The 72,089-nt window shown below is 38.2% G+C and overlaps 1 protein-coding gene across 2 annotated transcripts; it reads right to left on the bottom strand.

The window, feature by feature from the left end:
• Positions 1 to 34,529: 34,529 nt before the first annotated feature.
• On the bottom strand, positions 34,530 to 71,666 carry LOC131538738 (gastrula zinc finger protein XlCGF57.1-like). 2 transcript variants are annotated; one of them, XM_058772813.1, is made up of 4 exons: positions 71,413 to 71,589; positions 61,150 to 61,346; positions 59,020 to 60,109; positions 34,530 to 41,046 (listed from the first exon to the last, which is right to left on the bottom strand). In XM_058772813.1, the coding sequence occupies exons 2-4, from the start codon at positions 61,319 to 61,321 to the stop codon at positions 40,272 to 40,274; spliced, it is 2,037 nt and encodes a 678-aa protein (XP_058628796.1). In that variant the 5' UTR covers positions 61,322 to 61,346; positions 71,413 to 71,589; the 3' UTR covers positions 34,530 to 40,271. The 2 variants fall into 2 exon arrangements, with proteins under 2 accessions (XP_058628796.1, XP_058628795.1); XM_058772812.1 differs by lacking the exons at positions 34,530 to 41,046; positions 71,413 to 71,589 and adding an exon at positions 71,638 to 71,666 and having other exon boundaries at positions 56,585 to 60,109.
• Between the last annotated feature and the right edge of the window lie 423 nt (positions 71,667 to 72,089).

Below are 72,089 nucleotides of genomic sequence, written 5' to 3'. Positions count from 1 at the left end.
TTATAATTAGAAACTTACAATTTATTTTTATTAAACCTGTGATCATCAGGTTAAATAGGAGTTTAGTCGTATTAAAATATGTGACATAAATTGTACTTGCCTAAAAGGGGTTTATGGTGCGTGTAGTTAATGATTAGGCTACAGTGAGTGTGTTTGACTAGAGCGCAGTTAAAGAGCTGTTGTAGGTTATACTGTATGTGATTGACACATGACAACAACAACAAAAAAAACAAAACAAGTATCCTGTAGATAATCGAGGGGCACAAGAAGAATCGGGGGAAATAGCGAGCCTGAGTTACAGGCTACATCAGCCCAGTCTGTTCTGTTACGTTAGTAATACACAGTCTTGGTGGGTTTTTTTTTTTTTTTTTTTGCACATTAATCTGACAGTAAATGTGGCACACCCAGTTTTTCTGATGCACACCCAGAGTCTCTTTTCTGGCTACGCTCCTGCTTTGAACATTTCCCTCTCGTCCTAAACTCGTACTCCTGACACTGGGTGCACATTCCTGTTGAGTGTTTTCCCATAATATGAAGAATGCCTTTAAGGTTGCTATGCCCCATTCTTATTCTGCTTAAAATGACTTGTTCTTTCCAACTCACACCATTATCTCTTGATACACCCACTCTGTTTTGTATAGAATATAAATACCTCCCCTTTGTTTCTTCATGCCACTGCTGCTGCCATTTGTCCATTATTTCATTCCACACTATGCTCTTTCCCTCTGATTTACATAACTTAATATTAATTTCAACATTTTCTTTTTTGGTTGCCTTTTTTGCTAGCTTGTCTGCCCTTTCATTACCCAGAATACCCGAATGAGCCGGGACCCACATGAATGCAATATTCTTCCCCTGCCTAACTGCTGTTGTATAAATAAATCAAATATCACAGAGCAGACCCTGATGATTTCTAGCTGTGCCTGATTTAATGCTCGTAAGAGCTCATGCGTCTGTGATTCAGCTGAAGAAAACATTTAAAGTGTTTAAATTAACACAAGTTAGAGAATTCTATATGAAGTTGTTAAATTAATCACGATCGAGTGAAACGCGAAGTTAAGCGTACATCTGAACTGAAAACTATGAAAATCATTCATTTTTCTCACTCATGCATTATCTAACAACTGTTTTCTTCTTAAAATCAAAAGTGCTTTATAAAACCAGTGTCTTGTAAACACTGTTCAAAAATCATCTATGTCCTCCTATTCTCCATTCCCTTCATTGGTTTACGAATATTATATAGTCCACTTAAAGGAATGAATGAAAATGGGAGAGAAAATCTGAACAATGAGCACGTTTTCCACATTAATTTACACTTTACACACTTTAATGACTAGGAACTTTAATTACTAACTGGCAAAGCACACACCGGTCTATATGAGTTCCATAACAGAGCAGAAACCAAGCCACGAGGTCAAAGGAATGGCCTTCTGAGCTGAGAGACAGGATTGTGCTGAGACACAGAGCTGGGGAAGACTACAGAACAACATTCTGCTGCACTGAATGTTCTCAGGTGCATGTGGCCTCCAGAATCCTTTAGAGAAGAAGATTGGATAAACCAGGACTCTTCTGAGAGCTGGCCTCCTGGCCAAACTGAGCAATCGCTGGAGAAGGGCCTTGTCTAGACTGGGTGACCAAGAACCTGATGATCACTCTAGTTGAGCTACATGAGCATATGTGGAGACGGGAGAAACCTACAGAAGGACAAACATCACTGCAACACTCCACCGATCTGGGCTTTATGGCAGAGTTGCCAAACTCAATCCTCTCCTCAGTGAAGACACATAAAAACCTACTTGGAATTTGCTATAAACCATGACAGGCACCGCTCCTCACCTGCACAACACTATCCCAGTGATTGAAGCATGGTGAGAGTGTTATTTAATGACGGGTACTGGGAGACTTGTCAGGGTAGAAGGAAAGCTCAACGCAAGGATAATTTTAATGAAAACCAGACTGGGCAGGAGGTTCATCTTCCAGCAGGAAAATTACCGTAAGTACACAGCTAAGACCTGCTGAATGAAATCTATGCTTTGTTTCTCTCTCTCCACAGAACCAGTATCCCCACCTGAGGTTAATTTAGAGCTCTGCTGTGATTGGGTGATGGGAGAGGAGAGAGTATTTAAACCACAGCTACCTTTACACCAGTAGTTAGTGGTGGCTAGATGGTGTGCGGCGGCTGAGGTCTCGTCCTCACCTCCAGAATTCATTGTGAAGCCTTAGTTTGGTGATTTGGTGTATCTTTCTCTCAATTGTGTTGAGACTGTTGAAGTAGAGCTCTGTCCATTGTCTCATTGATTACATCTATGACTGAGACTTTATCTAAAGAGAAGTGAGTGTTAACTTTATAAATATTGAGTTTTAATTCATGTCTTTTGTTTTGGGTTTAGTAGGAAGGTGGGTGCCATTTTGTTTTTGCATTACTTATTTTCTCCTGTTTATGTTAGTTTAGGGAGTTCGTTTAATCTGCTGTATTTTGTTTTCTCTTTTTTTTTTTTTTGGAGTTTAGTCAGTTGGGTTATAAAAGTTAGTTTCCTTATGATTGTTATTTTGGCCTTGCCCCCTTCTGAAGTTAATACCCTTTTGTTATTTCTTTGTTCAGAATGATGTAAATAAAAACTTTTCTTTTTGCTGCATTTGACCATGGTTGTTTGGGTTATTGTGGCTATTCTGGGTCTTGAGACGGCGTTTTGTGTCTCACCACCAACTATTTATTTCTGTTGCGGTCTTCCCTGGACTAATTTAGATCGTAACACAATACAAGACTGACTCGTATCCAATCAAACATCTCTAGAGAAAATAACTGTCCACCGACAGCCCCCATCTAACCTGACAGAGCTTTAGAGGATCTGAAGAGAAGAATGGCAGAAAATACCCAAATACAGATGTGCAAAAAAAATAATTCAGGCTGTAATCCCTGCCAAAGGGTTAGGGATGAATACTTGTGCAACGTAATTATTAGAGTTTTTCATTATTACTAAATTTGTAAAGTTATTAAAAATCAGTTTTTTGGCTTTGTCCTTATGGTGTATAAAGTGCAGATTGATGTGGGGAAAACGTAAATTGAAGGGAGGGAGTATGAGGAACTGTACATGTGTATATATTAGAAACAAATACAGTGAATGCTTTTTTTATATATGTGACCCTGGACCACAAAACCAGTCATAAGTCGCTGGGGTATATTTGTAGCAATAGCCAAAAATACATTGTATGGGTCAAAATTATAGATTTTTCTTTTATGCCAAAAATCATTAGGATATTAAGTAAAGATCATGTTCCATGAAGATATTTTGTATATTTCTTACCGTAAATGTATCAAAACTTAATTTTGATTAGTAATATGCATTGCTAAGAACTTAATTTGAACAACTTTAAAGGCGATTTTCTCAATATTTTGATTTTTTTGCACCCTCAGATTCCAGATTTTCAAATAGTTGTATCTCAGCCAAATATTGTCCGATCCTAACAAACCATACATCGATTGAAAGCTTATTTATTCAGCTTTCAGATGATGTATAAACCTCAACTTCGAAAAATTGACACTTAAGACTGGTTTTGTCATCCAGGGTCACATATATCTTTTACCTTTTTGTGTGATGGACTTGTAAACTTAAAATATTCAAAGCCTCATAAAAGAGGGTAAAAAAAGTTTATTTTCCAAAAACAAATATTAACATATCTGAACACAGATAGCATAAATAACAATAAATACTGATTGAATCATACCTTACATGTAGTCCTTAATCATACTAACATTTGTTCCATCTTTTTTTTGTGTTTGTATTTCAAGCTTTTAATGATGGAGCTCTTTCTTATCTTAAATATGTTTTTATTCAAGATCCTCTGACATGGCTCTTCTGTATGTTACTCGTTTCTATTTAAAAACTAAGAGTGATAGAGCATTTTCAGTTGCCACTGGACAGTCAGTCTGAAAACTTATTACATGAAGGCGTTCTAAGGTTTGGCTTTTATTGTTTTTATTACCTTGTATTTTATTGTTTATTCTGTTGGACCCATCTTTTGCCATGTCCACACGTACACGGGTATTTTTATAAACAAATTTTTTCCATCTTCCGTTTTTCAAAAAATCTCTGTCCACATGAAAACGTAAAAGCATGCTATGAAGCAGTGTCAAGAGCATGCCAAACCAACAGGTGGCGATATAATCTCAACCATAAAGCAATGTTGGCCAATCAGAAGCCTGAAAAAGTTTCCAGTAGGATAATAGTGCATGCTCCGACATCACAAACCAAAATCTCCACCTAGGCAGGAGTTTTCAAAAATATTTGGTTTCAGTGCTGCGTTTGTGTGTGGACGAACGGCCAAACCGCATAGAAAAAGCTGCGGTTTTGAAAATAACCGCGTTCGTGTGGATAGGGCCTTTCTCTGTTCATCGCTTTGATCAGCTTTGATGTGTTTAAATTAATATACACTCTATAAAACTTTCAGCATTCGAGTGTATGAATTTGAAAAGCCGGTTGGCTTGTTGTCTTTTATAAAGTAGCACTGAATGCCAGTTCTTCTGAAATGTTTTTTCATACTGTTGACTTGACACTGTCTGAACAAGCCTGCCAAGCAGATTCATCCCATAGAAAACACCTTTTAGACAGACACAATCACGAGCAATTACAGTATTCAGGTGGAAAAATTAGATAAATTGGAAACCTGCTTAGTGTAAAAGGTATGGAAAGTAATGTTCATTTCATATGCAGAATTGCACAAAAATGTTCACGATGTATACCTGATATGCCTGTCTGTGTGTGTACCTTCCCCTTTAAATTTCTGACAGCAGCGTTAGTCTTAATTTCCTGTCTTTGCACCTCCTCTTCCCTTGCTGCACGGTATGTGCATGGGAGAGGTGGGTTTCTAATGAGCTCTGATTAATCTAATTTCATCTTTGCTTTAAAAATCACTTTTCTACTCTGTTTAAATCATATATGTGACATTAATTTACGTGTATATTTGATTATTTCTGTATTTTCACTAAGTTTGATCAGTTATATACTTCATCGATGCACTTGAAGCACGTGCTAATTGCGTTGCACTTTACATTCATTTAACAGAAAAGACAAGAAGGGCGAAAAACACACTATAAAGACTGTTTCATGTTTTATTCAGTAAATGAAGAGTTGATGTCCGTCTGGTTACTACTCTGGAAAAAAACACAACGCAGATTACACCGGTCACATTAGCTTTATCTGAAGAGTGTTCCACAGAAGAATATTTCACATTTTGGTTAAGCCAAATTTATATATTTTAATTTCAGCCTGGACAATCAAACACAAATTAATGTCATCATTGAAATATTCAAATATATTCCTGCCCAGGTGACATCTGGTCCAAAGTGTAAACTGTCTTTATCCGATAAATTACATTTACATTCAGACATTGATTTTGTCATTGTCACATGAGTTAAGATATACCCTCCATGCGCGCATGCGCCGCACCGGTGTCCTACATCATCCGCCGGAAAGACAGTCTCTCGTGAACGTGCGTACGACGAAGTTACACGAAACTGTTTACATCGTTTTAAATGTAAATTTATTTGTTTTGTTTTTTACAAAACCGCATGGATTCGCACAGGAGCTCTTTATTCACCCCCTGGAGCTGTAAGGGGAAGGGGAAAATGGAAGGGGATATTTGTGTTAAATACATTCTATTATTAATCCCTCATAAGATTTACAATTGAAAATATTTTCATTTTTAAACCTAATAGCAGTTATATGTGTGGACTACACATGTCTCAAGAATCAGTGTTTTGTCAGTGGCTATTAACCAAATTGTGGGGATTATGAACACAAAAATGTTGTGAGCGCATTTATTCTTAGTGAATTCACCTCATAGTGTTTGGTTAAATCATTTATTCAGTTGTACCTTTAGGTAAATCATGTGGTTGAGTCGGATCTAAATGGTCACAGGTGGGATTTTGGAAAGAATCTTTGACTTGCGTGTAATTGCAAAAAAAATTATTTTATGTAGTCATAGTACTATACTGTTTGACTTGTTTCTGCTAATGTACTTGGATTATGTTGGGGTGGGATTGGAAGTTTTGCCTCTGGTGCTGTATAAAATAAATCTGTTCTAGTGGGGGAAATTCTTATTTTAAACATTAATTCGAAAGAATTTGTTTCTCACCAATTGTTGGGTTTTTTTGCTTGTTTTTTGGAGGAAATGGCATCTAAATAGCATGTAAAATGTTTGTTTACTTTCAGCTGAATTTGACTTAGATTACAAATTTGCTGTAACAGCAAAATTAGGGCTTTTGTTGAATGAACTGGCTTTTTCTGTTGCACATTCAGAAGATCTTAATGGACTACACAATACTCGAGCATACCACCTTTTTACGTTGATGTCAGCCTCACTCTCTACAGCAGAATACCACTTGAGGGCCGTCTCTAAATTGTCTGAAAATATAAAGCCAATGGTAAAGCAAAACCATAATCATAATGTACAATCAGATAATTAAATGTATCCTCAAATAAATGAAACATTACTAGTATTTGCAAATACACACATTTCCCTGGAAATCCAGTTGTCTTCATCAGGAATTTCTTCCTTTTTTGCTCGTTTAGTTTGAAGGTGGCCAATAGCTGTATTGTTGTTAGCATGTGTACAGTGAAGTCAGAGACATTGTTCAAATATTTATATACATTTTTTGCACCCCATTTTCCTGGTGTGTCCAGCACCGGGCTACAATTCCAACCGTTGACTCTTCTGTAAATTCAGCGATGAAATACATTCTAAGGAAAAGATGAGGAAGGTCAGTAATTTACCAAAACCATTGCTTATTGCATCTCAAAGAAAATGCCCATTTGTTAATGTTCTCTCACATTGTTATGAAAGATTTACTGCTGATGTAAGATGACCATAAATGTCGCCGTGTCTCCTTTTTCAATCTTGATTGCTCTCTTTTCAGTTAGTGTTTTTGGGGATCCACCTCATTGTCATTTGTTTTTATTGTAGTTATACTCCCCCAGAGTACAGTGAGCAGTGCTCTAGGATTATGATATATTCTGCGAAGCAGAGGTGGAAAGAGTAATAAAATATTCTACTCAAGTAAAAGTACTGTTACGTCAATGAAATTCTTCTAGTGTAGTTTAAAAAAGACAAGGGGATATAAATCTCAAACTGGTTTTTAATTGAAGAAACAACTTTTACAAATTAAAGTGCAAAAATTTAAATAAATAAAATAAAATAAATAAAAATAAGAGAACCATATAAAACATTTAGGGAAGTAGGAGTCATTTTAGTGCATATCGTCCCATTAAACATTACAACCATTGAATATGGCATAAATTGTGGGTAGAGCATCTTTTCTTAAACACTAACAACAGTAATGCTGCAAAACTTTAAATCAAAACGGGTCAGGGACCTTCAGGTATTTAGGACATACTGTAACTGTGCTGTTGTCAGATAACAGACCTGTCAAATAACAACATCAAATTAACAACATGGTAGCTTTTAAAAAAAAAAAAAGTATAATTGCCCTGCCCTTCTGTATATCTTTACAGTTTATTTGTGTGTCCATCCTTACTCTATGAACTTTCTTTTAAGTTTGAGCAACAGTTGGTTTTCAAAGTTAGCAGAGTTCATCCTCGCTCGCTTTGCTGTGAATAGCAGTCCAGCACTGCTGAAGAGACTCTCACAGGCGGCTGAGGCAGGAAGGCCAGTGTTGAGTTTGACAGAAATGTTTCTGATGTGTGGAAATGAAAAAATAACACACTGAATGCCGAGAAATAAAGGTACATTTCATGCCCAAGAATTCCTTTCATCACAAGCTTGCCTTTATAAAGCATGAATTGGTGGAATTCTGTTGCCTTCCATCTCTCAAGCTCATCCAGGTCTCGAGGGGTGCGAGTAAAGACGGAAGGTTTTCGACTTCCTTGAAGCGGGCTAGAGCTGACTTGTTGTTTTTGGGTGGTGGAGAGCCCGACTCTTCTTCTCCACAGGTCCAACTGACAAGAAGCCTTTCTCATCACCTCCAACCATGCATGTAGTTCATTGGGATGCTTTTTTATCACGTTAATGGGCATAAATGAATGGAGTATTGGCATTGTGATGCTCAGGCTGAACTTGACTCCTAAATGAAGCGTCTGTGAGCAAGGTGAGGTTTTTTGTGGCTGGAAATGTTACTTTACTAAACCATTCACCTTTGTAGTCACATTTGTTGCAGCCGTAGTATCCGGAGCACAGCTTTGTGCCACGTATAAAGGCTTTTGCCAGAGCATCACACACAATACAGAGAACATTAATAGTGACATTTCTGTTGTTATACCGAAGGCCAGTAGACATCAGTCCTTTGAGGTCTGCTATAACATCTAGGAAGGTCAGATCAGTGGGTTTCTTGTTTCCACATGTCAATGTTGGAAAAATGATGGGCTTGAGGTGAACAGTACAGAGGACAGGCCACATAACTTTCCCTGAGCTCTTGTACAATGGCAGTCCGTCAAATCTGAATGACAGGTTAATTGTGTCATGGTCCAGAATCTCTTCGGCAGGGTACTTCTCCAGGTTGTCCAGCAATTGCTGACGCAGTGGGTAATGCAAATAATCCATGCCACATTTCTGCATTGTGGTTACTTTCCTAGGTGTTTTGAACCGGGTAAGAAGTGAAGATGGAAGATGAGTGTGTCCATGTTTTTGAAGAATTTTCAACTGCTGGTCAACAGCATCTGTTGCCGGGGATGAGCTGGCCATGCAGGTCAGATGTATCATCTTTATTTTCTTCCTGGTCCATGACTTCCTCTAAGTCATCCTCCCAGTCAGTTTCTTCCGAAGGGCAGGATGCTTTAGAGGACATCGAGGATGCTTCAGAGGACACTGGAGATGGAGGGTACATTTGTCCTCCATGGAACCTAAGGTATCGCCTGTATCCCACTGACCTTCTGTGACTGTTTCAGAGTGATCATCCTGACTGTCCACAAGCCTGTAAAGACTGTAAATGAAATATTTCCAAATTATTTTTTGAAGTGTAATGGCAGCACTATTTCTAATTAAATATTACTAAGCATTGATTTTACCTTGACCTTTTAAATGTAGCTGTAATACAATGCAAAATGCACAAAAAAGTACATAAAATAAATACATATGAATATATTCTAAATTAAAGTTCTTCATAGGCCAACTTTGTCTTGGGCATCTCTGTCGTGGAGGATCAAAGCCAGCTTGCTTGTGTTATTTCTAATTGTTATCTCAAATAACAAGTTGCTCTAATGTTTTCAGACACCAATTTCTGAGGAAGAATGGAGAAAAATAGCCCATGAATTTGAACTGAAGTGGCAATTTCCACATTGCATTGGAGCAATTGATGGAAAGCACATCTTCATACAGCCTGTAGCATGTACTACTATTACAAATCAATATTTTTCATTCTGTTGATGGTTATAGCAGATGCCAACTACAAATTCATTTACACAAATGTTGGTGTTCAAGGCAGAGTCTCAGATGCAGGTTTTTTCGCACATTCTGATTTACGATCAGGGGAAATTAAACCTTCCACCTCCTGAGCCTCTAAAAAACAGCAGCATCAACATGCCTTAGGCCTTTGTTGAAGATGAGGCTAACCCCATGAGGAATGACCTAATGAAACCATACCCACACCATCGACTCCAGCCTGAACAACGCATTTTCAATTACAGATTATCACATGCAAGATGAGTTGTAGAAAATGCATTTGGGATTCTTGCAAATCGTCTCAGGGTGATCCGGCCAAAGCAGTAGCGGTGACCCTGGCAGCACTGTGCCTCCACAATTTCTTGCGTCAAAAACAATCAGAAGTCTACCTTCCACCTGGCTTCACTGACTGGGACGATTAGAACAATGAGCTCCATGAAGGGGAATGGAGAGTGCAGAGAACCCTGCAGTCTGTAAACATGGGAGGAGGAAGAAATACAACGGTTGCTGCAAAACAGCAATGTGACTGCCTTAAAGACTACCTTGGTGCTGTTTTGGGTACTGAGGATGATGGAGAAGTAAGGTATGTTGAATGATGAGAATAGTAATTTCCAGGCATTGGGACGCCTGGGTGACTTTGCACAGGATGCGGTGACAATTCATAAATCATAAACCTGAGACAGATCACTTCAGTCGCAATACTAGAGTGGGGTTTTTGATCCGGCCAAGCTCCTCTGCGACCTGTTTCCTAAAAAAATACTCTCCTTTCTCCTGCCTGTTTGAAACCTTCTCTGCAACCTTATTGAGTGTAGGAATTTTTTTGTAGTTTAGTGTTGTTGTCATTTGTCTTAGATCTGTACCTCACACGATGCAATGGTTCAACTCCTCCTATAAAATTGCATTTTACTAATAACAGACTGAATGTGTGAAAGACATGCCAAGATTTATAGGATGCACTGAGGAGGAGCCCAAACTACACTCAGTGGCCAAATGATACTTATACAGTCCATGATATTGGTACAGATTCTGTGTAATGAACAATTCTTTGTGACTGTATATTTCAAGTTGGAAAAGACATTTAGTTAGGGTGACCATACGTGCCATTTTTCGCAGACGCATCCTGGCCAGGATTTCTATATTGCCTAAAATATCTAGGATTTGGCTTTGTTTGCGTGTGCAGACCGATGACATCGGTGTATGATGTATGACATCGGTTCCTTATGTTTTCGAAACGCTCTCGAGGTACTTTGAATCAAAGCAATATAGAAATCCTGGCCAGGGCACGTCCGGGAAAAATGGCACGTGTGGTCACCCTGATTTAGTTCCCACTTTAAGTAAACCTTAGTTCCGGGGTCATCTACAAAATGGATTAAAATGCTGATAAAGTCAAGAAAATATGAGACATATAAACACATGACAGTATGATTGAAATGTTAAAAGAAAAAAAAAAAAAAACGTTTATGTGTTACGAGGCGACAGGAACAAGAGACGTGCGGATCCATATGCAAGCTTTTTATTAAAGACGTGGTCAGAAACACGGGCAAAACACAAGAGTAATCCAAGGACAGATGTGATCAGTCTCCAGCGAACAATATTCAACAGGCCAAGGCAAAGAGAGATAATCCAGGTACACAGCAATAATCCAGGCAGGGGCAAACAGAGTCCGAACGGCAAGACGAAAGGGGTAATCTGAAATACACAGGCGAGAATCAGAACACGGGAAAACAGGCAAGGCAAGACTATGACGAAGACTAGACTAACTAAGACAGGCTCTGTAAAGTAGCTGTCAGCTATCACAGTGATACAAGCTAAACAATACTTGGCGATTTGGGAAGGATCGGAGTGGGTCTTATATTGTGTGTGTCTGTGTGTGTGTGTGATTGGTTACAGCTGTGTGTAATAAGTGCAATGGATGATGGGAAATTCAGTCCAGGGTGACGTGTAACAGTGTGAGAGTCAATATCAGGGGTGTCAAACTCAGTTCCTGAATAGTCACAGCCCTGCAGAGTTTTGTTCCAACCCTGCTCCAACACACAAACCATGTAGTTTTCAAATAAGCCTGAGGGACTTGATTAGCTGGATCAGGTGTGTTTAATTAGGGTTGCATCTAAACTCCGCAGGGCTCCGACCCTCCAGGAACTGAGATTATAAAAGCAACAATGCTACAACTGAAAATCGCTATTTCAGATAGGTAACGTTTTTCATCATAAAGAAAAGTTTTTATTATTAAGATGTTCACCAGACTGAAGTATCATTTTTAAACGTTTATTGTACAGCAGGGTTTGCGCTATCAAATTATTTTTCAGCTACTACTAAATATACTATTAAATAGCATTTCAAATTCATAGAAATGAGAATTAATTAAAATCAAGACATCAATATTTTTTCCAGTCCTAATGTAAACGAAGTAATTACATACCTGACTTAAATTTTACTTTTATAAGTGAAAATTTCATCCATACATCATGAAAGTTTACATTGCTTTTTTCACTCCTTCATCAGGCTAAGACACACACCCATTCTTGACCCAACAGGATAGTGTGACGTCCTCCATCTCAGCATTGCCTTCTCTCCGTACAGCTCTGGCCCACATTGTTTTTGTCTTCCAGTATACAACAGACAAACATAAAAACAAGAAGTGTAAAAGTTATGACATTTTGTGAAAATGATGTAAATCAGGGGTGTCCAAACTCTGTCCTGGAGGTCCACTGTCCTGCAGAGTTTAGCTCCAGTTTGCCTCAACACACCTGTCTGGAAGTTTATAGCATGCCAAAACAGACCTTGATTAGCTGGTTCAGATGTGTTCAATTGGGAGATGAAGCTAAACTCTGCAGTATAGTGGCCCTCCAGGAGCAGGACTGGACACCCCTGGTGTTCACAATTAAATAAAATAAGATACTAGTGAAATGTTCTTTCCATAACAAATTACCAGGAAAAAGTCAGATTGGGGTTAAAGGAATAGTTCACCCAAAAATGAAATTTCTGTTTTAGAGTTGTTCCAAACCAGTATAAATTTCTTTGCTCTGCTGAAAACTGCTTAGTTACAAACATTCTTCAAAAAAGTCTTCTTTTGTGTACAGCAGAACAAAGAAATTTATACAGGTTTGGAACAACACGAGGGCGAGTAAATGTGTTTGAAATTATATACTATTTGTTATAATATGGCACCAATAGTGACACATCCCTTGAAACAGAACATTTGTATGAAAAAAATAAATAAATTACCATTTCTTTAACACTGTTTAAGGCTTGCACGTCTACAGTCCTTGGACAGCTCTTAATGCTTTTCACTGCCGTGAAACATTGGTATGAGAACAAATCCATTTCCATATGGAAGAAAAACAGCTTTTTTCCCTCGGGTCTTTCTGTTCAATGAGTTTTCGTTTTCCAGGTCTTCTTTCATCTCTTAGAAGGGCTATGTTGATAAGTTTAGAGTTATATGGATTTTCGAAGAAACTGTCCAAACTGTCGAGGTGGTACACATCACAAACAGACATTTTATCAGTTCTCTTTTCCTTCACAAAGGCAAAACCATCTCCAAAAAGAAAACAGGTCTTTTTTTTTTTTTTTTTGGTTGACACAAATGTCTGGTGGGGTGCTGGTTCATTGCAAACTTTGGCATTATCCATTTTTGCTATTCTCTTGAAAATTTGTGAAATAGAGCTTTTTACATTTCTGACACTTTCCTTAAGTTTTTGTAGATGGTTCGCAAATGGAAAAGCGAAGATCTCATTTAAAGAAGGTCCAACATCTTCTGCTAAGTGGACCAAGAGAATGAACGTTGTAAGAAGGAAAGATGGGGCTGTAGAGCTTAGAAGATGTTTTATAAAAATACACGAGTAGTTGTTCGGCATAGGCAGTATAGGCATTCCTTGTTTCATGACACAGTAAGTGTCAGGAAATTGTGGTAGAAGCTCTCAGGCAACACTGAACAAAGGACAACAGGTCCAGTGTACAGTAAGAACTGCCGGAATTCAGTTGCTTTCCATCTGTCCAGGAAGGCAAGAGACCGTGGCTATAAGGAAAATTCCCTCTGCATTTTTCCATTGAGAGATACAAGTTTGGATGATATTTCACCAATTTGACTCTTGGACCCTGTTTGAGGAAGGTCAGTAAGCGTCTAACCACCCTTAGACAGACCAGATACATGTAGTCCAAGACAAATGACTGAATGCATGGCAAGCCTGCATCTACCAAGGGTGATTGTCCACTTTGGTGAGATAGAATGAATAGAATAGTCTGTTGAATTCCTCTTCTGTTCTGAACGAAATAGTCTCCCATGATTGGTAATTAAACACAACCCTGTGGTTCACATATTGTCCTTCAATAGTGCATCTCTCACAACTATTGTATGCATTGTGTCCCTTTATGCATTTCAAAAAAGCTCTTGCTGGAGCATCACAAATTAATGCATTAACTTTCACATTTAAGGTTTCATCTTTGAATACAATTCCATCTTGTTGGAGCCTAGTCAGCTCTTCAAGAAATTCTGACATGAAATCACTCACAGGATTTGGTTTTTCATTGCCACAAAATATGGCTACAATAAAAGGCTGAAACCTTTTGACACTACAAAGAATTGGCCAAATCTGGACATTTGATGACTTGAACAATGGCAAACCATCTATGTTGAAATTTAGGAGAACATCTTGTTCTCTGGAGAACTCATCTGGATACTGTGAACATATTTTCAAAATTCTAGACTCAAAACCAAAACAAAGATATTGGCCACCACATAATTCCTGTGCTTCTATTTGGTGAGGAGTTCCCAGAAGTGTTTGTGCACTGTTAGACATTTCAAAGGGTTTTTACAGTAACTTACTGGCAACACTGTTGCCAGTAAGTTACTGTAATTACAATTTACAGTAGCAAACTGTATTTGATTTATCAGTATACTACTGTAATTCATTCATTTTAATATAGATTTCATTCGTTTTTATAATTTTTATATAGAATTCATTTTATTTTTACTCTACATAGGTACTACTGGCATTCAATTAAAACAGACACAATAATTACAAAATATCTAATTCTTTATTTAAAACACTGCATGTATAACACACAAAAATACAGTCTTCCAATGCTGGAACAGTGTATCTTCACCATTTCTCCTGTCTTAGGACGTTTTGCAGTGCATTTTGTTGTGATTTATCACAATCTTTAGGCAACAGAAAAACAAAATGGGGAAAAAAGACAAACAGCCAAAGAATACATAGCGGCCTGCAAAACCCAGGTGCTGCTCCGAAACGTGGCCACCATCTTTGCTCACCATCCACTTTGACAGAAATGTCTTCTCTGAAAAACAAGTAGTAGAATTAGCACACTTTTAAAAGGCAAACCTCATATAGAATACACAAATCTCTCAAAACCATAGTTGTTCTCTTACCTTGAATTATCAGTCTCAGGGTGGCTGGCATGTTCATGTCTCTCTTGATGCTTCACTGCAGTTGCCTTTAAAACACAAATACAAAAAAATGCAGTAAATCTTAAATTCCATTAAAAACTATAACAAACTAATTCTAAAACTAGAAAGGCAGCTAGCCATAAAACTAGTTTAACCTAGCTAACATATGCTTATATTTTCTCAGGCTACTGGCCAACATTAACTACTAACACCTGAACTAAATTTCACATTAGTTAACTTAATGTTAATATAAGATAAGCGTTGCTCGTTAAAAACAATTTTAATTCGGTAACTTAATTCAATAAGCTGACAAAAGTCGTTTGAAACGACAGCGCAGTTTACCATAGTCAGTGTTGGGTGTAATGCGTTACTAAGTAACGCGTTACTGTAATTAAATTACTTATCCACTGAAAAAGTAAAGTAAGGGATTACTGTTCATTTTTAGGTAATTTAATTACAGTTACTTATAAAGTACTTGCGTTACATACACTAAATAATTTCAACAGTTCTAAAATCAATATTGAATTTGAAATCTAAATTTACCATCTAAAGATAAAATTGAATGCAGCGGTGTTAACCCTCCGCACGCCGGTTCGTTCACTTTCAGATTTCCCTGATTCACAGAGAAACCTTAAATACTCAGATACATATAAGTAGGGTTGCCAACCGTCCCGTATTAGCCGAGACCGTGCTGCCGCGACTGAGAGCGGCTCAACGGTGTTTAGTGTCCCGCAGCAGCAGCGAGAGCAAGTGACTTCAGCGCAGCTGAAGAGTTCTGCGTTCAAATGCTTGCTGCAAAGCCCCAGCAAACATGACCATGAATGTGTCCGCGGGAAGTTGCTGACCCTGACTCGCCGTCTCCTCATTAGACGCGCCTTTAGAGAGAAATGCATCTTTATTGATTATGATTAAGATTATAATAAAACTTTGTTTTCGATTTTTTTTTTTCGTTACGTGATAATTTTAAGCTTTCTATAGATATATTTATCATGTCTGTGAGGCATGTATTCGCTCAGCTTCGGTTCGTTTTTGTGAAGCGCTCCTGTTCAAGACGAGACGGCAGAAAACGCATCATGTTTGTTTTCTTTGTTTAACCTTTTGTTGATATTGTGAGTGCACACAAATAAAAGTAGACCCTTTACAGTTCCGAATGATGTATTACTCTTACCTTTATCAGAAAAAAAAAATAAAATTAAGTTGTTTCCACTGAAAAAATGCAAGTGATGTCCCTGGTGCCTCCATGTCCTGCAGAGTGCGCTTTTTACCACTCTCCGCACAAACTTGGATATAGGCTAGCACACATTCTTATTATAGTGCAGGTTTAACGTTTAAACATTATTATATGCTTGAACTGTTTTAGTATATCTATAGATTTTATTTTAGGCAAGTCGAGATGATTTGAGAAGGCTAAATTGATCAAACATAGGCTATGATCCGCTCACTGTATGCTGCTGGCCGCTTGATCGTTATACATTATATAAAACTTATATTTAACGAACAAAAATACTCCAAACGTTTTTCTAAATTAACTTAACCCTCTAAGCGCCAAAGTTGCAAAATTGCGACAAGACGTCATACTTCATTAAACAGACTGTAGTTCCTAATATGGTGTAATATCTCATTTGTATTCCCTACCACTAGATGGCAGACATGTAGTACTTCGATTCTAGACCAAAATTGTTCGAGGAAATAGCAGAGCAAGTGAGCTATCGTGTCATTGATGCGGAAGCAGTTCAGTTCTTAGCGTCTGAGTAAATTGTGAGATTTGTGAGAGAAAATCGCCAAATGGCTAATAAAAGTTGTACTGTGAGGACGTGTTGCAAATGTTATTCACGATTCTGACTCTGAAGGAATATTTGCCTTTGGAAATGACGATCGGCCATCTAATGATCGCGCATCTCCCGGTACATCTTTGCATGCGCAATGGCGCCGCCGTAAATGGCGAGAGTGTTCACAAAGCACTATCAAGTGATAATTTCGAGCCTTGCCCAACGGGGATGAGGGTGGCAGGGGTGGACGTGGTCTTAGTGTCCATAGGAGAGGCATCGCGTTGCTGATGGTCGGCCAGACTGCGACTTTTTTTCTGATCGCGCGCGCTCAAAGGACCGCCGGCAGGCAGTACAGGTGCAGTCAGTGAGGGGCAGGTCTGTGCGCTGTGCCATGCAATGAGAGGTACATACTCTCAAGAACTATAAACTGTCACCTAGATACCTGATTGGGCAGATAGCTGGTCAACTGATAAAAAAAATAGGTACATGTATTTTACTACGGCACAGTAATATAGTAATAATTTACTACTTTCTCCTGTTTTACTGTTGATTTCCTCTTTTCATGATCATTTGGAATGAGGATAAAAAGACAAAAAAAAAAAACATGCAAATAAGTTCAAACATCCATTCAATATCTATTATTTCTTGAATATTACTGATGAACTGATCAAAAAGTAGGCTACTGTTCACATGCGTTTTACACATAGTATAGTAATATAGTAATAATTTAGTACTTTCTCCTGTTTTATTGTTGGTTTCCTCTTTTCCTGATCATGTGGAATGAGGATAAAGACAAAAAAAAACCCCCCAAAAAACCCATGCAAATAAGTTCAAATATCAATTCAATATCTACTATTTCCTGAATATTATGAAATTCAAGAGGACCGCCCCCTGATGACATCATAATATGCAAATTAGATGAGTATATTTACACCCCACATAAACTTTAGGTCATGCCCAACATTTTTCTAATTTACAGTAGATCTCTATCTTTAAACCCTTTCAAGCTACAAGCTTTTGAAATCTTGATGTGAAAATCCAGCATTTAAAAAAAAAAACCCTGGTGCCTAAAGGGTTAATTTAAAAAAAAGAATATCATTTCTGTAATTTATTATTACCTACATTAGTTAACGTGTTATTTTTACATAAACCTGTATAGATTTTACTAGTTGGGCTTTTCATGAACATCTTACCAAACTGAAATGTATTGTTTAACTTTTAAGCTTTTTTGTTATTCAGATATTTTGCAGAGTATTTATATTTGTTAACCAAAGAAGGTTAACATTTTTTATAAAAATGTTTTAAGTATTAAAGTTGTGTTAAATCTAAAAGGCTAAACTATTCTGTTTGACTCAAATTGAAAGAATAAACCGTTTAATTTCTATTAAGGTTTATAGGGATTTTAAGATGTAGCCTAATTAGCGATTTGAATAATTAAGTTACTTATTGAGTAACTAAGTTACTTTTCAGACAGAGTAATCAATAAAGTAATTTAAATACAATATTGATGATGTAATTAGTAATTGTAATTAATTACTTTTTGAAAGTAACTTACCCAACACTGACCATAGTAAAGTTCTGTAACCGCCATGTTGACGAGTAAATGTTACTAATGTTAGGTAAACTGGTGTGCAAAAATCTGACACAAACACACAGACAAACGGACATATATTTTTACCTTGCTTGCTGGTCTTTTTCTCTCGTAAAGTGCATCGACACACAGCGTAGGATTTCTCCGGAGCTCTCCCACTCTGGCGGATTCATCTCTGGGCAAAACCCGCAGCGCTGCCCGCTGCGTCCGTGTCTTTCTCGGACGCGAGTGGCGCGGCGAGGCGCGACTCAATAAAAAACAATATAGAACCCATTATATATATTATCTACAGTGGATGCGGACAGTAATGTGATGCCCCGGTATATTTCTGATGTACAGATGTACTCCAAGCACTCGCGCTGTTTCTGACACGAAGAACAAACGGATTTTCCAATCATTAAAGCGATGTAACACATCCAGTGTAGTCTGTCCCAAGCTGCTGCGGCGTTGTAGACATGGTGCAGGGCAAATTGTGTCAATCCAAATGTAAGAAATGAGGAAAATAAAACGACCTCAGTATAATGGCGCCAAAGAGACCGTTACAGTAGTATACAGCAATTTAAAAAAATACAGTAAGTCTCTGTACGTGGGATCTGACGTCACAGAAAATTCCCATGATGCAAAGGGTATTACAGTTATTTACTGTAAAGGGAATTTGTAGTATTATACTGGGTGATATACAGTAAATAACTGTGGAAATTACAGAAATGTCTAACAGTGTGTGTCTTTTGGCAATGTTTTCTTGACACAGAGGAGCTCATCAACAGATGCCCGTGTTGCTTTACTTACAGCCCATATGGCCAAATCGCTCCTCAAATCACTTAATTCCTCTGAGGGGGTGCCGGTGTCTGTGTCATCACTTTGATTGTAACTGTCATACTGCTGGCCATCCTGATCATCGATGTCTGCAGTACTCCCTGCACCATCTTCTCTCAGACTGTCATTGTTGGTTGCACCCAGTGTTGCCAGACGTATGGTAATTATTGTATTTGTAGCATAATTTCGATCTCTGTATGATGTACGATCAATAATGAACGATTTCCGAATTTTATGGCACTTCAAATGATTTTCGTTGTAATCTTAGGGCTTCTATACTTATTGATCTAGCTGTGCATCGTTCGTCTACTGTCTGTGAGGAGAACGTGGTGTTACGCACGTTTTCTATCTCACGTTACGTTTTCTCAGCCAATCATCGTCGAGAATGACTCTCTCTCTCTCATGTACACAAGTTAAAGTTCCTGCCTCGCTTAGGTCAGTTGTTTCCAAGTTGAGGTTGATAGTTTAAGCAATAAAGTATAGAAAATGAGTGCTGAAAAGGAAGGTGAAGACGGGAGAGGCGAAGAGGAAGGCAGAGTCTATAGAGCAGCCTAAAAGTAGTGGGAAAAGGACCCCAATTTGGTTCAGGCAACGACACCAAAGCATTCTGCCGGTGTTGTAACGTGCACATGGTAGCTGAGATAACTTTCAAAAAATCACTAAAAGTCAAAGAAACATCAGGACAAAAAGAAAAATCTAGCCCCAGCTCCATAGCCCAATTGCTGGAGAAACCGTGGGAGAGGGAGTTAGATACAGCAGTGAAAAATGCAGAGATAAAGTTAACAGGGTTCATGGCAGGGTACAACATAGCATTAAGGACCTCGGACCATTTGGTCAAGGTCTTGAAAGATATATTTAAAGATTCGAAAACAGCTCAGCACATGTGGTCGCACTGCTTTCAAGGCAACCATCACTATCAGGGTGTCCGCTGGTCCTTGAAAAGTCTTAAAATGTCTTAAAGGGGTCATATAACATTGCTAAAAAGAACATTATTTTGTGTATTTGGTGTAATGCAATGTGTTTATGTGGTTTAAAGTTTAAAAAACACATTATTGTTCACATACTGTACATTATTGTTGCTCCTCTATGCCCTGCCTTTCTGAAACGCCTCGATTTTTACAAAGCTCATCATTCTGAGAAGCGAGGCGTGCTCTGATTGGCCAGCTATCCAGTGAGTTGTGATTGGCCGAATACCTCAAGTGTGTGACGGGAAATGTTACGCCCCTTACCGGATTGTGATGCCGTATCCCGTCGCGATGACACAAAAACAATAAAACCCATTACAAACGAGGCATTTGTTGCATGCAGTGGGTACATAATTACTGATTATAATGACTTATACTGTCTTTTTACATGTTGCGTTGCATCGCGCCGCGTAAACGTTACCATGTCTGCATTTGTGATCGGAGTAACCACAAACAACTAGCGCTACTCTACACTGCACAACACCCGCGTTTGAATCGTCAGTAGCAGAAACGTACTTGCAGGCTGTGAGTCAGAAGCGTCAGACTGTCCTTGCAAAGTTGGAATTGCCCCACTTTATAGAAACGGCCTTTGTGCAAGCCTGCAAGCAAGGCTACTCTCCTGCCAGCTTCAGGAAATAGTCCTCCGTAAATTGTGCCGCACACTGTAATATTTGCGTTGTACTGTTCTGGAACAGTGTTGTAAATACAACTTAACCACTGATTTCTAGTTGTGTCCTCTTTTGGAAGCCTAAACAAAGTAGTTTCACTTTCACAACAAAACACAGCGTCTCCACGACATGGCAGCAACAATACTACAGCGAGAATAAAAATCACACCCCCTTTCTTTGCGTATACATTTGGGCAGTGTTATGAAAATCTCCCCACACCGTGACGTAGACATGTGGGAGCTTGTTTGAATGAGCCGTTTTAGGGGGGCGTGGACAAGTCTTAACTTTTATAAAGAATATCCCTTTAGTCTTTGCAACTTCAGGGATCTTATCTAGGCATGAACAGCTTGTAACACTCCAAAGAGAAAGGAAAACTTGAAATCGCATCATATGACCCCTTTAAATGACGTTTTCCTAATAAAAGGCCTTAAAGGCCAATTCACACCGCACAGACAAACGCCAACAAACTCCAACAAACTAGTCTGTTGGAGTTTGTTGGATCAGTGTGTTACCCCTGTTGGCATTGGTAGGAGTTTGTTTTCACCCGATTGAAAATGCTTAATCGGCGTTTGTTGGGTCCTGGAATGTCTGAGCAGTGTGAAAGGGTTTTCCAACAAACGACAACAAACGCTGATGTGCCACGAACCGTTGCCATGACGATGTTGCAAGACTGCTAGTAGGTGCTGTGCTGGGCGTGCTTAGCGTCATCCTAAAATGGCAGGTTTCTGGACAAATCAAAAAGAAGAACAGTTACTTGATCTTTGGAGGAGAGGCCGGAGCTTTTTGCAGTGGGTGTGGCCGAGTATACCAACCGTAATCAATGCGAGGGGGAATGCGATCATGTCGATTGCTACAGCGCTTGGGATTTCAGGTTAGTGTTTTTATGTTTTGCCGTACTTAAATACAACGAAAATATATATGTTAATATATTATTAATATAATAAACCTGCCTGACAATATGGTTAACATGGTTACACGTATGTAGTTGTGGTTATCAATAGCGTTTCAATAAAACGTTAGTGTGTTCAAATTTGGTTTGGTGAACGGGCTTGCACTGAAAATGCTACAAAGTAACGTTAACTGTGTTTATTGAGGTTTTGCAGCTTGCTCAGTCTGAATTTAAACTCGCTACAAACGCCCTTCTGTCATTTTATTTTAATATTCTAATATTCTGTTCATGTCAACAAGATGAGCCAGTTATGTAGATAATTATAGTTATTTACAATTTAATCCGTGTCGCATGTGCACCCCGCTCAATAACCTTCAAAAAGGTGTATTTGTAGCATAGTTTAACTAAATCAGGGGTCACCAGACTCGGTCCTGGAGGGCCGGTGTCCTGCAGAGTTTAGCTCCAACCCTAATTAAACACACCTGAACCAGCTAATCAAGGTCTTACTAGGTATACTTGAAACATAAAGGCAGGTGTGTTGAGGCAAGTTGGAGCTAAACTCTGCAGGACACCAGCTCTCCAGGATCAAGTTTGGTGACCCCTGATCTAAATGAAATGATACTTTGAGATTTTTCCTGCACTTGCTATACATCATACAGTGCAAAAACGTGCACTGTAAGTTTGTTATAAGTTTGTTGTAATAGTCATTTTATAATTTAAAAAAAATGTTACAGTCCTGCGCATTGAGGCAAATAAGGAAATTGTCTGAAAAGGTTTGTATTTTGTTTGCCCTATATTGAATATTAATGTCCTTTGTTAATCACTGTTTAAGCCATGAACTGCATTAGCTACTTGTAGTTGTTTTCAGAGATGTAACATACACTTTTTGATGTCGTGTGCAAAAAAAAAAGATTCTCATGTACAAAACAAATATAATGAAAACAATCGCTGGTATTCATTCCACATTACTGTATCATCTTTAAAGGGGACCTATTATGCTCCTTTTTACAAGATGTAAAATAAGTCTCTGATATCCCCAGAGTGTGTATGTGAAGTGTTAGCTCAAAATACCCGACAGATAATTTTTTATAGCTTGTTAAAATTGCCACTTTTAGGGTATGAGCCAAAACACGCTGTATTTGAGTATGTTGCTTTAATGCAAATGAGCTGGTGCTCCCGGAGAAGAGGGCGGAGCTTCAAGAGCTCAAACTCTGCATTAGCAGTGCTAGCCTTTGCAAATAAACGTTCCCCTATTAGTACAAGCCTGTTATCTTTACAGAAAACATCCTCTGTTTAAAAGTCAGTCATCTGATTGTACTGTGCATAATAAATTCACGTTTATGAATTACACAGACAGGGAGCACAGCGTGATAAAAATAACAACATAGCTGGTCTCATGGTGCATGGCATGCTATCACAAACTTTATAAGTCCCACTCGTGATTATGAGCTCAAGAAACTCAAGTGATCGACTCACATTGCTTTCATATGCAACTTTTAACCACCACATTCCTATTCACGATCATTCATGGGCAGCATCAGTGAAAACAGGCAGAGACGATGGTAGCTTTAGCATCATTAGCCTTACAGAGTGCCAAGAAGCTCTTTCAGAAAGGCAATTTGGAAAACAAACGCGTGATACTTACTTTGTCTGGAGTTGACGTTCGCGCACGAAGTGTTGGTATCGATCCCTAACGTTACACGTATTGGGGACTTTACAGATTTTTTCCAGGACATTTCCTTAGACAATGAAATTTAACCACAGTGTCCTCAGCGGCTCAGATGGAGGGAGTCTATGGAGACTCCTATGTTCGTTAGTGCATCCCAAAACACAACACTTGAAATGCCTCTTTGGCGCTGACATTGTATATCTCCAGCAGCTACAGCAAGTAATCAGTAATGGCGGAGTCGGACTGCTGCTTCTCACTCAGGGCTTTGTCTATGCTAATAGGGCAGAGAGCATCACAAATGGTGGGAATTTTTCCCCTCGGTGACATGAACAGAGGGAGAATCTGAAACTGCTCGTTCTGAGAGACTGTTTATAAAAAAATGAGTGGGTGGGTTTTTACCATTATAGGCTGGTTGTTTTCACACACTGCGGGCACACAACTGTGTTCAAACACCTTATAAAAGTGATGTTTGCATAATAGGTCCCCTTTAATTGTTTGTGTTTCGCAGAAGCTGAGGTAAAGAAGAAAATGGACAGTATGGGGACACAGTACAGCAGATACCTGAAATCACCTCCCTCTGGTGAAGGATATCGCACTCCAAGCAGGAATGTTTTTGAGGAGCCTTAAGTTTTTAGAGCTGCACATGAAAAAAGACCCTCAACATCAAACCTTGATGTTAAAATTTTTTTATTTATTTAATAAACAAATATTTACAGCAATTTAGCCCATTGCCTTGGACCGCGTGCCTCTCAGAAATATACTCCTATTAACTTCTCGGTTTAAAAATGTAGTTTAATTTAAATTAATCATAAAATATACAGCTCTCAGATTTTACAGTTAATTTCAGTTTACTATTGGTTTACATGTTATGTACATGTGGAAATGGAAATGATTTACTATATTCTATCCCATTGCCAAGGAACAGCTCCTTGCCTCTGAGTTAAAGTACCCCATTAGCCTTTCCCTGTTTTGTTTGGCCTCGCTACGTGCATTCGTGGACCTTGGCTGTGCTGCCACATTCATCACGTAAATACTTGTGAAGGGCACATGATGCAAGAACAATAACCTCCACAGCATCTGGAGAAAAAAAAAAAGAAAGAAAAAAGGCAACAGAAAAGAAAATATTCATCTGATCCTGCTCAAGCCCAAGACCTTGCCGTTCTTGGGGTAATAAATCAAACCCTAAAAGTCCTTACAGAGAAACACCAGAATCTGCAGCCACCCAAGAATGACAGCATACATGCATTTTGTCAGTATATAGAGCATCAATTAAAATCAACAGAAGACCCACCACCTACCTACAATATATACAATTTCAAATACCTCAGATATTGTTGTTCCCTCGCCCTTCTTCAAGCCAATATGCAGCTACATATTTACATCCGCTATAGTCAATTAATTACTTAATTGCATCTAAATCTTCTTCAGTTTTTTTTAGGACTGGTACAGGTCTCACTCTGTTTTTGTACTGTATGTTTGTTCATTTTTCCAGTTCTCACAGAAATTTAAAGTGAGGATTTAAAATAGTAATTGACACAAATAAAGAATCACAATTTTAAAGTATTGTTTTTATTTAAAAAAAAAATTTAAATAAGTACAGTGAATCCGATCCTCACCACTTTGGTTTAATTAACGTGTCGATTTATAATTACCTTATTGCAAAGAATATGTGGGCATCCGTTCTGTTCTTCTCACTTTAAGCGAAGTATGTGCATCGTCAATAGGAACTGTCCGGTCAGGTGGCTGAACAAAGCCAGTGCTGTCAGCGCTATATAGTTCAAATAATAGGGTTAGTGTTACCCTTATGGGGAAAAAAAAGTTTATTGTAATACCACCATGGTAACCACAAATTAATAAATGATTTTTCTACAAAAACTATAGTTTAACCATGGTTTTTGTAGTAAAACTGCGGTTGTACAAATAGTAATCAATACGCCAATAATAAAGCATACATGCAAAAGTTTTGCAAACAAAGATTACAGCAAAAGTATTGTGAAATTATCAAGCAACACTGGGCGGTGTTTTGTTACTGAATGATTCAACATTTTGAACGAATCGGTTGAATGACTCAGTGACTCACTTATTAAGTGATTTACCGCCACCTACTGGTGGTTGAGTATGTTGAAAAGTATGCATCCCCTCCCCTAACATTTCTTAATTTGTTTATTCATAAATGTTTTTAAAACATTAATCTCATAAGATTATTTATTGCAGTTGCAATTTTGCAGTGTAAATTGTTTAATCTAACTGGTAACAGCCCTATCGTGTAGCCTATATTGAATTTATTGATAAACTGTTATAATTTGACATGAAAGATGATACATACATTTAAAAAGGTTAACGACAGGCCTTTATAAAGGTAAATAAAAATATGCAGGATTAAGTATGTAAAAGCTGATAGAACACTGATGAAAATATTGCTTCAGAATAAATTGTTTACACCACCAGAAATTTTGGTGATACAGTACTTTTGTATGGAATATTGTCTGCTGATATGAAAAGTACATATGTATTTCGTAATAATAAATAGCATTTTTGACAGCGATGATGTTTTCTTTTTACATGAAACACATTCAATATTACATACATATATGTGACCCTGGACCACAAAACCAGTCTTAAGTGTCAATTTTTCAAAATTGAGATTTATACATAATTTGAAAGCTGAATAAATAAGCTTTCCATTGATGTAATTGATGTATGGTTTATTAGGATCGGACAACATCTGGCCGAGATACAACTATTTGAAAATCTGGAATTTTTAAATTTGTCCAAATGAAGTTCTTAGCAATACATATTACTAATCAAAAATTAAGTTTTGGTACATTTACGAATGGCATAAAAGTAAAATCTATAATTTTGACCCATACAATGTATTTTTGGCTATTGCTACAAATATACCCCAGCGACTTAAGACTGGTTTTGTGATCCAGGGTCACATATGTATGTAATATAATGTGCATTTCTATTTCAGGCTTAGGTCTTAAATTTCATACAAGGTGGAATTAAAAAGGTCTTAAAAAGTCTTTAAATTGAACTTGTTCATATCTGTAGAAACCCTGACTATGTTGCGGTTCATGACGGCATCCAATTTGTACCACAAAAGGACTCCCTCAACATCTGGCAACACGCAGGCATCCGATGACAGCGACTCGGAGGTGGAGTTTGAACGTTCCTACTAAGGTACGCCTAGTTTTTAATCTATTGTGGTAATTTGCACATCGTGTCAAAAAGATGTTGGTCTCTAGATAATAGATGTATTCTGTCCATTTGACTCATGTACAATAATTTTTCGAAAATGTTATCTTATAAAGCTACTTCGCGAGTATTATATTGGGTTATATTTAGCAGTTTGTTGCACTTAAGTGGCCAAATACACACAAAATGACGTAAAACGGCCGTCCTGGGAGTATCCTCGTAAACACTGTCGGTTTTGTCTTAAGTGAATGTAAACAGTTGAGAAAGAAAACATATCAATATTGGATCCACACATGGTCTTGTGACAGCAGCCTAAAGCTGTGCCGTCTGTCATTAGTTTTAATCAAACAACAAAAGACAGAGATACCATATACAACACATCAGCCAAAAGATACCGAGATATGAATTTTTGCTCATATCGCCCAGCCCTAATTTAAGCATGTTTAGCTCAGCTAGTTAATGGAACGCTACCTGCTGCTGTCGGAGCAAGTGTAATTTCTGCATTCACGCTCCTCGGATGCTCTTATTTCCCGAGTTGTGCTTTTAAGTCAGAATGTGAAAACAGCACACTTGTGTTACTACTACAAAGATTTGTTGGACTTGTATTATTTGAGCTTTCCGACGTGAGTTCACGTGCATTTTCTCAGTCTGGAATTTATTGTTCACGTGTGGTGCCAGTGATGATGCTTCTTACGTTCGTTTCGGAGAAACAAAGGAAAAATATTTTAATCGATCGCTCAGGCATGGCACCGAAATCTCTGTTCTGATTCGGTTCTAGTACATACCGGTTACTTAGGTACGGTGCCATATTGGTACCGGGTTTCGGTACCCAACCCTAGTGTGAACTCGGCATAAGGTACACCTAGTTTTTAATCTATTGTGGTAATTTGCACGTCGTGTCAAAAAGATGTTGGTCTCTAGATAATAGATGTATTCTGTTCATTTGACTCGTGTACAAGAATTTTTCGAAAATGTTATCTTATAAAGCTACTTCGCGAGTATCATATTGGGTTATATTTAGCAGTTTGTTGCACTTAAGTGGCCAAATACACACAAAATGACGTAAAAACGGCCGTCCTGGGGAGTATCCTCGTAAACACTGTCGGTTTTGTCTTAAGTGAATGTAAACAGTTGAGAAAGAAAACACATCAATATTGGATCCACACATGGTCTTGTGACAGCAGCCTAAAGCTGTGCCGTCTGTCATTAGTGTTAATCAAACAACAAAAGACAGAAAATCCCTCACTGCTCTTGACTGAATAACCTTTGTAACTTTAATCTGTTTTTAATTTACAGTTTTATTTTTTCTTTATGAGGTCAGCCACTAATGCTCACGGTAATGTTATGGTGATGAAAAAACTAATAGTAACTGCAACTATGCTCCTTGTATCTGAATTTACCTCAGTTAATGCCTCTTTGGCTCTTGCACGTTCTTTCTGGCCGCCGCCACAGTCAGAGGCAAGATTAAACCAACGGATGGCGTTGCAATCTATTTCATTGTCTGCTGCGTTGGTTGAAGAGTAGTTCTTCCTTACAGCTCCTGTTGAGAAGAAAAAAGTATAATAAGCATCTCCAACTTCCTCAGACTACTAAGCTCTATAATTGAATATAAATGAGTTAAGGGATAAAGGCATAACAATGATTTATAGATTAATTTTAATTCATCAGAATCAGATATCACATTATTAGTTTATGGTGTGTATTTATGATTGTGTTTGTATAGCAGGTACATGCATTCATGCAAAGGATCAAAAGAATGAGATGAGAGTCGATTTGCTGGAGGCAAGTAGAAATTAAATATCGCATCTGGCTCACTGTCAGAGTCTGTATCGCCAAAGAACAAACAAAACAAACTCCAAGTAACCATAATGTTTTTTGGCATGGTTAAAAACTTGAACAAATTGCTTTAAGAGTAAGAGCTGCTTATACGCAAACAGACACTAAATATTCAATTAACCTACACTACGGAGTCTGTACTAAGAATTGTTTCGCTTGACCCTGTGTAGTACTGCAAGACCGCAGTATATCCACCCTACAAAGAGCCCAAATATATTTCTAAATGTATTTTAAATGGAAGATAGGTGTCATAGTCTACGAATATGAATCCTTGGTTTAATTTTTCTCTTCCTAGTGACTTCTTCCTCGTCATCTGTTTGTAACTCGGAGGTATTACAGGTCTGTGAGGCCCTCAGTTTCTCTCTTGCTTTAAGGTAATCACCTGATCTGAATTCACACACACAAAAATTTAATAAATAAATACACTTCTGCAAACTTACATGCAAGAAATGATGACTGTGTACACTATTAAATCCATTTTGCATTATTACCTATTGCCAAATACGTAACAATGTTTGCCTTGTCTTCCAAACCCACTATTAAGTACTGACTGTTAAATTTGTGTATATTAATGTATACATTACAGACATAGAAACCATTAATAATTTGAATTTTAAACATGTTACATTTATATCACAGAGTTAGTGTATTTCATAACACAAATAAATTGAATTTTGTTTCCAAAGCAGATCCTTACTAGTTCTTGAGGGGACATGAACATCATATTTTTTCCAGTTTGCTCCTGGCTCTTCACATTTTTGGACAGCTCTGTTTATGCGTTCATCGCTTCTATAGTTTGGCCATGAAGTGACAGCATCTTCTAAACTATTTAGACATTATTCAGATATAATGTTGACAGTCTTTGTTTCCATAAATTCGACATCTGAAAAAGAAGTTGTTGCAGAAATTGATACATATTTTAATGTTCTAAAAATACTCTTCATTCAATTATATATGAAGTTCAGATAATCATATTATTGCTTTTACTGTTCATGACATTGGTCAGCCTTAATGTGACAAGCCATAGACCTGTAGTGGGCTCACCTGTTAAATGCTTAAAGGGATAGTTCACCCAAAAATAAAAATGCATTGTTTTAGACCTGTACATGTTTCTCTCTTCTGTTTAACACAAAAGAAGATATTTTGAAAAATATGGCCTACTGGTACAACCGTTCCCAGGGAAACTGCTATTTCTGCCGCTACATAAGCAACACCTAGTGGCAAAGAATGAATTTGCATTTTCATTCAGACCAACACAAAAATTGACTGATGGTTATATGCAGCAAACATGCAGAGTTGTAAATGTGAACCGGTAACTGGTCTGTGGGAAACACTGTCTTTCGGCATGTAGTATCAAACCTCTGCAGCTGATCCAGAATGCAGCAGTGAAAGTGGTCTTCAACGAGCCGAAGAAAGCCCATGTCACACCTCTCTTCATCAGTTTACACTGGCTGCCAATAGCCACTCACATCAAAGTCAAGGTACTGATGTTTGCCTACACCGGCTCTGCACCAATATACCTAAACTCACTAGTTCAGACTTATGTGCCCCGCCGAAAGCTTGTGCTGTGCAAGTGAATGACGCCTCGTGGTGCCAGCCCAAAGAGGCACAAAATCACTCTCATGGACCTTTTCCTGGGCTGTTTCCAGCTGGTGGAACCACCTGCTTATCTCAATTCGCCCAGCTAAAAAAACTGTCTAATTTGACCATTTCTGTAAAAATTCGAAACACTCCATATATTCCCTCCACAGACTAACAACTGTGGAATTTTTAACCGACCAATGTTCAGTCTGCAGCCCCCTGTACTGTGCTATTGCTTGAAGGCCATCAGGAACAGGTCCAACATAATTTTGCATTCTTAAAGCTTTACAGGGCAACTAAACAGCACTGATTTTTTCAACCTCTGATAGCCTTCTTACTATCTGCACAAAAGGAAATTCTGGCTTCCTCACAAACTTCTTCAGTGTACGGAGGTAATTTTTATATGGAAAAGCTGAGATGGAGTCTAAAGAACCATCCAGTTTGGCATCAGCTGACAGATGGACCAGTAACCCTGAGGCCCTGGCTCAAAGAGCAGACGCGATTCCCGTTTCTCTTCTTTGTTTCCTGTGTTTACAGTAATCTGTCCACGGGTCTCTGGAGGTGGGACCTGCAACATTTACACTCGAAGTAGATTGGTCTCTCTAGCGAGATTCCTCAATTCGTCGGTCATCGATGTGACGTCTCCGTTCCCTCCTTTAGGGAACGAGGGTTACATACGTAACCGAGACGATCCTCTTAGAATTAAATGTCCCTACCTTATCAGGCTGTGACAGCGCAACAGAAGGCCGTACATAAAGCTGTCTTTAAAGAGCAATTCATTTAATTTTATATTTGAAGTAGATTTATGACATTATGTGACAGCATTAAAGTTTCTTAGAGATCAAGTTATCTGCATCTCCTGCTCCATCAAGCCACTCCCATAATAGCTGTCACCACTCAGATTAATGCAAGACTCAGATTAACTGTATAAGCATGTGTGTAAGACTCCAATACAATTATAAAGTAATTATTTCATCACTAATAAATCTTTCAATGAGTTAAACTGGCTGTGTCTATAGTATTATTGACTACACAACATTGTTATATTATTTTCTAATTAATTTTAAATTATTATTATTTTAAATGATTGTCCCTGGATCAGTAGAATACTCTTGTAATAAAGTAACGGTGGCTGGGACATATTTTAAATATCAATTCTGCTTAAAAAGATGCAATCTAATCCTGTTTACATGAAATAAGCTGCTCCCGAGCAGGTTTAAGTTTATGGACCTGTTGCTATGACAGCAAGTCTAGGATTAGCTTCGAAGAACCAAATGATCCAAGATCAAGCGAAATCGGCAACAATTAAATCCAGCTAACTGAGTTAGCGACGTACGAAGAACGGGCCCCAGGTTTGACTAATAATCATGGTGCAAGCCTGACACTCAAATCAACACTTCCAAGAAATCTAAACTTACTAAAACATAACTTAAAATCTTAATCTATAAATATGTAACCAAAGTCTATTAAAAATAATGATGTCTGAAAACAATTTTCTCCTTGGTATCACAGATGATTTTCTTTATTTCCTTCCACTAGATGGCACTTATTTCAGTGAATTCAGTAGCTTCAATTCAGTGAATAAATACATTCATATTTTTAACATTAAATATTGCATTAATTTACTAATACTACTATTATTACAATTGTCACGAGTTCCCTGTCACCAGTCACCTGCCCTGGACTCCATATCCCAGAATCCTCCCCTGCTCACACCTGGTTTCATGCTGCGTTCACGCCATATCGTAATTACCGTAATTCCGAGATGACAACACGTGACGTTCAACTCGGGGCTGTTCACGTTTTCCGACTGGGGATTATCTGTTGCTATAGCGACAGTCAACAAAATGAGCCCGCGAGAGAATGTTGAGAACAACAACAAAATAACAGTAGGAACACGGTATGTTTTTTATAGTACATTATAGTATCTATATACATGCATCTATTTTCCTCTTTTTTTTAGAGCAGTAATATAGCTTGCTTTGAAAGCGCCAGCATTTTTCTCTGGTTCCGCGTTAGGTGTAGCGGTCACGTGGTACAAGCCGTAGCTTTCAGAAAGCTCCCAGTTCACAAGTTGTAATTACGAGTTCTGCGAGGACGTGAACGCTTTTTACAAGTTGGTATCTCGTAATTACGGTTATTACGATATGGCGTGAACGCACCTTCAGTCAGCTATTTCAGTCATGATCACAATCACCTGCACCTGCTGTCTCCAATCAAGCCTCACTACAAGAGCACACTCAACCCAGTCATTCACCGTCCGGTCTACCGTTCAGTACCCCGAATTGATACCAGACCCCGTGTGCACTTGCCTATACTTACCTTTCAGCTCTCCACCGATTCTCCATCAGAGATACCCCTGTTCCTGGTTCCCGCTCTCCTTCGATCCTGCATGAGACGTTCCCATCAGTTATCAGCTAAGACCCACTGAACTGTTCCATTCACCCAGATACTCACCTCCCATTCTCTCCTCACGATCTGCATATTACCTGTCAATAAACCATCCTGTAAACCTCTGTGTCTCCTCGCCTGTGTATTGTGACAACTATTAGTAGTAGTACAATATAATAATAGTATAGTGTTTTTATATATATATATATATATATATATATAATTTTTTTTTGCAATTTACATTATATATAATAATGAAATAAATGGCCCATAATTTAGATGATTTATTTTTTAGTAAAACTAAATCTCTTTAAAATAGCAAATGTTACACACAAAAAAATATCTAATAGAAATATAAGAACATTAATGTGAAAAAAAAAAAAAAAAAAGTCAATTAAGGTCTCCAGCGTGTTTTTGGCCTCAAACAATACAAGTGTGTCCGAGATGGTGTTGGTGGAGGATTGAATGTTCGATTACCTCATTTCTCATTCACCGGTGAGACAACATTACTGTACAAAGCGCATAATATTATATAATAATGCCTTTCATTCCCACTGGAATGAGCTGATGACATATTCTGCGCAAAAAGGGTCCTACACCTTCCGCAGATGATATAGATACATATAAATAAATTGAAACCAACTTAGTGCATAAAAAAAATTTTTTTGAACCAAATCACCTACCCTGCCTTAATTTAAATACAGGATGATTCAATACTATACAGAGCGGTTGGCAACCCTATCACACCTGGTTCTTTCCTCTGCTCTCTGCTGATATGATCACGTTGCTTATGTCACCCCCTTTTGGGGCAATTTCACTCTGGTCGAGAATCGAGTGTTCTGATAAACTTCCATACAAAGATTTTTTTTTTTTCCCTGAACAGCAGGCACTAGAATGCAATCTCTATGAGTACTGAGAGGACTAGCATTAACATGCTGTCATCATCATACATAACCTTAACTTGTGCATGACACACGCAAGTCCATTATTGTTAACGTGCACACAAACAAACAGTGTATGCGTGTGTCCTTATAGGTTTTTGCACAAGCACATTTGGCAAGTGTTTTATAATGGATACTCACTGAAGAAGCTTGTTTCAATAGGAGTTTGCAACAGTCGGTGGTGTTATATGGGCATCAATACTCAAACACAGACACAAACACTCACTCTGACAAAGGAACTGTTCAGCGGCCTTCAAATTGCTGTATAATATTCCGTAAAAAAATTGTGTAATACGGTATCGTCCCGTATTTAAGGCATCAAAGAAGCATCCCATATGAAAGCTATAGCCTACGGAACGCAGTCAGTGTTGTCAGACTGGGCGGTTTTGAATTTGATTGTGTGGGTAAATATTGGCTTGGGGGTGATGGACAAAATTTATTTATCAATACATAACACAGTTTTGACTGTCATGGTGTGTGCATGAACGAGTGTGAAATACCTAATTACGTTGCTTATTCTGATCACTTATATTGGGCACTTTTTTGCATTTAAATTCTAACTGTTGACATTGAAAATGATGCATGTGTTTTTTCGAGGTTATCGGTTAATTTCTTGATTGCCATTTTGACAGTGTCAGCTTGCATATTTTAATCATATTTGGTAGTTCTCTTTAATGTATTTGCCCCGATTTGATCCATGGGAAATTTATCTAGCATTATATTTATATTAATTTGTCATCATTATTTTGTTTTAAGGAGTTAAAAATGGCTCTTATCAACCTTGATTTACATTCTATCACATTACTTTGACAGTTAAAGTTTTGGGCGGGTTTTTGTGAGCTTTTGGACTGAAAATCATCCATCCAATCTGGCAACACTGAACGCAGTTTGTCCCGTATTTGCAGGCATACGCCGTATGATCACCAGACCATATGAATGACAAATTCTCAACTGATAATCATTCTTTTTGCGCAAATAATTGCTTTATTTGTGAATGTAGCCATGTGAGGAAGGCTTTAACACCAAACGGAATCCTCTGCCGGCTGCTCCCGCTTCACAGCGGGGAGACAATTCCCTTCACCGTCCGTGTTTTGATTCTGCCAGATCAGTTTGGGCGAATGCAACTTATTCATGATCCCAACATTTTTTTTTTTTCTTTTCAGAGGGAAAATACATACAAAGATCAGAACATACATAATTACTCAGAAAGAAAAAAATTAAATAAATAGATGAAAACACATACATACACATTAATGTTACTATGGAGAGTATGTATATGCCCTCAATCTTGAAAACAAATTTCTCAAATGTTACATACACATCATATTTTCTTCCTCTTAACAACAACCATATACAAACATGGGGAGCTATTTCTTACAACTCATTCAAAAAGATGCCTTAAAACAGTGGTTCTCAACCTTTTTTGAAGACTGGACCCCTATCATATATTAAACCATCATAGTAGCACTTGTTTATCACAAATAAGATTTTGCATTCTGGGGTGAAGTGTGGCAACAGCAGCAATCAGACTTCTTTCCAGGTTGAGTCTGTTTCTGTTTTGTCTTTATGTTCGCCATGGCTGAAAATGTGACCTCACACAAATAGGTTGATCCAAAAGGCAGAAGTTCATACAGAGCACATTTCCCTACATCAGGGTATTCTTTCTCAACACTGCACCAAAACTTTGTCTGTGGAGTCTCTGAAAACATCATCTTCAAACCCCCATCTGAGGACAAATCTATAAGACGTTCCTGAAGACTAACAGGAGCGGTCTCAATGCTGGTTGCAACAAAAGGGTTCCTTATCCAGTCAAGTTCAGAATTCTGAACCTCAATGTTTGGAAAATATGACTTGAACTCAGAGGAAAGTTTGCTCATGTGTGCCTGTACTGTCTGTAGAGTGCTGACTTTATCAGCTCCACCATTTAAAATGCACCTGTTAAGCTGAGGAAAGCTGCTGAGATCCCCATCCTGACTTCCTTCTCCAGAGGTCTTTTTTATTCTTGAAACCGGAAACTCGATCATACATGTGTAAGACAGATGTGTCTGCACCTTGTAGTTCCAAGTTCAATTCAGCCAGCTGAAAATATCCGCCAGGTGAGCTAAGTGGGCCAGCCAGTTGAAATCTTTCAGCAGTGCTGCAAGTGGTTGCAAATGCTCAGAGAAAAAAATTGCCAACTTGCTCCCCGTAATTCAGACAGTCTCTGAAGTGTTTTTCCTCTCGAGAGCCAGCGTACGTCAGTGTGAAGCAGTAATTGATGGTGCTCAGTGCCCACGTTCTTCGCAGTTTTTTAAAGTCTGGCATTCAGAGGTCAGGATTTGATGAAGTTAATGATTTTAACAGCGTCATTAAGGACTTCGTTTAATTTCGGGCTCAATAATTTTGAAGCTAAAGCTTCCCTGTGAATTATGCCAGTGCATTGTTTTGATGCTGGGGTGTACCTGCTTCACACGTGAGACGAATCCATGGATCCGCCCCATCATTGATGCTGCTCCGTCCGTGCGTATGTGTGAGCACATCTGCCAATCCAACGAGTGTTGCATGAAAAAAGAGTCCACAACATAAAAAATGTCCTCATCGGTGGTTTTGCCCAGCATTGGCTTACAGAATAGTATATGTTCACTGATATCGTCCGTGTCCTTGTAGCGAACAAATGCAACCAATTATGATTCGCCACTAATGTCAGTTTAATTGTTTAATCGTTTAATTGTAGAGCAAAACTTGTAGTCCACTTTAAGTTGGCTACTATTAGATAAAATTAAGTGTTTTTTTATTATTATTGCTATTTATTTATTTTTTTTACTGATCATACGGACCCCCTGCAATTACGCCACGGACCACTAGGGGAAACACTGCCTTAAAATAACTGTTACAATGCAAGAAAAATCTGGGCGTACCGGTTTAATATAATCTATCCATTTATTCCAAATTAGAAAAAAGTCTTCTATCGGAGTTCTCAATGAAAAAGATTTTCCATCACATATATAATGTGTATTGTATCAATTTACTCTTCAACTGTGGGTGACTCTGGCTTTTTTTAGTAATTACTTTTTTACTAGCCACCAGTTGAATTAACAGTAATTTCTTATCCTTATTGTTCCAGCCATCTAAATTTACAGTGGGGAAAAATTATTTGATCCCCTTCTGATTTTGTACGTTTGCCTACTGACAAAGAAATTATCAGTCTATAATTTTAATAGTAGGTTTATTTGAACAGTGAGAGACAGAATAACAACAACAACAAATCCAGAAAAACGCATTTAAAAAAAGTTATAAATTGATTTACATTTTAATGAGTGAAATGAGTATTTGACCCCTTGACAAAACATGACTTAGTACTTGGTGGCAAAACCCCTGTTGGCAATCACAGAGGTCACACATTTCTTGTAGTTGGCCACCAGGTTTGCACACATCTCAGGAGGGATTTTGTCCCACTCCTCTTTGCAGATCCTCTTCAAGGCTGATGTTTGGAAACTTGAACCTTCAGCTCCCTCCACAGATTTTCTATGGGATTAAGGTCTGGAGACTGGTTAGGCCACTCCAGGACCTTAATGTGTTTCTTCTTGAGCCAGTCCTTTGTTGCCTTGGCCATGTGTTTTGGGTCATTGTCATGCTGGAATACCCATCCACGACCCATTTTCAATGCCCTGGCCCTGACGGTACATGGCCCCATCCATCGTCCCTTTGACGCAGTGCAGTTGTCCTGTCCCCTTAGCAGAAAAACACCCCCAAAGCATAATGTTTCCACCTCCATGTTTGACTGTGGGGATGGTGTTCTTGGGGTCATAGGCAGCATTCCTCCTCCTCCAAACACAGCGAGTTAAGTTGATGCTAAAGAGCTCGATTTTGGTCTCCTCTGACAATAATTTCACCCATTTCTCCTCTGAATCATAGGCAAAATTCAGACGGGCTGTACATGTGCTTTCTTGAGCAGAGGGACCTTGCAGGCGCTGCAGGATTTCAGTCCTTCACGGCGTAGTGTGTTACCAATTGTTTTCTTGGTGACTATGGGCCCAGCTGCCTTGAGATCATTGACAAGATACTCCCGTGTAGTTCTGGGCTGATTCCTCATCGTTCTCATGATCATCATTGTCACCTTCTCACCGAGCTGCTTGGCGATGGTCTTGTACCTCATTCCAGCCTTGTGTAGGTCTACAATCTTGTCCCTGACATCCTTGGACAGCTCTTTGGTCTTGCCATGGTGGAGAGTTTGGAATCTGATTGATTGATTGCTTCTGTGGACAGGTGTCTTTTATACAGGTAACAAACTGAGATTAGGAGCACTCCCTTTAAGAGAGTGCTCCTAATCTCAGCTCCTTACCTGTATAGAAGACACCTGGGAGCCAAAAATCTTGCCAATTGAAAGGGGATCCAATACTTATGTCAGTGGACAAACGTACAAAATCAGCAGGAGATCAAATAATTTTTTCCCCAATGTATGTACCCAAAAATAGAGATCCACAATTAAAACAATCTCTACTTCAAAAACAGCTTCCAGATTCCTTTTAATCTCTTGCCAATATGGGGTTAGTTTCTGACACCTCCCAAAAATATGGTAGTGGTTAGCTTCCTTACATGATTGAGCCTTAGATACTGATAAGAACACTTTTATTATCCCCGTCTCAGTGATTTTCAATATTTCTGGTTTGATATTCACATTCAATATAGTGTTTTACTTGAAGATATCTATAGAAGTCACTTTGATTAAGCACATATTTTTACTTTAGTGATTCAAAGCTTTGAATTTTGCCCTTGTTGAAAAATTTAATAATTTGAAATTCCTAGTTTAGCCCAGATTCAAAGTCGGTCATCTATTCTGTTTGGGAAATCAGTATCTAAGTGGGGAAACTCACATCTTAAAAATTTGATGCATCTTCCAAACCACCCATTTTCTTTGCTTGATGCCAAATTTTAAATAATAAATTGATCCATGGGTTTGTTTTCTTTCTATTTCAATCCATCTTGCCGAATATACTGGAATGCTCCAGCAGACCAATGGCCTTAATTGGGCTGCATAATAATATTGTTGTAAGCATGGGAGGCCTAACCCACCTTTCTCTTTACTTAATAGTAATGTTTTAAATGTTATTCTGGGGTTTTTTTACCCAGCCATAAAAATCTAGATATTAATTTATTCCATTCTGTAAATTGTTGATTCAAAATTTCTACAGGAAGTGTCCGATATAAGTATAATAATTTTGGTAGAATGATCATCCGCACTGAATCAGCTTTGTTCCAATGTAATGAATCAGATTTTTTTTTTTTATTAGAGGGACTGTAATTTAAATCAAATAATTTTGAATGGTCTCCAGACAAATTTACTCCTAAATAATTGATTTTGTATCCCATTTTAAATTATATTTCTCTGTAATTTGTCTAGGTGGATCATAATTAAATGTTAATACTTGGGTTTTTGAGACATTCAGTTTATAACCAGATATGGCGTCATACCCCTCAAGGAAGTTAAATAGTATAGGAAGTGACTTTGTAGGTTGGCACATATATATCAATATATCGTCAGCAAAGAGGGCTAATTTATGCTCTCCGGACCCCATATCCAATCCTTTAATTGAATGGTTTTGCGTAATCCATTGGCTCAATGTTTCAATAAATAAGGCAAAAAGAAGTGGTGAAATGGGGCACCCCTGCCTTGTGCCCCGCTCTAATTTAAATGGATCTGATAACCCTTCATTAATTTTAATCCTTGCATAACGCTTATCATACGTTTTAATTATTCCAGTAAAATTCTTGTGAAATCCAAATTTTGCTAATACCTCCATCTCACGGAGTCAAAGGTTTTCTCTGCATCTAAACTCATGAGCCCAACATTCAATGCTGTTAAATAGCTTGAGAAGGGGGACTTCTAGCATATTTTTAAACTTGGACCTCATTATTAAAGTATGAATTCAAGCAGCAGAAACAGCCCACACTCTCTACGTTTTCTTTGAGAAATATGCATTTTTCTTTCATTCATAGGCTATGGTTGCAATAAAATTGTAGTTAAAAAATGTAAGTGCCATTGTTTAAAAAATGCTTTATTGACTGACGTTTCATAGACATTCAGTTGTTATGCTTTCAAATTTCATGCCATTTGTATGTATATAATTTCACAGTATTTTCATTACTACATTAGTAATGAATTGTACTAGTAATTACTAAACTAGCTACTTGTGCAGTCACAATTCTATAATGGTACAATTTACTCATGCATTTTTTTGTATTACATTAGATTTTTTTTTTTTTTTTTAATAATTGTACATAAATAGGTTAAGCAAAACAAATGTGTCTTTTTCTGGGAACTTTTTAACTGCGGGCAGACATACATAGAATAAGGGACACTTAAAATATTTGTACTGTACCATAATGTGTCCCATATTTTCCATTTCTGAAGTTAAGATTTTTACATCAAAACAAAAGCTCTTGAAAAATGCAATGAATTGCAAGGCTGTAGAGAACAGTGCACTATTGCAGACTTATATACATTATTTTAATATAGTCAGTTATGAACTACAGTGGGCATGAAACTCCAGGGCTGAAAATGAGTCCCACTCCGGCCCTGATTGAGTGCATTTAAATTCATAACAATGTTTGTGAATATAGAAATATGAAATGATTCTAATAACTGAAATGATACTTTAAAATGAAAGTAAAAGGGACCATCTTTATCACTGACTTATTCTTTCAATCGATTCGTTCAAACATTGACTCGCTAAATACATTAAAAATGCAGATTCATTCATTAACGAATGAATGACACTGTGTTTCCATGGAGATGCGCAGCAATTTAGCTGCGACTTTGTTTGGAACCATTTTTGTTGACAAAGAGCAAAATCAGACAATAGTGTTCTTGTAGGTCACTTACTATTAACTTCTTGTTTATTAAACTGCTGTATAAAATCAGTACTTTTAGCACTTAGTACTTAAAGCAGCTGCTGGTACACAAAATACTGAGTGCTCCTTTTGAAATTGACCTTTTGCCCATTTTAAGAAATCTGCTAAAAATGTTTGGTTTAGTTGTGAAATATGACAAACACTGAGCGCATCTGGCTCAGAATCAGCCAAAGCACAAAAGCAGACATGAATTTAGCAGTTAATCACATGACACGCTGAACATTCCAGTCACACCAGTGTGATCGTACACATCAAAGTGTTACTTTACATCAGAAATTGTGATCACATGTAAACAGCTTCTCTCCAGTGTGAATCTTAATGTGTTTTTTAAGGCTTCCTAGTTCAGTAAAACTCTTTCCACATTGTTGGCAATTGAAAGGTTTCTCTCCAGTATGAATTCTTATGTGGACATCGAGATGTTGTTTACATGTAAAACTTTTTCCACATTGAGAACATGTGTAAGGCTTTTCTCCAGTATGAATTCTCATGTGGTTTTTAACGCTTGTTTTTCGAGTGAAGTTCTTTCCACACAGTTTGCAGGTGAAAGGTTTCTCTCCGGTGTGGATTCTCATGTGGACATCAAGTTTGTTCTTATGTGTGAAACTCCTTTCACATTGAGAGCATGTATAAGGCTTCTCTCCAGAATGAATTTTTAAGTGGTTTTTAAGGCTTGATTTCCGAATAAAGCTCTTTCCACATAGCTTGCAGGTGTAAGGCTTTTCTCCAGTGTGAATTTTCAAGTGCCTTCTAAGAGATTCTTTAAGAGTAAAACCTATTCCACATTGATGGCAAGTGTAAGGCTTTTCTCCGGAGTGAATTCTCATGTGCCTTTTAAGAGTTTCTTTAAGAGTAAAACTTATTCCACATTGAGGGCATGTGTAAGGCTTTTCTCCAGCATGAATTCTCATGTGCCTTTTAAGAGTTACTTTAAGAGAAAAACCTATTCCACATTGCTGGCATGTGTAAGGCTTTTCTCCAGTGTGAGTTCTCATGTGGGATTTAAGGTCTCCAAATCTGTTGCAACTCTTTCCACACTGTTGGCAGGTGAAACAACTTATATTTCCTGTCTTATGAGATCTTTTTTGTGTTTTTTCAGTCTGTGAGCAACTAAATGATTTTTTTCCAGTTATGAAATCACAGTGTTTCTCATACTGATCTTTATCTTCATTGAGTTCTTGATTCTCCTTTTTCAGTGATATCAAGTCTAAAGCAAAAAAGACAAATGCAAGTTAAAACCAGTTTTAATGGCACAAAACAAACATCAAAACCAAAATGTATACTACATCTTATATGCTCTAAGCTACTAAAAGATATTAAATATAATCACAAACCACTTCACTTTCTTCAGGACATATTCCAAAAACATTCAAACTGGCAATTATTTATCCCCAAACAGGATAATTTAATTATAGCCTAATCTGCCTTTTATTTCTAAAAATACTACAAAAAGTGTCTTCTCAACTATACTGAACAAAATTATAAATGCAACACTTTTGTTTTTGCCCCCATTTTTCATGAGCTGATCTCAAAGATCTAAGACTTTTTCTATGTACACAAAAGGCCTATTTCTTTCAAATATTGTTCACAAATCTGTCTAAATCTGTGTTAGTGAGCACTTATTTCTCCTTTGCCGAGATACTCCATCCACCTCACAGGTGTGGCATATCAAGATGCTGATTAGACAGCATGATTATTGCACAGGTGTGCCTTAGGCTGGCCACAATAAAAGGCCACTCTAAAATGTGCAGTTTTATCACTCAGCACAATGCCACAGCTGTCGCAAGTTTTGAGGGAGCATGCAATTGGCTGCATGAATGTTCACCAGAGCTGTTGCCCGTGAATTGAATGTTTATTTCTCTACCATAAGCCGTCTCCAAAGGCGTTTCAGAGAATTAGGCAGTACATCCAACCAGCCTCACAACCGCAGATGACGTGTAACCACACCAGCCCAGGACCTCCACATCCAGCATCTTCACCTCAAAGATCGTCTGAGACCAACCACCCCGACATCTGCTGCAACAATCGGTTTGCATAACCAAAGAATTTCTGCACAAATTGTCAGAAACCGTCTCAGGGAAGCTCATCTGCATGCTTGTCGTCCTCATCAGGGTCTCGACCTGACTGCAGTTCGTCGTCGTAACCGACTTGAGTGGGCAAATGCTCACATTCGATGGTGTCTAGCACTTTGGAGAGGTGTTCTCTTCAAGGATGAATCCCGTGTTTTCACTGTACAGGGCAGATGGCAGACAGCGTGTATGGCGTCATGTGGGTGAGCGGTTTGCTGATGTCAACATTGTGGATCGAGTGGCCCATGGTGGTGGTGGGGTTATGGTATGGGCAGGCGTATGTTATGGACAACGAACACAGGTGCATTTTATTGATGGCATTTTGAATGCACAGATACCGTGACGAGATCATGAGGCCCATTGTTGTGCCATTCATCCACGAACATCACCTCATGTTGCAGCATGATAATGCACGGCCCCATGTTGCAAGGATCTGTACACAATTCCTGGAAGCTGAAAACATCCCAGTTCTTGCATGGCCAGCATACTTACCGGACACGTCACCCATTGAGCATGTTTGGGATGCTCTGGATCGGCGTATACGACAGCGTGTTCCAGTTCCTGTCAATATCCAGCAACTTCGCACAGCCATTGAAGAGGAGTGGACCAACATTCCACAGGCCACAATCAACAACCTGATCAACTCTATGCGAAGGAGATGTGTTGCACTGCGTGAGGCAAATGGTGGTCACACCAGATACTGACTGGTTTTCGGACCTCCGCAATACAGTAAAACTACACATTTTAGAGTGGCCTTTTATTGTGGCCAGCCTGAGGCACACCTGTGCAATAATCATGCTGTCTAATCACCATCTTGATATGCCACAGCTGTGAGGTGGATGGAGTATCTCGGCAAAGGAGAAGTATTCACTAACACAGATTTGTGAACAATATTTGAGAGAAATAGGCCTTGTGTACATAGAAATAGTCTTAAATCTTTGAGCTCAGCTCATGAAAAATGGGGGCAAAAACAAAAGTGTTACGTTTATAATTTTGTTCAGTGTACGTTCATTTTTGCATAGTAACAGTACCTTTCAGGATTTAAACCCCATCATAGTACAGAAAGTGTGAATAAAGAGACGTTTCATCAAACACAAGCATGGAGTGCCACAGGGCTCAGTATTAGGTCCTCTGCTTTTCCCCTTGTATGTGCTTCCCCTGAGGGACATTATTTCACTTTTATGCAAATAATACTTTTTTAAAATTTCCTTGTACCCTAACAAAGCTTCTCAACTTTTCTCAAGCAGTCAATTTCAAAAATCTGCTAATTACACACAAAGTTTTGAATGGCTGAAAGTCCTCAGTACTCAAGCAACCTTCTACTGTTTAATCCATTATTTTTATCACAGTCACAAAAATTCTGGTTTAGATTTTTTCTTTAATAGCCTTCATTGTCTGAGACTCAGGATCTCTCAGTTTAAGTCTAGACTTTTCAGTCAAACATACACCATGTTATTTGTGACATCTCTGTTTTGTTTTTTTTATTTAAGATTTATTTTTGGCGGTTTTGCCTTTTATTAGGATAGGACAATACTGTAGACAGGAAGCGAAGCAGGAGAAAGAGGGCAGTGGGATCGGGAAAGGTCCGTAATCCGGCACTCGAATTTAGGACGCCCAAAAAGCAATGGCGCTAAATGTGGGCACACTGCCCATGAGGCTATCGGCGCCGACATGACATCTCTTATTTAAAATTTTATGGCATCTTTGGTAATATTGTTCATGAAACCCATTCAACATGACAATCTAATGAGAGCCACCTAAATGACTGCTCAGCCAAATACAGCTGATTCTAACAATAGCCAACCTGACTGGCGAAGCCATGCACTAAATATTAATATAACAAATTTGCTTCATCTCGAAATAGAGTAGAAACTAAATAATGTTAAAAACATTTATGATTTAAATGCAAGATTCATTTAGTATATACATGTCTTTGTTTTCAATATTTTGATGCTGTGGTCACGAGGTCCAAGTCGTAGCTCTCAGAAAACTCCCAGTTCACAAGTTGTTCTACGAGGACGTGAACGTGGAAGATTACGAGTTCTACGAGGACGTGAACGCTTTTTACAAGTTGGAATCTCGTCATTATGGTAATTCCGATATGGCGTGAATGCACCTTTACTTGGAAGCTACAGGCAGGTGAGTTTTAATTAGGGTTGGAGCTGAACTCTGCAGGGCTGCAGCTCTCCAGGACCAGACTTCGCCACCCCTAGTTTACATTTAGACAAAACCGACTGTGCTTACGACACTGGTCTCAAACTCAATTCCTGGAGGGCCACAGCTCTGCACAGTTTTGCTCCAACCCTAATCAAACACACCTGATCCAGACAATCAAGGTCTGCAGGATGAAAGAAGGTGACATAGTTCGGAATATAAACTTTTATAACATTTTTGAGAATTTAGCATGTAAATGAAGCATTCTGGTGCACTCTGACAACAAAAAGGAAAAAGACAACATATGCTTCAAGTAAAAAAGCACATTTATACCACAAACTTTTTGGACAGTGCAACTCTTGTCATCGGTGTTCATACTTCTCTTTGTGAGCAGTGGAGTAATTTATTTTTGCAAATTTTAATGTTCACTTTAGAGTGCACATACTATCAACAAACTCCATCTTTTCACTGCGGTCGAACACCTGTCTACGAGCTTGCAATAACCCAAGCGACTAGTTTGCAGGTATGAAGAAAACAGTTTGATGTTCGTCGTAGGAGAAGTCACAATGCAGGACTGTGCGCCAAATCTTCTGACACTGCCAGAATTTCGTCAGAGGTCAAATTTGATCGCAACAGCCATTAATCAACTGTCGGTGAACATGTCAAACTAACGATCAAAGACTACAGATTTTAGCCTAGGATTATAGGAATCTTTTACGATTTTCTAAATTTGTCTCAGACGGTTTTGACAGTATTAGCTCAAAAGATAACTTAGTTGAGTAATCAGGCTCTGTTAGACAGGCTTTTTAGTTCACGCGCTTTGGGTGTACAGTCTCAGAAAAAGCGCACATAAGACCAGCGCGTGAATGAAAAGTTTAACCGACAAGACTTTAAAACACACGCGAATAAGTGCAGTGTCCCGTGAGAGTAACTCTACCGCTGAGTTAACACTGAATGAATGTGGCATTGTACAGTATATTGAGACTGAGGCACCAGAACTGTAACTGATAGAATGCGTGCTGTAGCACGATACTACGATATTTCTTCAAAAGCTGATCGTGGAGACATTTTTATTATCCACGATCAAAAATCGTTAGCTCCCTGTCACGTGGCACATACAACTGTATGCAGTAGTGCAGTAATTCGCGAACATTTAGCAGAGAACTGAAGAGATCGCACCACAACAATTATTTGCACAAATGCTCCCAAATATATTTTGGGGTCACACAGATTACGTAACAAAATGGTTGCAATTTTGAGCCTTGTCCTGGGTTACCACCGAAAACAAAGCAGAGCTGCACTGACGAACTCTTGATTTGCATCTTTCAGAGGCAAGATGAAAAGAAAATACCACGTAAACTTTTCTAAAGACAATCAGTTCCCATCAGATACATTCATATATACTCCAACTCCAATTGTATCGCGATTTGTTTAGCATCTCAACCGATTTGAATCGTCACATATTTGAATCTGTTTTCAACTGGCTTGCAGTTAATCGTTACATCCCTAATCGCAGTGTGCAGCAGCTCGTTGTGGTGCAGACAAAAAGTGCCAATGACTGCGTTTACATGTGCACGAATATTGCGATTATTTCCAATAATCAGAGTAAGGACTTAATCGCATTATGATGTTTACATGTCAAGAGCAAAGCTCTTACTCCCGTTTACATGCAATTTCCATTATTCGCTAAGAATTGTGGTTAATTTTTTACTGCCATTATTCACATACCCCACTGGACAGCACAAATGATGGACTCAGAAAGAGCAGTGTTGGTCGCTGTTTTAATTTATTTACGTCTAATGCATAATGCTTTTGTATGGCTGTATTCCACGCTTTTTCGGCGCCATGATAGAAATATGATGGAATTTGTTTGCCTATACGCTGCCGTCGCATTCTGTTCGTCCTTTCTGGATGAGGGTAAGGAACAGAGCAACCTGATCTCACAGAATTCCGTGCAATGTTCACGGACTTAATTAACCTCGAATCTGTGGTGGCATCACGGAATCGCCGAAAATTCCGTGATGGGCTCACAGAAGGCATCAGCCGTGGTCCATGCACGGATTCACTGGTTTCTGTGCGTGGAGCACGGCTGATGCCTGTCACTGACTTACATTGGTATCACTTCTGTGAGTCCATCACGGAATTTTCGGCGATTCCGTGAAGCCACCACAGATTCGGGGTTAATTAAGTCCGTGAACATTACAAGGAATTCTGTGAGATCATGTTGCACAGAGACTGCTGGCAGCTTGTTGTGTTTTCCTCAGAATGCGATGCTTTCTTCCCCTCCATCGTTTCTAATCTCCGTATTATTACAGGTGCGTGTCACGTTATTCTTATATGTCACAAGCGCATGCGCACTTTGGTCAGAGCGGCAATACTGCGATTAAGGTGTTTACATGCCTGTATATTCCGATTAAAATCGGCGTACGCCACCTATGTTAATACGATTATGCTTGCTGCGATTATGAGCTTAATCGTATTATTTAGATCGAAGTATTGCGTTTACATGAGGTAAAGCATAATCGCAATATAGCCAAAATCTCATTATAATCGCATTAAGAGGGTCCATGTAAACGCACTCAATGTGAAGCCGCTTTAAAAGAGTGAAAGAGAGAAGACGTGGTACAGCTGAATCACTCAAATGACTGATTTAATCTGATAGCTTGCGTGTATTATTTCAGGCCTACTCATCTAACCTACATGCTATATTGAATAAATATTTGCAGGTACTTCCTCATTATAAACTTGAAAGCTGCAGGAATGAGTAAAACTATGCGACACAATCCCCCACGAAATTCAGGACCTGATTAAATAGCCTATAACTCTGTCATACAGAGATTTGTGAAACAAATTTCTAGTGAAATTTAATGTCTGTATGAACCCTAATAAAAGCAACTGATGCACGCTGTTAATCACTTAAGCTGGTCCACCAATGTGATTGTGTGAATCCTCTATTACCTCACTCTCCTCTAATCACATGCCGGATCGGTCACCCCGCTTTGTTTTCCGGGACCTCACAACTTACAAATTAAGCACTGACGGATGCCCAACTTGAACGTAGGATCCTCTCAGGTTCACTAGAATGCAGCATTAGTATTTGTCTGGTCATGTGACCTCAATGTCACATAAAACTGTTTTAATTAGGACGCTCATATGACATTCTTCTAAAATATCATTCATTTCTGTAGAGCAGGACATTTTAATAGGGATCAAATCAGTGAGTTTAGCTTTGAGAATGAAAACCAACCTGTTTGTTCCTCAGTATCTTCATGTTTGACTCTGAATGTTTCTTCAATCTTCATGTCTTCACTTTCATCTTTAATAAACGCCGTCTTTGTTTGTTCCTCAGTATCTTCATGTTTGACTCTGAATGCTTCTTCACTCTCCTCTTTAATAAAAGCCATCTTTATAACCGTGTGTCACGTGGATCAGTTGCTTCAGCAGGAGTTTTTCTGTGTGTTTGGGCACTTTGTCCTGTTTAAAATGAGAATTAGCAGAAAGAAAAATGAATGCAGTCTAAATCTCTGGGTGCGTCTCAATCAGCTCCCTGGTTCAGTATTGAACACACTGCTGAGGGAGCCAGTCAGAGAGATAATAATAAACTAGCCCTCAAATTAATAATAAACACCAAATATATAGAAGGTCCATATTTGTATTTGCTGATTTGTAGATTATTTTTGAATTAGATTACACTTTCATGAAAACATTTACAGTTGGTTTGTAAGTTACACACGTTTGTGTTTATCTCATTGCATTTGCACTGTTTTGAGCAGTGTGCGGCGATTCGAGTGATTCAAAACAGTGAATCATTTTGTGAATCAATTGATTCAGTTGACTCGGAGTTTCTTAAAGCTCAGTTTCTCCATCACTAGTCGCCAGTGACTGAGCTCGTGTTTAACTGGTTCACTATACAGGGAGCGAAATGAGCCGCACCTTCTCTGTTACTCGTGTGCAGATGCACTTTACTCACACACAATAACTTTAATATCACTGCATAAAGACTTTCAGCATTTCTTTCGGTAATGATTAATTTCACGTTTTTGTATACAATTCTCTAAACGCGCTGTATTGATTTAAACACTTCAAACGGTTAAAAACACAAACCTTTCTTCATCCGAATCACAGGAGCGCGGCGCCGCCTTATGACGTCACATCGCCACACCAAAATAAAAGTCTTGTTCGTTAAAGCATAGGATTTTACATCAGAAAACAAATGTAAATAATGAGGTATATTAGGAATTGCGGAGCTATCAAAACCCCAAAGCTATCAATACCGTTAAGCTGTACATGTATCTAAATTCAAGCAACTGTGAAGTTCTTTCAATTCATGATAAATTAAGAGAATTGTGATATTCTCAATCAAAAATAAAACTAACTCCAGTGTCTTGATTTTAAAATTACAGGATAGGGAAGAACTTATACATAATACAAATTAATTAAAAAAATTGTATTTCAAAATTAAATTTGTGTTTGCAGCTCATTTAACTATTTAGTTCATTAATTAAAACTAAAATCTTGTCAACGTATTCATCTTATTCAATCTCACTTTCTCCCCAGAACATAAGCACAATAAATCAAATTTCAGCTTTATTTTGATCATTTCAGTTATTGGAAACTGATTCATAAAAATAAATTTCCTCTCCATATTAGCCCTCTATGAATATCAGACACACTGAAAATGAACAAATCTGTCTTCTATAAGGACTGGATGGAAAGGTGGTCTGTGTTGATCTTATTGATTTCAGTGGTAATGTTCTTTTATATGAGCAATTTCGTATAAATTACAGTTTTTTTGCAGTAAAAAGGAATATAGTTCATTAATTATTACCATTTCAGTTTCTTTAATTGGCAAAAACATGCCAACATATTCAGTTGTTACTCTTTAACTTCGCTTATTAAGAGTGAACCGTTCAGTTAATAAATACAAGACACAATAAACAGTGTATTAGAAACTCAAAGAAGAAAAAAAACCTCTAGAAGTACATCCATCAATAGAAAAATGTGTTATATGATTTTAGTGAAGTTAAAAGTTTTGAAAACAAAATACCTACAATATCCAGTTACGGCTGTAGGAATCTCAGAAGTGAAGATCAGGAGACTGAGTGAGTCTTCAGCAGGTTCTTGATTGAGATGGTACTGTGTGACCCTGCAGTCATCAAGACTGAATCACTGTAGTTTTATACAGATTTCAGGAGGCCATCATCAGAATATAAAGGATGCAAAGAATGTGAGCAGTTGCAGGAATTTACCCAGATTTTCACCAACTCTAATCCAATCAGCATAACTATAACACTCTGGTGACAGTCTAACACTCCTTTCAGGAACTCAAGCTCATCTCTCCAGGATTCTCCAGACAAGCCTTCGCAGAGCTGCTAGAGCAAGATTGGAGGAAGAATAAGTGAAATTATTTTACCATATTATGAAATTGCTTTCCATGAGCAGACATCATCACGTATTCTATTTCATTTTATATATCTTCCAGTCTGGACATATCAACGGCGATACACTACAGTGCAGCTTCTTAGAGTTTTCATATGCTTCATTTGAGGAAGACCAGCTCTGCTGTGGTGCTCCTTTCACCTGTCCAGCCTGCACGCCGGAAATGTTGGCTGTTTCAGCCGATGGAAACAGAAAGCTATATCGCTTTCCCAGAGACACAAGGTGGTCTTTGTTTCAGTCTTTACTTTATATATTTAATGGATGCATTTCCTATTTTTCTTTCTTCCTCAGCTCTGATGATCCTGCCTTTTTTGAGGGGCTCTTTGAGGCTGAAGATGGTGTCTAGATTTGTGGAAACCATACAGAAAGCAGTAAGAAATGCAAGTTTCAATAATAACTTGACAAAAAAAGTTGTCCCAAAAAGAACCATATATGTCCAACCTTGATTTCCTCCCTACTTCAGACGAGAATAAATGCCACATATGTATACATATGACAGCATTGCTTTTATTCGATTTGTGTTTGTTATATGTGTCTTAGACACAGAGAAAAGGCACATGTGGGGACTCCCAGTGGACAGCAGCGAGGGAGATATCAAGGAGGGCTTCCAAATTGGAGGGGATGGAGGTTGCAGCGTGTCTCCACGGATTCCTTCTGAAAGCTCTTAACATGTACAAGGGGGAGATATTTGCCTACCCTCTGTATCTTTAGAAGGACCTCGTGCCAGCCAAGGTGCATTTTTTTTGCAATGGATGTGGCTTGCAAATATTGGCCATACTTGGAGAAGGCTGCTAGTGTCCTTCCTGCTCTTTAAGAGCTGACCACAATGAAACCATTCCTCGGTGTGATGCATGCTCGAGCCCATGCAACTAAGTGTGTAGTATGTATAATATTTTTGCATCATATGTACATTTGTAATGTTTACAAGCACATTAATAATATGAAATTGCAGTTAAGGGCTACACTACACTATGTAGCCATTTTTCATTCAATCATTTCTTATACAGATTGTAAATCCGATAATTTTTGATATTGGGCTATGTAAATTGAATTGAATTGAATTTCTTCCACCCTTTACCAATGCATTAAATGAAGTGGTAGGAACCAGGAAGGAGCAGGGACAACCGCCGGTGACGAGGTGGAGCAAGTGAACAGCTATCTCTCACGCTGTATCCTGACAACCAAATATATGTCCAAAGCAGGTGATCAGTGTTTGCAATATTCTTGCATATATATATATATATATATATATATATATTCATTATTTGCTTTAAACAGCACGGATGGACATGCTTGCATTGCATGCAATGGGGTGGATCCACAAAAAAAGTCTCTCTCTCTACATATTACTTTCCACAGGATATGTGAAGGTAAGCCTCCTATTAAGCGTGCAATAGGTGATTGTCTTCAGAAACATTTTTTTGTTATGCTGGTTGAAAGTCACTTCACATCCCGATAGCAGTCATTAACTCAAGTGGTTTAAATGTATTTATCTGTATTTATATATTCTGTGAAAGGAGTACGACCAAGAAATGTTCGTCCAATCAAAATGCTCAATTGAGGGGCTTTACCTCATTGTGAGGCAATGGAACCAAACCCTTTACCATCAGAATGGTATAACTATAGAATATAATACCACACACATACATTTCAGTAAATGAGAATTACGGTTTGAATGGAGTCCCAAAAGTATAGTATTTGCTACTAGTTCTTGAACCACAACCTGAGAAAATTATCAAAGCAGAGATTTCGCTTATCTTTAGCGGCTTAAGAAGATTTAGCACCAGTTTTCAGCAAGGAGAAGATTTTGTCTGTTACTTGCGTTTTGTGCTGGTTTCCCTGGGTGGCTTGTCTCAGCAGAGGGAATCATGGCTTGGCTGATTGGTTGGTTCTTGGTATCCGTGTGGTGCAGCTGACACAGAACAGTGTACACAGTTTGAGTCCAGCGGATATTCTCCAAAATGGCGCTACGCTGATGCAGAGGAGACGAATTGTTGAATAAAGTTATTATTTTTGTCCCGTATTTGAGAATTAAATAGCGTGTCCCATTTTGAATCAGTACGGGATGGGGTTTGTCCCATATTTTTGAGTTGTGCAGCATTCATGCAAATCACCCGCATGGATGGTGTTACTGCAAACAATGAGAAGTATTTAGCCCAAATCTGTGTTCATACCACCCTATACAATTATTCAAGTTCATTAGCAATTTCTCATCATACTCCTCCCCTCTAGGTTACAGTAGCTGAGTTAACGCAGGTGTACCACACGGTTAAACACAACCTCAGCTATAACAGTGCTGACTGTGGACACAAGCTCAACCAAAAGGTTCTGCATGACTCTAAAATCGTAAAGAAAATGTCTCTTGGGAGAACAAAGGCAGAAGCACTGGTCAAAGACGTCCTTGCTCCAAAGGCAGTGGCTGATGTTATTGACGTCTTAACATCAGGTAAACCCCTCCCATTCTCCATTGCTGTACAATACTTCAGGCCAGACACTGGGATCTGCAACAAAATGCTTGATTTTGGAGAGAATGCAGATGAGTCAGCTGAAGGGATCATAGATTTCATAGAACAATCTCTTGAAAAATATGGCTTATCTTCAGATCAAGTTACATCATGTAGTGCAGACAATACAAATGCAAATTATGCAATCCACAACTCTGTCTTCACCAACCTAAAGCAGAAGCAAAAAGATCTGCTGCAAGGGAACTGCCATGCGCATATTGTGCACAACACAGTGAAGCATGCTCTTGACCAGCTCATTGTAGATGTGGAAAACATTGTGCTGAAGGTCTATGGCCATTTCTCCACATCTGCCAAACGAAGGGAATCCCTTAAAGAGTTTTGCCAGTTTTGTGATGTGGAATTCCGTGAGATTCTGCGGCATGTTTCAACCAGGTGGCTGTCCCTCAATCCAGCCATCTCCCGTCTTATGCAACGCTGGACTGCTCTCAGGTCTTATTTCATCAGCCTGGGTGAAGAGTGTCCCAGACAGATTAAAACTTTGTTAAAGCTCAGTGAAGCCTCAACTGAGGAAGATGCTGATGATGTGGAAGTTTACCTCCTGTTCTCCTTCTTTGAGAGGATGTAGACAAGGGAAATGAGGGACTTTGCTGTCTCTTATGAAGAAGATTGTCAGAGGTGTCAGAAAAGTTGAAAGTGGTCCTCCGACAGTACAAGACTGCTTTAGGCCCGAAGCTTCTGCCCTTCTACATGTTGAAGCAGAAGATCAAAGTGGCCTCAGTAGTCCAGACACCAGTGAGGATGAAGAAGAAAACACAATTTAGGTAAACACAATTTTGTTTGTTCTCAAAAATAGACCAGGGCGTATTCCATCAAGGTGGATAAAGGAAAAGCCTGGCTTATTTTGGTAAGTCTCACTAATTTAAATAAGTGTTCAGTTCCATTACTGTGGTTTAAGACCAGTTCAGACTGAAGATTCACAAAAAGATGGAACTGTTTTAGAGCATTGCAGGGAAAGTTGAAGGAATGTCTCAGCTTGACTCAAGCTGGCTGATGCCGTCGCTGCGACTATCAATTTGCCAGATGCTGATTTTAGAATATAAGGCATGGCACCTATCTCAAAAGCCAATCAGCTTGTAGCAAAGTCAGCTGGTCAAGTTACTAAACTGTCAGCTGGTTGAAGTTTTGGACAGAGGAAAGAGCGGACAAGCCTTAAAACTTGCTCAACTCTTCAGGGCTGCGCATGTACTCCATGCCCAAGCACAATACATGCTTATTCAAGCCTGGTTAAAGTCAACGTTGACTATACATGGCCAAATTACGTTAGTGGAATGACTTGAGCCTGCAATGAAAGTCAATGTTAACTGAAGCCATGCTTTTTCAAAATTGATAATTTCCACTATCAACTATTCTTTCCAGCAAAACATTAAAATCAATGTATCTTAACAATTTTGATATTTATATTATTCCCTTGGAAAGGTCATAATACATGCTAATGATATTTTATTAACTGTGAGCTAGGTAAACAAGATCTGGGCATGAGGCTAACTTTATGAACATATAATGCAAGACACTGCTCATTTTAAAAAGAAACCAGAAGTTTTATTGAGCTACTCTAAGATACATGAAACTACACTACTAAAAGCACACACACACATACATTTCAGTAAATGAGAATTACGGTTTGAATGGAGTCCCAAAAGTATAGTATTTGCTACTAGTTCTTGAACCACAACCTGAGAAAATTATCAAAGCAGAGATTTGGCTTATCTTTAGCGGCTTAAGAAGATTTAGCACCAGTTTTCAGCAAGGAGAAGATTTTGTCTGTTACTTGCGTTTTGTGCTGGTTTCCCTGGGAGGCTTATCTCAGCAGAGGGAATCATGGCTTGGCTGATTGGTTGGTTCTTGGTATCCGTGTGGTGCAGCTGACACAGAACAGTGTACAGATATTCTCCAAAATGGCGCTACGCTGATGCAGAGGAGACGAATTGTTGAATAAAGTTATTATTTTTGTTTTCTTTGTGTATAAAAAGTATTCTCGTAGCTTTGTAAAATTACGGTTGAACCACAGATGGCAGATGGACTATTTTGACGATGTCTTTCATACTTTTCTGGGCATTGACAATGTTAATTACTTGGCAGTCAATGGGACAGTCACAAGCCTCCGGTTTTCATTTAAAATATCTTAAGCTGTATTCCGAAGAAGAACGAAGCTGTTACGGATTTGGAATGACATGGGGGTAAGTGATTAATGACAAAATTTCCATTTTGGGATGGAGTAACCCTTTAAAGGTTGCACCATCCAATTTAGTATACAGAACACCCAACAACAATGAAAACAAATGTTTATTTATGCTGGAATATATGGGTCCCATAGCCTATACAAGGCCTCTTAGATGAGGATTTTTGTCTATGAGAGCTCCCTGGCACTTCTGTTAGTATTGGGCCCCTGTGAATATGAATGCCTCCAAACCTCTTATAGAACCATTGTTCCATCCTGTTTCAAATCATATTTATTTGAACCACTCTTTGAGCTTCTTCCTTTGTGTGAAGGGTATACGAAAAAGTACTATTTAGCAGAATGAGAAATAGATTTATTGCCAAGTATGTTTGCATACACAAGGAATATGTTTTAGTGAGAGAGGAAGCTTCCAGTGCACAGATATAGACAAATTTGCTTATACTAAGTTGCACGTGTACATATAATTAATATTATAACTGTCCATCTTCCCTAGGTTGTAGTTAAATAATGCATGCCAGAAAGAAAGAAAGGAAAAACAGTTGGAAATGCTGTGCCCACCATTTTTTTCTTTTGTCTAAATTGATTGTTCTAAATGGGAAAAAATGGTATGGAGAGTGCAATTGTTACGTTATGCAGACCAGACACAGAGGATGGTAAATGTAACAGGTTTATTGAAATGAGTAGTCGGGTAAGTAATGCGGATAGATGGATACTGGTACTTTATGATGACAATGACTGATGGAGGATTTCTTGCCGAGGTGAGGATGCCAGGAGCTCGTGGCAGACAGGAGGCGCACACACCTTGGAGGATGGTGATTTCCAGGCCGGGAGGACGGGTAAGGACAGACGGATGGAGACACAAGGTAACACAGACGATCTGGACGAGGAGGTATGTATCGCGAGGTAAGTCTTAACTGGAAGGTAGGGAGTGAGTCCACTTCGTGTGATCGAGATCGGACGCTGACTGGAGTGAGGTGTGAGCTTATGTAGTGTGGCTTGGGCTGAGTGATAATGAGGTGCAGGTGGTGTGATCAGTATTCAGGTGATTGTGATCTTGGCATGGGATTGGTGGAGGAGCCTGGCTGATCCGTGACAGCAATAGAGTCTGGTTAAGATTTAATATTTTAACGATCAAAAGTTACACACTTAATAGCGTTGTTTAAATGTCTACAAAAGACCTCCTTCAAATATAAATATAACCATTTAAGCAATGTGTATATTTGAAATTACACTTTTTTTTTTTTTTTAAATGGTCCAATCAGATTTTGGTAGTTAACTGTTTGGTGCTCTTTTCGTGATCAAAAACGTTGACATTATCAAATAATTTTTTATTTATGTGATGCATTAAATACACTATATTGCCAAAAGTATTGGGACACGCCATTCTAATGAACAGGTTTGACTACTTTAGTAATTTCCATGAAAAAAAATCTTAATGTTTAAGCATATAATGATATTCTAGGCAATTGTGTGCTTCTAATATCATAGCAACAGTTTGGACAGGACCCTTTTCTATTCTAACATGACAATGCCTCTGTGTATAAGGCAAGGTTCAAAAAGAATTGATTGATTCAGTCAGTGTGGAAGAACTTGACTTGTCTGCAGAAAGCCAAGTCCTAATCCAAGCTGAACACCTCTGGTGTGTCTTTAAATGCAGACCTTGAACCAAAAACTCATCAGCAAACACCAATGACTTGTACATACACTATACAGACAAAAGTATTGGGACACCCCCTTCATGACTCAGAAAATGATAAAAATGTGTTTTTATCTCGTGCATTAGAAGTAGAAGTGGTTCAGTTAAAACACTGCATTTGTAACTGCATGAGAGGATAATACATGAGCTGTAAGTTTCCCCGCAGACATGTTGCAAGCTTTATTTATCATCACAACTGGCAACATATGGATTACTCTGAGTCAGATGCAAATGATTATGTTTTGACGTCACTACAGGGAAATAACTTGATTTATTAATAGAGTCATGCAAATGCGGCTTGCGTTGTCAGCTTACTGGTGTGCATGTAAATGTGCTCATTGGTGTTTGGTGATGAGTTTTTGGCTCAAGATCTGCATTTAAAGTCACACCAGATGTGTTCAGCTGGGTTTCTGCAGACCAGTCAAGTTCTTCCACACTGACTGAATCAATCAATCATTTATTTTTGAACCTTGCCTTATACACAGAGGCATTGTCATGTTAGAATAGAAAAGGGTCCTGTCCAAATTGTTGCTTTAAAACTAGAAGCACACAATTCCCTGAAAACTCTATGCAAAGGCATTTTTTATTGATTTTACTTCAGCTTTTAATACAATGCACATTCATTTACTTTTATCACGTTTGTATAGTATGAATGTTAACTCTGCTGATATATTGGATCAAAGATTTTCTCACAGATCGACCACGGAGAGTTTTCATGAATGATGTACTTTCTAATGAATTGATTTTAAATGGAGGTGCACCACAAGGTTGTGTGTTGTCACCACTTTTATTTTCTGTATATACCAATGAGTTACAAATTAAGAGCACTGCAGCTTGTTTAAGTATGCAGATGATATGGTTTTGGTGCAACTGTGTTCTGAAAATCCTCTACTGAGTGAACAAATTTATTTTCAAAATGTGGCTGTTCTTGAGGATTGGTGTAAATTGAGTGCTCTGCATATAAATGTAAAGACAAAGGAAGTGATCTTCAGCTGTAATTCTGGCAAACATCACGTGTTAAAGGAACTAAAGTTACATGAGCAGGCTGTTGAGATTGTGGAAAGTTTTAAATATCTGGGAACATACCTGGATACTTTTGGTGAAACTGTGGATAATATTTTAAAGAAAGCAAGCCAAAGGTCATGTGTGTTCTTTTGTATTATGTGTGTAATTTTGTCGTATGAGAAGCCAAAGACAAATTTTAACTAGCTAACCAACTAACTACTTTTGGACTGTTGAACAAAAATACCCACCTACTGCCATTCTAACGCTTGGAAGAGCCAGGATACTTTTTTAACATTACACCGATTGGATTCGTCTGAAAGAAGAAAGTCATATACACCTAGGATGCTTTGAGGTGGAGTAAAACATGGGCTAATTTTAAATTTTTGGGTGAACTAACCCTTTAAGATTTGTACACACGGAAATTAAAGTAGTCAAACCTGTTCTTTAGAAGGGGGTGTCCCAATACATTTGGCAATATAGTGTAAATGTACAGTATATTTGACAGTTAATTTAAGACGTGTTTCATACGCCTTAATTTGCCTTATATTAGACTTGTAGCAAGAAAAATTATATCAGAAAAAAAAATGTGTAGGTTAAATCTTTAATTCTGTAAAATTGCCTAAGAAATCTATCTATATAAAACACTTTAATCATATTATCACTTGCATTTTTTTTAAATAACAGTGGAAACACCTTAAAATACGCCTTCATTTTTGCTCATAGAGATTAATACAACATTTAGTACTGTAAAGGGTCTACTTTTATTTGAGTACACTCACAATATCAACAAAACGTTGCTTTTGTAAAATAAAATAAATTAAAAAACAAACAAGATGCGCTTTCTGCTGTCTCACAAAAATGAACCAAAACTCAGCGAATACTAGCATCAAGACATGACAAATATATCTATAGAAAGCTTTAAATGACTACAAAATGAAAAAAATTCAGTAATTCGCAAAAACTCTTTCATTATGTAATCCGTAAAGGCACATCCAGTGAGGAGATGGCAAGTCAGGATTGTCAACTTCGTCTTTGCAACACTGAGCGTAGAATAGAATAGGCTAGGTATAGCCTAAATATTAAAGGCACATTATGGTTTAGTATTTACTACTACTACGTCAACTAGAAAAATCTTTGGATGATGGGCAGCCCCTGTTTTAATCCAGTCCTTTTTTCTTCTACAACTCTTCCAGCTTTGCTGAAAGGGTTACTCCACCCCAAAATGAAAATTGTCAATCGCAAACAGCGTACGCTCTTCTGTGTCAACCGCGACACACAGATGCACTGTTTGCGTTCAAATCAAAGCGTAAATAGACATAGAAGACGTATCCGTGTGGCGCAGCTGACACAGAAGAGCATACGCTATTTGCGTACAGCGATATTCTCCAAAATGCCGCTACGGTGCCGAATTTGTTGAATAAAGTCGTTATTTTTGTTTTCTTTCAGTATAAAAAGTATTCTTGTCGCTTCATAACGTTACGGTTGAACCACTGATGGCAGATGGACTAGTCTTACGATGTCTTTCATACTTTTCTGGACCTTGACAGTGTTATTTACTTGGCAGTCGATGGGACAGTCACAAGCCTCCCGGTTTTCATCTAAAATATCTTAAATTGTGTTTCGAAGACAACGAGGCTTTTACGGATTTGAACGACATGAGGGTAAGTGATTAATGACAAAATTTTCATTTTGGGGTGGAGTAACCCTTAGAAGGCGTGCTCACTTCCATTGCCACTGGTAGGGACACTAAACACCATCTGGGCCAGTCTCGACAGTTGTGGTAGTATATGGTCTCATGTTGTTTCCACCAGCGCTGCAAAAAAATGCAAATAAAAACAAAAACAACACTGCTGTACAGATGATTAACATAGGTGTTGCACAGACATTTGACGCAGAGTGAGAATGGTTTGAATATTCTTTTGAAGGAATAATGCGTCCCTGCTCTGATCACATGTAAACGGCTTCTCTACAGTGTGAATCTTCATGTGTTTTTTAAGGTTTCCTCTTCTAGTGAAACTCTTTCCACATTGTTGGCAAGTGAAAGGTTTCTCTCCAGTATGAATTCCCTCGTGGGCATCAAGGTGTTGTTTATGTTTAAAACTTTTTCCACATTGAGTACATGTGTAAGGTTTCTCTCCACTGTGACTTATCATGTGGTATTTAAAGTTTGGTTTTCGAATGAAGTTTTTTCCACACAGTTTGCAGGTGTAAGGCTTCACTCCAGTGTGAACTCTCATGTGGTCTTTAAGGGTTCTTTTTTGAGTGAAGCTCTTTCCACATTGTTGGCAGGTGAAAGGTTTCTCTCCAGTATGAATTTGCATGTGGTCATCGAGCTGTTGTTTATATGCAAAACTTTTTCCACATTGAGAACATGTGTAAGGTTTCTCTCCAGTATGAATTCTCATGTGGTTTTTAAGTATTGGTTTTTGAATGAAGCTCTTTCCACACAGTTTGCAGGTGAAAGGCTTCTCTCCAGTATGAATCCTCATGTGGTCAATGAGGTGTTGTTTATATGTAAAACTTTTTCCACATTGAGAACATCTGTAAGGTTTCTCTCCAGTGTGAATTCTCATGTGGCTTTTAAGGTTTGGTTTTTGAACGAAGCTCTTTCCACACAGTTTGCACGTAAAAGGTTTCTCTCCAGTGTGAATTTTCATGTGGCCTTTAAGGGTTCCTTTTCTGTTGAAACTTTTCCCGCACTGTTGGCAGGTGAAAGGTTTCTCTCCAGTATGAATTCTCATGTGATCATCGAGGTGTTGTTTATGTTTAAAACTTTTTCCACATTGAGAACATGTGTGAGGTTTCTCTCCAGTGTGAATTCTCATGTGGCCTTTAAGGGTTCCTTTTCTGTTGAAACTTTTCCCGCACTGTTGGCAGGTGAAATAACTTCTATTCGCTGTCTTCTGAGCTCTTTTTTGTATAGTCTTTTCAGTATGTGAGCAACTAAATGAATTTTCTCCAGTAATGAAATCATATTTCTCATGCTGAACATTATCTTCCTTTTCATTGAGCTCTTGACTCTCCTCTTTCAGTGTCTTCAGGTCTAATGCAAAAAAGGCAAATCCAGATTAACACCATTTTTAATGGCACAAAGAACAAACATCAAAACCAACAACATGTAGATCTTATACTCACTAAGCTATTAAAGGAGGTTAAATGTGATCTTAAAATTTCTTCCCATTATTCGAAGTGATGATAAAAAAAAAAGTCAAATTTATTGTGTAATCTTAGTTGCATATGTTTATACAATGGGTCATGTGATCTCAACATGTCTGTCCACACAATGTAGGGTTGCCACCTGTGCCTTAAAATATGGAATAGTCCATATTTTAAAGTAAATCAATACGGGACACGATTTGTCCTGTATTTTACAAAGGCCAAAGTTGAATTAACAAACAAGTATTTTACACGGTTTATAATACTAATAGCAATAATATGAAATTAATTTCATTATAAAGTATTAGAGAAGCACATTTGCCCATGATTGCATTTTGGCATCTTTTGACTTGTGCTGCAGTTCTATGAATGTTTTTCCCTCCAGGTCTTCGAGCCGGTCACATGACTAAAAGCTATGAATTTAATAGAAATCACTGGATAATCGTAAATGGGTGTCCCTTATTTTGCCTAGCTGAAGGTGGCAACCCTAACACGATGTGACCCGCTCCATGTCAAATAAAACATTTCTAATTAGGGATGCACACGATATTACCGGACTGATAATAATTGACTGATAATAACTGATTTTAAATCTTCAATGTACTGTCAAAAAACCTTAATTATTGTTTGTTTAATCTAAGTTCTTGTTAAAAACTAACCAAAATTAAGAATATGTTGCTTATAATTTCTGCACAGGAGAGACTTGCTGTTGTTTCCAAACAAAAGGAAATATATTGGTATCGGTATCAGCCAAAATAAGTTCAGATATCGGCATATCGGATATCGGCAAAAATCCAATATCGTGCATCCCTATTTCTAATTACAAACCTCATATGACATTCTTCTAAAATATCATTCCTTTCTGTAGAGTTGGGCATTTTAATAAGGATCAAACGAGCGAGTTCAGCTTTGAGAATGAAAAATAACCTGTTTGTGTCTCAGTATCTTCATGTTTGTCTCTGAATGTTTCTTCAATCTTCATGTCTTTACTCTCCACTTTAATAAATTCCATCTTTGTTTGTTCCTCAGTATCTTCATGTTTGACTCTGAATGTTTCTTCAATCTTCATGTCTTCACTCTCCTCTTTAATAAATGCCATCTTTATAATAGCGTGTCACATAGATCTGTAAGAGATTAAATCACAAATTCCTTAAGTTATCAACAACATAGATCTTATATAAGCAAGCGTGAAGTGCTCTCAATTCCCTATTAACTATAGAGCATTTATGATATTTCCAGTTAATAATTAAGTGTCTTTATACATAGCCACGGGAACATATTTTGAGCAGGTGGGGAGGGGTAACAAGAGTAATGCTCTTGACTGACATATGTTGGCGGATACAAAAGCGCTACTTTTGTTAATAAAACATTAATTTCTAATGGTTAATAAAGTTTAATATGTGTCTTTAGACCTTATTTATTTAGGTTACAACGCAAGGCTATATCTATCTTATTCATTTTGTTAACAAGAGTTAGATGTTTAAAGCTGCAGTCCATAAGTTTTGCCTCTTTGTCACCATCTCTGTTTGAAACCTGCAATTGCAGTTCCTTGCGGAATTATTTTTATTGTGTGGGTTGTGCTCCGGCACGGCTCCAGCGCGGATTAATCTAATGTTTAGAGGTGTATGTGTGGCTGTCAGTCACCACACTGGTGTGGAGACTCTACTTACAGGGGTTAAAGCAAAACAAAATCTTTTGACTGAAATTTTTTCCTCGGCCAAACCCCGATCCACAGCCATACCTGTCACACACCCAGTTTAAGAGCCGTGTTTTTCTTCTTGTAGTTAGGAGCATTTGTCCTCCTAATTAAAAAAAATTAGGAGCACCTTCTAATCAATAATAAAAAATTCTGATAAAAAATTAGCGTTCTTAATACGAGGTGACATTTGACAAAGTGATTTACAGGGGCATTTTCTTTTTACTTTTGTAAATGAATTTTTTTAATTTTATTAAATGTATGCAGTGTTTCCTCTAGGATTTTTTCCAGCTGTGGAGGCAGGACTATTTCACATGGACCACACCCCCTCCCACCCAACAATCACCTGCACTCAGAACTGAAATTATTTTAACTAAAAAAAGTAGTATGTCTTTGAGTAATTTAGTAAATAATAAAATAAGAACAAATAAATTAATGACAATCAATAGCACAAACAAAAATAATAAGATACAAATTAAATTATCAGTATTTCAATTTTTTCAGTTAGGTCTAACTATAATTATTCAACTGTAAAATAACACTGGATAGTCTTCACTGTATAATGAAAGACAGCAGCAGGTTTATTTAGGCTGCTGTCTCTTTAAGACCTCATGCATGGATCTAATATGTTACACATGGCTCTATGCTTTCTTTTCTTTTTAGGAGCTTTGTCCTCCTAATTTAATTAGGAGCAGCTGGAGCAATGGCATCATTTTCATTATGTCAAATTTTAAAAATTATGTTTATAAGCTATTTAAAATTTCTATTTAAAAAAAAAGTATATTAATAAATTAGTAGAATAAGACAAATAAGTTACCAATTATATGAAATTAGTAAATTTAAGGTGGCACAGAAGAACACAAAAGTGGCTTGTAGGTACATTTTCAGACGTTTAATGAGGCTCAGAGGTGGCATGAGTGCAATTAAATTCATAAATTCATGTGGAGATTAATGTCTTAAATATACAATTTTGAATACAGAACTATTAAATGATTTAAATAACTGAAATTATACAGTAACCCCCGTGTTTGCTTTTAGAGATGAGCAGCGGCTCAGCTGTTACTTTATTTGGAACTATTTTCGTTGATGATATAGAGCAAAAATGCAGTACTTGTTTATTGATCTGTTGTATTAAATCAATATCACATTTGCAAACTCCCTTAATAATTATTAAAAGCTGTCACTCTCCTTATCGCGATCTGTGCACAGATGAGAGCGCGCGAGTGAGTTCAAGACTTAAAAGCAGGTGCAAATGTGATGCATTCCGTCGGAAGCTGCGGGAATGATTAGAATGATTATTACCGGTAATAGCCGCAATCCCGCGCCGAAATTCAAGTTCTGCTCTGTTCTCTGATAATAACCTGACTGTGAATGATGCGAGCGGCGTTACTGTTGTCAGTGAGAAGCTGCAGCCGTGGCAGGGATGATTTTTGGTGTGCCGGCAGAACAACAACAATGCGCTACATGTTTCTTTTCCCCTCATTTATCCCTAATAACTAATGGAGTGAACACGGAGCAGTATTTCCGTGAGCGGGAACGCAAAACCCGGAGTGGATCCAGAGCGGAGTGAACACAGAACACTTAGAGCGGAGAGAGGAACGTGCTTTCACTCCACTCCAGGCTTTGATCACATCCCTCTCAGCAGGCTGAATACACCTAGACTTTCCTTAATTTAAGACCTATTCAAACTAAAATTAAGACATTTATTACACTATTTGAGAAATGTAAGCTTATTTACGGCCTTAAAATAATGAAAAGTGCATTTAAGACATTAAAGACAGGCGGGAACCCTGCAAATGACGGAAATCCGTCGTAGACTCGCTGCAATTAACGGAAATCCATCGTAGCGACGGAGAACTTTAATCCCTGAACTTAGGAAATCACAGATTCTTGCCTACGTCATGAGATATATGACCCAAATAAGAATTTTCACTGGATACTGTCATCAGAACAAGTAACAAATCTGCCACGGTTGTTCTGACCAACTGAGGGGAAAAAAGCATTACAATAAATCGCGCTACCAATGGTGATTAAAGCTAACGATGTGTTTACACTGGCCCGTAGCGAGCGTTTTCAATTCATTTCTATGGAAGTTGAGCTTATAAGCTTGCGCGGTGTATTATGGGTTTGAAAGCAGCACGGAAAAAGCATTAAGAGCAGTGGGATTATAGCATTGCCAGCGGCACCAAGTGCAGATTCGACGCTGTAGTGGAAACACACCGTAATGATCGATTAGCTCATATCACATCAAACCGTGCAAATTATTATCATTGTTATACTTTGTTCTCAAATTGTTAACATTAACAACATCAGCATTGCATGACTACGTGTATGTACTGTATATCAGCGTGTAGATTTCAGTTTCTGTACAGTCTAATCTCTTCTTGTCATACCATTTTAACCAAAAAAGCTAATTATTCTTCCTCCGAACTGGTTCTCTTTAAAATACAAATCCTGTGTAATCCCATCTGTAATCAGATGCACATTTAAAACTGAAAGAATTTAATTTCAGTCACATGCATTTTATAAACGCATAATCTTTAATGGATTACAATCCACCATCAAAATTATACATTTAATTATTCTAGCTGCAGTGAGAAAAGGCTATAGACCAGTGGTCTTCAAACCCTGGGTCGCGAGACTTAAAAAATGGGTCGCCAGGATGATTTAAGGAAAACGCATGTAACAAGTTCTAGACTCAGGAAAGAAGCAACTAAATAACATAAACAACAACGAAAGTAACCGGCAGCCACCTCAGGTCAGAATCAAATGTGTATTTGTGTTTGCGCTGTTTTTGGAGCGTTGTACATTGTAGCAAATCAGAGACATATCTGTTGATTTCTATAACGCAATGGCCAATCAGAGGAGCTTTAGTGAGTCAGAATCCACTCACCGCTCAGAACGCGAGTATTCTTGTTCAGTCCAGAGTTCTGGAAGCTCGCGACGCGAATCCTCTAAGCACCGACAGTGATTTGATTTTGGAACAGAGCATCCTTCCGGAGCTCTACGGTGGGACTCGAGATCAGTCTGTAGCACAGTTGTCTTTCCTTCCTTCTTTATAAATAAATACATACATATATATATGGATCGCGTCAATTTAAAAAGATAAAAATAGGGTTGCTCTGAAAAAAAGTTTGAAAACCACTGCTATAGACGATCCGCCACCTGCGATAGCCTAGTAGCCGGGACTCAACCTTTATGTTTACAGACGTGACGTAATGGCGCAGCAGCATGCTCGAATTTCCCATGAAAATCTACCCGTACCACTCAAATTAGAAAACATTATTATAAGCTAATCGTTGTTAATCAGGCTAAAGTAAGGTGATAGTTTTGAACACTGGCTGGTTATGAACTTGCTCAAATATTGATTTCGGATCGCATTTTTAACCAAAAAAAGAAAAGAAAAAAAAGTTACAGACTGCAGCTTTAATATAGTTTAATATGTAAGGTGAAATATATGTGTGTTAAATGAGGGTAAAACATATCTTTATTCATTTTGTTAATAAAAGTTCAAAGATTAATATAGGTAAACTTGTCATTGTATAATTTTATAGTAGACTATAAACATTTTTTCCCCATTAATAATAATAATAATGAGCCATAAGCATTCGTTTAAAGTAAGGGAGAAATCCAAAAAAGTTTCATATATTTGTGTTACAATGCAGGTACATCAGTTCTGTTCATAAAAGTTTTGTTTAACATAAGGAACTTTGTCATTCAGTATGTTTACATGGACGTCAATACTCCGATTTTAATACGATTAAGACAATACTCTGATTAAGAGTCTACCAATGTAAACAGAGATTTTTGATGACCTTAATCCGGCTAAAGTCATAATCGAAGTAAACACAAATCGAATTAAAGACATGTGGAGTATTCCTATTTCAGTCGCATTATTGAAGTGCAGTACAGACATGTAAACACCTTAATCCAGGGCTATTCAATTGGCGGCCCGCGGGCCACATGCGGCCCGGAAGCAACCTCCAAATGGCCCAGCCCGTGGTCCCGCCAAAAACGCACATCCCTACATAAATTCATACAGTAGTACAGACCACGTAGCCTAGCAACACGCAAACAATGCAGAGCGTGCCGGTAGCCTAGATTACTATCAATATGTCTTTCTCAACACTGAAACGTAAAATTGCCAATGAAAACCGTCAGTTTAACCCTGCCTGGACTGACAAATACATGTTTATTTTACCGCCACATCCAAACGCCAAACCGATGTGTTTAATTTGTAATGAGTGCGTTGCAGTACTTAAAGATTACAATATGCGGAGGCACCACATTGAGAAACACCAGACTTTCCACACCAATTTTCCAGAAGGATCTCAAGAGAGGGCAGCAAAAGTGCAGAGTTTGACTGCATCTTACAACCGGAGCAGTACTACCATGTCATTCACAGCCCAAGAGAGAGCTACCGCAGCATCCCTTCGTGTTTCCTGGATATTGGCAAAAAAGAAAAGGCCATTCACAGACTCTGAAACCGTGAAGGACTGTATGCTGGCTGTCGTGGATGAGGTGATAAATGACGATAAAATTAAAACAAGCGTGGCATCTGCTCTAAAAAAAACGTACCCCTGTCAGATACTTCCAACATTCGTAGGGTTGAAATTCTTGCTGCAGATGTGTATGAAACGCTGTTAGGGGACCTGATGAAAGCTGATACTATGTCTATAGCAGTAGATGAGTCCACAGACAAAACTGATACTGCTCAGTTGTGCATATATGTCCGTTTTTTTGACAGCAAATGCTTCAGAGAGGAGCTGCTCTGCCTACTGCTGTTAGGACACACAACGGGCGATATAGTCTTTGGGAAAATTTCCGCTTTTTTTAAAGACAATGGTCTGGATATGACACGTATGTGCATGCTTGTGACGGATGGGGCTCCATCCATGACAGGGAAAGTGAATGGTTTGGCAGCACGTTGGTCCGCTGTTGCGCCTCAGTTGATCTCCTTACACTGCATTGTGCATCAGGTGGTGTTGTGCGCAGGGGCGGATCTAGAAAATAATATTTAGGGTGGCAAAGGGGTGGCATGGGGTCTATGAGGGGTGGCAACACCAAAGCATGCAAAGATTTTGGGGATTTATTGTCTGACGTGCACAGTTATGTTCACAAATATTGCATTACCATTAAGTAATCATATATACTGTTTAAAATGAAAAATAAATAACAACATTTCAATATCCATCATGGCACCAAGTCAATACACAATATGAAAAACTTCAACAGGTTATAAATGTTTCTGAGCTTGTATAATTAAAGAAGACATTCTGTTATTACCAGAGGTGGGAATGTCTGTAATCACCCAGAACACTATCAATAGTCTAGCAACACCCCAGAAATCTGCATAGCAAAAGCCTAGCAACCATCCAGAATATCCTAGCAACCAACTAGCAACACTTTAGCAAACATCTAGAACATCTAACTGACCAAACTATTTATGTTTCTTAAACAAGACTTTAAGACAAGCCAGCATAAAATTGTCTTTCAAACTTTTCAATCTAGTTATTACAAGTAGCCTATTCTTAAATGCTTACAAACAATTAAAATACACAGATGACTTTCCTGCCCAGTGAACACTCATGAGATCAATAACACTTAACAAAAAACTCTTATTAGGATTCAGGAATTATTTTTGCAGCTCAATCATGTCTATTACAGTATACAACATGAATTAAATTACAGATAATAATAATAATTCAGCAATTAACTTTTGGGAACGGATAATTTTCATTTTTCTACTGGAAAGTACTCTTGCAGTAGATGAAAAACACTAGAAAAGTTAAAATACCAAAGAATTGTATATGAACTTGGTATGCACCACAATACAGTACAGTACAAAATAAAATAAAATAAATTCAGCATCCTCTGCACATTTGGTCAAATTTCATTACAGTGTACAGTACTATAGCAGTTTCCTGGTCTCCTGACACAAGACTATATCTCTCTAGGCAGTCATTTCTCAGTTCTGCAAACATGCAGTACACATAAAAGATGGTTACAGATAAAATTTGACAGTCACACGTTTGAAGGTGTACAACATGTGCTAGAGTTTACTGTACATATAGAAGAGTGAAATTTCCATCATGTACTGGTAGGCTACTGTACTGTAATTATATTGAATGTGTAAGTATAAAACCCATGTATATTATTCGGTCAGGTCTCTCCGTTGTTAGGATGCAGAAATTCTGATTGGTGTCATCAGTTTTGCTGCCTAATCTCATTGTTAAACTTTTTGAGAAATGTGTCTTTGTTTTGAGAACTGAATTAATGGTTTGGGAAAATGGGCCAACTAAAATCAGTTATATTAAAATAACAATAGAGAAAACTGCAATACAAGATTCTTACCTAACTCTGCTATTAGTTTTCATGATCGGCTCATGTTATTGTTTCGTCCGATATGGCAGAAAGGCCTCTATATTCATGATGAAAGTGTCCGGAGAATCGGATCACCAAACAATTACGGGATGAATCTCAGAACACATCCGGACGGGATTAGATTTCTCAGAGGACTTCTGAATAAACCGAGAAGCAGTATCTGATTCACGAACAAATGGGCTGCGCTTTGTATTTTTGACTCAAAAAGAACCGGTTCTTAAGAGTCATTTGTTAATGAAGCCGACTACACTGGGCACGCTGCGTGCAACCGTCGCCGCGGCTGAAAAGTAGCACATGAAACACTGCTTACATTTATATTTTATTCTGTGATAATTCTGGGGTGGCAGGTGGGGTGGCACAGCTTTTTCTTAGGGTGGCACTTGCCACCCCGTGCCACCCCGGTAGATCCGCCCCTGGTTGTGCGCAAAACTAAGCGGAGCGCTCAAAACGACGTGATGGCTACAATTAATTTTATTCGCTCTACATCAAGCCTCCAACACCGCTTGTTCCGCATGCTGCTGTCAGAAATGTCTGCTGAGCACCACGACCTGCTTTTGCATAATGACGTGAGGTGGCTGTCCAAAGGCAAAGCACTGGAGCGTTTCTGTGGTCTCAGAGAGGAGATCATAACTTTCCGCAGCAAGCATAAAAAGGTAGAAACGCACTTGAGTCGCATACTGGACGACAACTTCATGGCTGATGCCAGCTTTCTGAGCGACATATTCAAACACCTGAATGATCTCAATTTGGCACTACAAGGCAGAGACAAAACTGTCATCGACCTTGTGGAACAGATGCGCGCATTCCCAGTTAAACTGGAGCTTTTCGCAACTGATTTGAGCACATGCCGAATGCTGCATTTTCCAACACTCCGCAAATTCATCTCATCCCCCGCACAAATCACGGATGTGATGACAGATTTCATTGCGAGGCTGAAAATGAACTTTGCTGGTCGATTGGATGGACTTGTTCCGCCCTCAGAGGTGGCCCTTTTTGTCAGAGACCCGTTCACTGTTGCATTAGAAGGGGACTTATCTGCCAGAGCAAAGCAAGTGGTTCCTTCCATTGACGAGGGGAAATTCACACTCGAACTTGTTGACATGCAGTCATCTGTAACCATGGCACAGGAGCTTTGCACTAACGGGCCTACAATGTTTTGGACTGATGTCAACATACATCATTTCCCTAACATTAAGAAAGTAGCGATCGTTTTTTCGACATTTTTTTTTCTTTTGTAGTAGGGGCTACCTCAGATTATGTTCAGTTAACTCTTTTATTGTATTTTTATGCACCTTTTGATGTGCAAACTGACCAAAGTTAAAAGAGAAACAATGAATAAACCTTACATGTATTCAATAAATTTGTTTGTGTTGGTTTTAAAATGTGTCATTACGTGTTGCTTCGCCGCTGAAATAACTGGCCCAGCTAACCTTCTTGGTTTGAAAATCTGGCCCAACTGAATTTGTAATTGAATAGCCCTGCCTTAATCACACTATTACCGTCGTGTAGGACTTTTCGCCACATTTTGCGACAGGATACACACACGGCAGCGATCAACTGTTTGACGGCAAATAAAAGAGCTTCAACACTGCCGTCGTCTGTATGCACGTACAAATAATTAACTGCACTTGAAGCTTTCATAAAATAAAAATGAAACACCCAAAACTGTATTTGGCATCATCACGAAGACGGACGATATGTTGACACGTGAAATTCTGGAGGATGTCGGATAGCATCGCGTGGTGACGTAATGACGTGTGCCATTAATCGATCTATTAACTCTAACATGTAAAACGGGAACATGAAAGGATTATTCTAAAAGCAACTCATGTAAACACCTTAATCATAATATTGTCTTATTCAGAATAAGGTAAATAATTAGATTACTGATGTCCATGTAAACGTAGCCAATGTAGCATTGGGGGGGGCCATTCACACAGAACGTGTCTTTGCATCTAAAAACACAATCTTCATGTCTTCACTCTCCACTTTAATAAATTTTAGATTTTATTAGTTAAGTTATAGTTTTGAGACGAAATACCAACAATATCCAGTTATGGCTCTGTAGATTTATAGAGATTTCAGGAGGCCGTCATTAGAAGATAAAGGACGCAAAGGATGTAAGCAGTTGCAGGAATTGACCCAGATTTTCACCAACTCTAATCCAATCAGCATAACTATAACACTCATTATCACAGAGATCAGGGAAGGTCACACCTACAGACATCACATTCACACTTAACCCAGAGACTGATTAGCATGAACAAAGACCATCAGTTAAAGTAATGGTTCCCAACACTGGTCCTGGAGGCACCCCAACACTGCACATTTTGCATGTCTCCTTTCTCTGACACACCAATTTAAGGTCTTGGAGTCTCTACTAATGAGCAGATGACCTGAATCAGGTGTGTTTGATTAAGGAGACATGCAAAACATGCTGTGTTTGGGTGCCTCCAGGACCAGGGTTGGGAAACACTGAATTAAATAGGGCAGAAGCAGCAAGAGGCAATAAAGAAAAAAAGATGATTTTAAATCTGTATTCACATACACACCTAAAACAAGAGAAATTGATTTGAATATTTACATTCCTTTTATCTTTCTGCTGACTTTCTAAGGCTGTGATTTAATTTTGACCCAAATAATTGTCTAAATTGATGTGCATTTGTAAGAAAGTAAACATTTATTATTTGGAAGTATTTTGTAGAACGTAAATATAAATTACATGAATTACCACTGATTATATAAATTAAATTAATTCTTACAAAATCCTTTATGCATAAAGCTAAATTTATACCTCTTTATTTATAGACAACTGAAGATAAATATTAGTTCAGTAATATTTATTAAAACATAGAGATTATTGGAAAATGTCTATTAAATTTATTGATATTTTATATTGTTTTTATTTTTATGATGGCCCATCAAGTTGAATGTAAAATCATCAGAGTCAGAAGATTTCTGAATTTCATTCTGTACGTTCAAATGCTGTTTGTTGTTCTTTATACAGTCAGAGTAGCTTTTTTGTTTTTTAAAAGCCTGTACACACTGAAACGAAAAAGGTGGTGCTACTTAAGACACCCCAAATGAAAATTCTGTCATTAATTACTCACCACCATGTCGTAAGACCTTTGTTCATCTTCGCAATACAAATTAAGATATTTTTGTTCAATTCAGAAAAGCTCTCTGACCCTCCATAGACGGCAAGATACTACCACGATCAAGGCTCAGAAACGTAGCAAGGACATCGGTAAAATAGTCCACGCGCGCGCTTTCTACTGAACGTAAACGAGTTGTATTGATTTAAACACTTAAAACATTTGAATAAAAGCGCTCACCTTTCTTCAGCCGAATCACAGCGCGCGGCGCAGCCTTATGACGTCACATCACCACACCAAAATAAAAGTCTTTCCCCCCTCCTTTATTAACCTTCAAATAACAAACAGGCACTGTCATCTTTCCATTGTTAAACACATTAATAATAAAGCAGCATATAATAAACGCAATAACTCTAAAAAATTTAAACATTACAATTATACTACAAGCAAATTATAACACAAATTAAATTACAATCCATGTATGTTGACAGAAGTTTAGAGAGTTTTAAATGTTTTATGGATTGAAATAAAATATTTTTGAAATGCTGTAACACAAGGAGAAACTTTGCTACAATCAACACATTATAGTGCTCTCAAAACATTGGTATTACATTTAACATCCAAGAACTTATAATTGTCAATAAACAAATCAACCAATGTAGGTATTACAGAAGAATATTGAAATATACCCT

The sequence above is a fragment of the Onychostoma macrolepis genome, chromosome 04 (genome assembly GCF_012432095.1).
Source record: "Onychostoma macrolepis isolate SWU-2019 chromosome 04, ASM1243209v1, whole genome shotgun sequence".
NCBI classification, from domain to species: Eukaryota; Metazoa; Chordata; class Actinopteri; order Cypriniformes; family Cyprinidae; genus Onychostoma; species Onychostoma macrolepis.
The sequence above is the reverse complement of the archived record's forward strand: the minus strand, read 5'-3'. Positions and strand labels throughout refer to the sequence as shown.

What these genes read in the sequence shown, in the direction of transcription:
- LOC131538738 (XM_058772813.1), bottom strand. Translation starts at nt 61,321, where the DNA reads ATGGCATTTATTAAAGAGGAGAGTGAAGACATGAAGATTGAAGAAACA. An exon ending in AGATACTGAGACACAAACAG is followed by an intron (nt 60,110 to 61,149) that starts GTTATTTTTCAT and finishes TTTTTGCATTAG; the next exon opens with ACCTGAAGACACTGAAAGAG. An exon ending in ACTGTAGAGAAGCCGTTTAC is followed by an intron (nt 41,047 to 59,019) that starts ATGTGATCAGAG and finishes AAGTTGTTTCAC; the next exon opens with CTGCCAACAGTGTGGAAAGA.